The 70,698-nt window shown below is 53.2% G+C and overlaps 1 protein-coding gene across 1 annotated transcript; it reads right to left on the reverse strand.

The window, feature by feature from the left end:
- Positions 1 to 1,087: 1,087 nt before the first annotated feature.
- DISP3 (dispatched RND transporter family member 3) lies at positions 1,088 to 31,405 on the reverse strand. The gene is made up of 20 exons (XM_047871651.1): positions 30,310 to 31,405; positions 29,167 to 29,386; positions 19,660 to 19,796; positions 18,651 to 18,785; positions 18,186 to 18,346; positions 16,794 to 16,933; positions 15,688 to 15,836; positions 15,304 to 15,465; positions 14,116 to 14,277; positions 11,818 to 11,931; positions 10,907 to 11,043; positions 9,623 to 9,807; positions 7,690 to 7,820; positions 7,439 to 7,611; positions 6,345 to 6,471; positions 5,686 to 5,831; positions 4,283 to 4,442; positions 3,596 to 3,709; positions 2,971 to 3,137; positions 1,088 to 2,176 (listed from the first exon to the last, which is right to left on the reverse strand). Exons 1-20 carry the CDS (start codon positions 31,403 to 31,405, stop codon positions 1,814 to 1,816), a joined length of 4,179 nt encoding a protein of 1,392 aa, XP_047727607.1. The 3' UTR covers positions 1,088 to 1,813.
- Positions 31,406 to 70,698: the final 39,293 nt, after the last annotated feature.

Consider the following 70,698-nt stretch of genomic DNA (forward strand, 5'->3'; position numbering starts at 1 on the left):
TAAAGTCGAGTCATTAAGACAGACCCTCATCCGATACCACTGGCGTCCTTAGAAAGGGAAAATGACGTCAACATCACAGAGAAAAGACGAGCACGAGAGGGTGAAGGCAGAGATTGGAGTGATGTGTCCAGAAGCCGAGGACCAGCAAGGACTGCCAGCAACCAACAGGAGGCAGCAGAAAGGCCCAGAACAAATTCTCCCTTGGAACCTCCAGGAGGAACCACCCTGCCGACACCTTGGTTTTGGACTTCCAGCCTCCAGAACCGTGAGAGAATAAGCTTCTGTTGTCTAAGCGCCGCCCCCGCCCCCCCGCCCCGGTTGGTGGCATTTTGTTATGGCAGCCCCAGCAGATTAATACAAATCCCCAGAAGGACGTCCGGCACGGTAACTGGTACCATTAACTGCTCGGTGTCTGTCTTCACCATAGATGGGGTGGGGGTGGGGTGGGGAGGGCAGCAGTCCAAAAGTCTGCTGTTCCCGGCACAAATACCAAGTCCCTGCTTGGTTCCAGGCGGGCACTAAGTGGGAACATGGTGCTGTGCTGCTGTTGTGCATCCCTGGACCCCAGTTAATATTTACAGATGGCCAGGTGAGCCAGCCCGGAGACCACCCTTGACGCCTTTCTCACCCTCAGGGCTCAGTTCCCGCTCAGGCTGTGTGCAGCTCCCCAAAGCCCAGGGGGCAGCGTCTGCCCTGAGGAAGGCGGCCAGTACCTGGTGCAGTACGCGGCACGCCAGACGTGCTCAAAAACGCCCCAGCCGAGGAGCCAGAGGAACCCCTTAAAAGAAGGCACATCTACTGAGCCCCACTCCCACAGAGCTACCCAAAGCCCCCAACCTCGCCCCTGCATGCAGAGCACTCTGGGACCTTGGTCCCTGGGGGGCCCAGGCCCACCCCCTCGCCTGCGAATACTTAGTTATCACGATTTGAAGAATATGGGGGAGCCAGTGATGTTACGATGCTCGTGTTAATGGCGGCAGTTTCCTGTCACTGGGATTGGAACCATCTGCTGTGAGATGCCGGCAGGCACAATCAGCCCCCATCTCCCAGGGGCTGCCTCCCCCAATTCCGGCCCCAGAGTCGAGTGGGGGAGCTGGGGAATTGCATCAGTGAGGAAGGCTGTGTTGGGGCCCTGAAGCCCCCGGGGAGAAGGAGCCTGTTGAGGCTGGGGCCAGGGTCGGGCATGCAGAACCCCAGGCCAGTCTCTGTACTCTCTGGCCAGGACCAAAAGGCCTGGGAGGGACCACAGGACCACCCAGCACTGGCCGCCATAAAGCTGGGGGAAGGGAAAAATAGGATAGGGGGTGCAAGGCCCCTGCCCTTGAACCCGCTGTGCTCTTCCTGCAAATTCCCCGAGGGAAGCATGGGACTCAGGAGGCGGCTGGGCTCTGTCACCGACCCAGCTACAGGTCAGTCAATTTGCCTCCTGGTGCCTCAGTTTTCACATCTGCAGAACGGGGGCCCTGTAACACCCGCGTGCGAAAGTTGTCAGCACTGAGGCAGTGTGAGAGGGACACCCCCGTGGTGACCCGGCATGGAGGGGGGCTGGACTCTTCTGCTATCAGGGGATGTCTGGCACGGTGGTAGCCAGCTTCCCACCCAACTCTGGCTGGGCACCGTGATGAAGGCAGTGTGGGCCACACAGGTGGGCATCGGCTCCCACGCTGAGCGACTTGGCGCCTTTCCAGCTCAGGCTTGGGAACAGAATGAGTTAGAGCCGAGCCAGGAAACATGTCTCTGGGATCAGAGAGAAAGGGCCTCGTCCCACACCCGCTGGACAAAAGGTGCGTTAAGTCAGGACCCAGTGCCAGTGCTATAGGGAGGTCCCAGTGGGCAGGGGGATCTTATAGCCACTCCGGAGGAGCATGAGGCAGGCGGCCAGCCCCAGGGCCCCCGCCAGGAGCACGGCGCCCAGGGCTTTGAGGAAGGAAGTCCTGGTCCGGGTGAAGGAGCCGGGGGCCATGATGCCAAGCAGGGCCGTGCTGACCGTGAGCGTGTAGAGGATGGAGACACCTGTGTTGAGCGCGACGATCTTGCCGAACTTGGCAAACGGGGCGATGATGCAGAAGAAGAGGGGCACCGTGGCGATGACCGTGGTGAGGGCGCTGGAGACGATGGCCACTCCCACGTGCCGCACGGCCTCCAGTGTCCTCCATTGGCGCTGTGAGTGGGCGTCCTGGTGTGGGGTGAGGGCAAGAGCTGGGGCCAGGGACGGACATGCCAGCGGGATCCCTCCCTGCCTGGGGCCAGCCCGCTCCTGGAGGCCCCCAATTCTGCCTCCATAAATGGGGCCAGTAACGGCACCTGCTCCCCAGGGTGGGTGTGAAGATGAACCAACTCCCTGAAGAGGGCGCACAGGCAGGCGCTTAAAGGTTGCTATGACGACCAGGCTAAGGCTGATTTGCACAGTAGGTCCTTACAAATGGCCCTGATTGGAACGGAGCTCTTTCTTTTGACCAAAAGCACCTAAACACATAGCTGATTCACGTATTTATGAGCGTTTTCACACCACCACAACTCCAGGTTAGGAAACAACGAAAACTTTACGAGACCCAGAGCTGGTGTGGGCACAGAGTATGTGACTACATTCTCACTAAGCCGAGAGGTCCGGACGGGTGGTTGGTGGCCTCAGAGTCATGACTGGAACAGCCTGCCCTGCTCCCCAGGCTGGAGAATGAGACTCGGACACAGGGAAGCAGGAAGGGCCCTTGGGCGTCAATGGGTCCAACCCCTTATGCTCATTAGAGAAACAGGCTGGGGGATGGACCCACCCAAGGCCCGGAGCGCTGCTCGGTGGAAATGCCTTAGGACCCGAGTCCCCTGGGCGAGGAGACTGGCCGTGGAAACCTCAGCCCCTGGAACGCAGTCTGGTTGGGAGCTGGGCACCAGGGATGTCCAGCTGTCCTGGAGGGTCCCTCCGCTGCACCGGGGACGGGAGATGCATTGGGGTAGGACTGACAGGTCGCTCACCTCAGCCTGGTGCGGGGGCAGGTTCTCTCCGGCCAGCAGGTAGCCCTCAACCAGATGGACGCAGTAATCCACGGAGGAGCCGACGAGGATGGACAGGGAGATGGCCTCCACGGCACCCATCTCCCAGCCGCTCCAGTACATAATGGTCACCACAAGGCAGACGATGCCTGCAGAGGGCGGGGGGGAGGCAGCTTGGACCCAGCCTCACCCACACAGTCCTGGAGGGGTCCTGGGTGAACTCAGAGGGCCCCTGGGGAATGGGGCCAAGCCTAGAGTGGAGCCCCCACTTCTAGACACAGGAGGGACAAGGAGGGCCAGGGCCAGAGAGAAGCGGACGCTCCAAGGGGGGGGACAGGTGCGGCAAGGGGTCACTGGGCCAGGAGCTACTACCCGGCGACACGCGGCTCCCTTGCAGGAGCACACACGCCTGTGGGGCACCGTCCTATGCACGCCTGTGGCTGAGGGTCTTTCTGCCTGGGAGGGAGGTGGGGGTGGCTGGGAAACCTTCACCGAGGAGATGTGACAGTTAAGGGTGGAGAGAAACCTGCCGACCGGAGGCCACTAGAAAGGCCCCTGCCCACTCCTGGCCCCACAGCCTGATGCCTGTCACCCCTCTGCCACATACCCAAGATGCTCAGGAGCACAGGCAGCAGGAGGAGCACGTGGGTGGTGAACACGGCCACGGCGGCCACACAGATGAGCAAGGACAGGGCCAGGCCGTACAGGGCGCTCTGCACCCCTGGAAGGCAAGAGCAGACGGTCCTCAGCTGGGCTTCGTGGGTGCGGCGCCTACAGGCCCCCCTCCCCTCCGTGGTTCCGAGGTTACTGGGGTTCCACGGGTGGACACGGTCACCACTAGCTGTGTCACTCTGGGCAAGCCATGACCTCCCTGAGCCTCACCCGTAAAAGAGGGCAATCACAGCCCCTACCCCACAGGCCTTGTTGGGAGTTTAGAGAGAACGTGGGTCAGGCCCTCGGCACGGGGCGTGGCACCAGGAAGGCCCAGCATGACAGAGACCTGCCATGTGGTGATCACTGTTACTTTCTAGGCGGCCAGATTCAAGATCGGAGAACGTGGCTAGGTACCCCAGAGCAGGAGACCCCAATTCTGGCCTCCGATGGGTACTCTTGGCCACCATGCTGTTCTGGTTGCTGCAGGGCTCTTGGCCAGGACTGAGGAGATGACAGGCTGTAGCTCAGACAGGCCCTGCCCTGCCCTCCCCACCCCAGGTCACCTCCCTGTCCCTACCCTCCTCCCCCACCTGCTGCCACCGGCCCCGGCCCCGGCGTGGGGGACAGGGCTGCCACTTGCCTATGATCTCCATGAAGATCTGTTTCCAGTGCTCGCAAGTCTGGAAGCCTCGGCGCAGGGCTGAGCCCTCAGGGAACGTCTGCAGCTGCTGCTGTAGGAAGCTCTCCCAGCGCAGGTAGTCGGAGTATGTCTGGAAGGAGGACTTGCCCTTGTACGTGGTCTGTGGGGCACATGAGTCAGTGAGACGGGCAGGGGGCGGTGCCCACTCACCCTTCCCAGGTGACAGCCGGTCTGCTCTGTGGCAGATGCAGCCGGCCCTTGGCCACCTGCACACAGAGGATGCTGTGCGTGGGGGCGGAGGGGGCCACAGTCCAGGATTACCTCCCACCAGCCTCTGAGTGCACGTGTGATCCTTACAAGGGCAGCAGGTTCTGATGTAACCACAGTCCCCGTCCCTTTCTAGCAGAGCCCGCTGCAGCTCCCAGAGCCCCCTTGCTCTCACGCCACGCCCTCTGCACACGCTGTTCCCTCTGCCTGCACAGCCAGCTCCCACTTGGCCTTCAAGGCTCTCACTAGGGTTCTGTCTCTTCCAGGAGCCCTTCTTTGATTAACCAAGACAGGCCTCTGCTGGGCTCTGCAAGGCCTCGGTGCTTCCCCATCATAGCTGTTGTCACTGCCCAGCAAGCTGCCCGTCTCCTGGCTGCAGCGTGAGTCTGCTTCACAGCCCCCAGCTCTGAGGAGCCGTTCGGGGGAAGAGGCAGGCACTCACCCTGCTCTGGGACTTTCACGTGTATCCTCACTGACCCCGTCCTGCAGAGGAGGAACCTGAGGCCGGCGGGGATACGTGATTTGTTCAAGGACACAGAGCACACCAGGATCAGAGGTGGAGCCGGACCCTGGGTCTCAGCACAGGGACAGCAGGGGCGGGCTTGGGAAGCCTCGTGGAACGAAGTGCCAGGGCCCTGAGGTCCGCAGATGCCCAAGTCAGGGCTCTCATGTGCTCACATGTGCGTGCGTGTGCGTGTGCGTGCGTGTGCACGTGGGAGTCCAGGGAGTGTCAGGATGAGAGAGGAAGCAGTGATGTGCGTGGATGGCTGGTCCTTTGGCTTCCAAGCTCTTCCGGGGCAGGCCCAGCACCTGGCTCTGTGACCTACAACCAGGCCCCCCAAAGGGGCCCTCAGAGGGGAGCATCCTAGACTCTCACCAGCCCCCAACCTCGTCTGCTCCCCAGCCCAGAGGCTGCAAAACGACACACACCCTGGGCTGGTGGGAACCGGCGGACAGCCGACATCAGAGAAAGGGCAGCGCCCTGTGGTCAGGTGGCCCTGGTTTAAAACCCGATGCTGACACTCATAACCACGTGACCCGAGCAGCCCCTCTGGTCTCGGCTGGGGGCGGGGAATCAGGTGCACACACGTGAGGCGAGCCCTCGGCACTGTGCCCGGCTGGCCATGGGAGCTTACCGACTCAAAGGCCATGGAGATCCACTGCACTCGGCCTTCCTTGACGCCCACCGCCCCGTGGGACAGCTGCCCCGGGAGCAGGTTGGGCTCCGGCAGCTCTTTGCATTCAGGGTGCAGCATCTGCAGGACGGAGGAGGTGCTGTAGCCTGCGGGGAGAAGGGGAGAGAGGTGGTTGGGGAGGGGACCCCGGGAGAGCACCCCTGGACCCCCCATCCCCACCCCCCACCGGACGTGTGTCCTCACCCGTCGGGTGAGAGTATGGGAGGGGTGCACGCCCTTCCCCCAGCCCCCCAGCTTTCAAACATGTCTGTAACCAGTGGCAGTGCCATTAGGCAACTTACAACAGTCACTTGCCATCGGGGTGGAAAAGGACATCTTGTGCCCCTTGAGCAGAGCCCTGGCAGGGCCTCATCTGTGTCAGCCCCGGCCCTGGCTCCCAGTTCTGGAAAAGCTACTCCTGCAGGTGCCCCCACACATGTGCACGTCTGCACCTGTTCAGGTTCACGCATGAGCCCACTCGGCAAGAGTCACGCACCCCTCACCCCAGCATAGATGCAAATTCAGGCACAGATGCATGTCTGCAGGACACGCGCCAGGCACACGTGTGCTCACGGCTGTCCACCCATGGAGCCTCCCCAGCCTGTCCTCCCCCCGCGCACCTGAGGGAAGGCACTGGGCCCCGCCTGGCTTCACCAGCTCCGAGTTCCCCGCGATGGCCTTGCAGAGGCGACACAGGTGCCCAATTTCTTTGAAGAGATCAAAGCTGCTGTCATAGATGACACTGCCCTTTCCCAAGGAGACACAAGCGGGCACAGGCTGCTCAGTGAGTCAGGAACTCGGCCCTGGGCCCTGCCCCGGGGCCAGAACCTCCGAAGCTCCCACCACCATCACAGACACTGTGCTGGAGCCCCGGGCACAGTTGCCTGAGGTCCCTGCCCGAGTCCACTCTGTAGGGATCCCACCACTGCCCACCCTGCACAGTGAGCCCCCCGGGCTCACCCCTGCTTTTACCCACAGGCTCTCACGGGGGCTTCCTGCTCCCTCCCCTCCCTCTGCACGTCCAAATCCCTCACCCACTTCCCCAGTGTGCTTTGTTCCCTCCTCACCTCCCCACCCTCCTCTAAACACCTCGGGATCCTCGGTCTAGACTGATCACACAGATCTCAGACTGTTCTGGCTCCCGAATTACTTCGGGAAAGATTCCTGTATACTCAGCTGGACTGGCTTCTCAAGGCAGGAGCTATGACGGTACCACATCCACAGCCCTGCCTACCACGTGCTCAGCCCCCACTCTGTGCCAGGCAGACCCAGCCACGGCTCCATCCGTGTCTCTCCCTTTCAGACACCCGAGAGCCCAGCACAGGGCACAAGCGTGTACAAGGGAGGAGACAGAGCGGAGGGCCCCTTGGTCAGGCACGCAGCAAGGGCTGTGGGCGCAGGGAGGGCCTCCTGCAGAAGGAGGGGGTTTATACACCTGCATTCTCCCTCAGCTCCGTTCTAGCCCCTCATGCTGAGGGGGCAACCAGCTCAGGCCCAAAATGTACCCAGATTCCTGGGTGATTCTAAGAGCTCAACCCTGATCACTCCTCAAGATAAACAGTGCCCTCAAGAGCCCATGGTGGTCCCGTCTGAGCTCGGTGAGCAAAGGAGCCAGGAGGGGGTATGGGGAGCAGGGCTAGTGGCCGCCCGAGCCTGGTTTGTGAACCTGGTGCAGTCGGGTCCTCCGGCATCTGCTCAAAGTGGGCCCACGTACCGGGTCTCCGATGACATGGTTGTCCACCTGTCGCGTGCGGTTGATGCCAATAATGCCAAAGACCACGAAGACCATGGCCCCGGTGTCCACCAGCGGCCGCACGGCTGGCTTCCCGCAGCCGGTGTTCACGCAGGGGTTGAAGCCGAAGGTGGCCGAGAGGCGGGCCTTGGGCACTGCAGAGGGAGTCACGTCTGTACAAGAGGGTGGGGCCCGGCTCCCCAGGCCCCAAGGCAGCCTCCCCATGCACGTACCTTTCTCACTGGGCACATAGAAGAAGCCTTTGGTGGGGCCGTCGGGGCTGGAGCTCAGCAAGCAGCCCGGAGGCGCGGCGCACACACGCCCGTGGAAAGGGGGCTTGTGGGACTGAGCAAAGTACACTTTCCTGTGGAGGCAAAGGAGCCGGGCTGAGGCTGGGAAGGCTGGGAGGAGCCTGGGAGGTGAGGCAAGCACAGCCATGTGTGGCTGCGAGCAGGGGCTAGAAGAGTGCAGGGGACGGACTCGGGTCCCCCAGCACAAGGATGTGGTCTCAGGTTGGGGGCTGGGCTCTGGAGGCCACTTCTAGTCTGGCCACTGCCAAGGCGCTCCCCAGGGCTGCCTCACAGCCTTCCCCTCTGCGTGTCTCCCCACCTGCTGCATGAGGGGTGAAGACCAGGTTTCCAAACCGCCCTGCAGGGGGTGCAAGAGTTCACAGAGGGGCCCCCCGGGGCCAGCCTCAGGGTTCCTGCTCAGAGGCACCCTCACCTTAACCTGAACAGTCACTGAGCCTCAAGATTCTGTCTGAAGCAAGGGTTCTGCAGTTAGCTTGTTCACCACTGGACCTGATGGAGCTCAAGGTTCTTTCTAGAATGTTCTAAGCTCGTCCAGGCAGCCTGATCCCAGTTGCCGTTGTGTCCTTGCAGAGCAAGCCCAGCCCTGGCCTCAGGGGAGAGCGGGCAGAGGGACCCCCACTGCCTGAGCCAGGGTACCCGAGGCTGGAAGGACCCAGAGAACCCGTCTCAGTCACCTCCCCACTCCCCCCAACCTCTGCACCACTGCCCTCTGCCTCAAGTGGAGTCCAGCCTTTGTGGGTGCCTGGTGCCCTGAGGCCAGGCTGTCAGAGACCGTAGCCCCGTGTGTCACCAGCACAGGGACCGCACTGCTGCTCTCTGGGCACGTATCATCATTTGTAACGACATCGCGGCTGACTCGTTAGCTGCTGTCTCCCGCTGGCCGGCCTAAGGGCAGGACCCACATCTGTCCTGTTTACCACCGTATCCCCAGGACTAGCACGGTGCTGGCACACAGTCGGTGCCCCGTGTTTGTTACGTGAATGAACGATAAAATACAGCCTCAATGGAGAAATGAATGTGGGGTCAGAACACAGGAATAAAACCTGGGAAAGAGGTGCCCCCAGCTGCTCAGAGACCCGCTCCCCCCTTCCAGTGCACAGGCACAGAATCCCAACACTCATTAAGTATTTTGGGGCACTTATGTCATACCAGGCACTAGGCAGGGCCTGGGGATACGACAGGTAAGTATAATAGACACAGTCCCTCTCCTGTCTCCTTATGGTCGGTGGGGGGGGAGGGAGGGCAGTGTTTTCTGAATTGATTATATTGGGAGAGAATGTGAAGAGTGCCTTCGAGAGGACGTACGGAGCGCACATGTCCATTCATTCAGCAAGTGTTAGCCGAGCGCCCCCTGTGTGCAAGACATCGTGCCAGGTGCGAGGGACGGAGCAGGGGAAGCAGTCAGGGCGCCTGTGGAAGGATGCCCGCGTGCTCCTGACGCAACACAGCTTATAAACCAGCCAGTCAGTGTGTTTCCAGGTGGTGATGGGGCCAGACTGGGAGCAGGGGGTCCCTCGCAGGGAGAGAGAGCGGGTGTGGCTCTTCTGGATGGAGGCGGGGGGGGGGGGGGGTAAGCCTCTCCCCAGGGGGGGCATCTGAGTAGACACCTGAACCCTGGAAAGGGGCCAGCACATGAGGCTTGCGAAGGAGCTGCGGAGCCAGCACGAGGCAGAGCGGCAGAGCAGGTCACGGGCCGTCCTCTGCGCCCGCGTTCCCCGCGCCCCGGTCCCGGGCACAGAACCACCTGAACGCGTGTGTGCACACGGACAGGGGTTTCCTAAAGGTGTCTGCTGACATCCCTGGCGAGAAGGGGGCCGAGCTGGCGGACACCGGCTTATCCGCGATGCTCTGTTACCGGGTGTGCTGCTGCTCCTTGGCGGCCGCGTAGAAGCTGAAGTCAAACTTCCAGCCCCGCTTGGCGTCACAGGCCAAGGTTGTCACCATCCACTTGCGGGAGGGGCTCGCCGCCTGGAGCAGCCCTACTGTAGACATACAAGCGGTCAGCTTCTTGGTGAAGTTACCCAAAGGCGCTCTATACACCTAGGCAGTGGAGCGACAGAGACAAGACACGTGACTCCGGGGGGCTGCCTCGGCCTGGGCCCGGCCTCAGGCTCCGCGCCCTCCCCCTGAGGCTGGTCCCACCCCATCCCCGCGCCCACAGCTGGGGACAGAGGCTCAGGAGGCCTGGGTTCGAGTCTGCACATTGGGCAAATCATTCCCTCCCTGTCTGAGCCTCAGCCCTTTTCTGCAGCTGAGCACCTACTGTGTGCCAGGCCCTGAACACACAGTAGTCAGCAACATGGGCTTGGTCCCTGCCCCCCGGGGGGCTGCTGATCACCATGGCTTTGGGTTCTTGCAGGGGCTGTGAATTAAAGAGTCAGGATGATAAGACACGGGATAAACGGGCAGGGGAGGAGGAGGGTGAACCGAGCGAGAAGTGCGCGGGCACAGGGCCCTGTGAGGAGGTGACAGTGACGCTGAGGCATCAGTGAGGGGCCTGTCATGCATTAAGCTGGAAGGAAAGCTTTCTGGGCAGTGGGAACAGCAGTGCAAAGGCTCAGGGTCAGGAAACGCCACAGGCATCTTTCAAATGGAAATATAAAGCCTGAACACAGGAACTGACGTAGGTAACTACGTCCCCCCGAGGGTGTAACATGTCAGAGAAACACAGGTGACTCCTGACAGGGCCTGGGTTGGCCCTCAGAGGCTCTTTGCTGGGGTGCAGGAGCGGCTGCCAAGAACCACATGTAACTTGCTGAGCAGCACTTGCTGTGTCTTACGTGCTACATGCCATGCAGGCCTCACTTCATGGACCTCCGACCCTGGCTGTGCTTTACACACCCCATTTCACAGATGAAGAAACTGAGGCTCAGAGAGATTAAGTAAGCTGCCCGAAGACACCCAGATTACAGATGGCAGAGCCAGGACTCGAACCCAGGTCTGGCTGACTTGGGAGCCCATGCTGTCCCCGCTCTGTAGGTGCCGCAGACCTGGCTGGGAGAGGGTCCTCATCTCCTGTAGCAGCTCCATCCTCGCAGACCCCGCCTCCCCCTCCCTACATGGCCAGTGCCCGCCAGTGCGGCGTCGAGGGCCACCTTCCTCGGCAGCAGCGGTTCAAGTCCCGGCAGCCCGGACTCACCTGAAAGGAGGGCACCTCCCCGTCCCCGGGGGACACGATCTGCCAAGGGGCAGGCAGGCTGGCGTTGAGGGAGAACCTGTACACGGCCGGGTGACCCTTACTCTTCACCTTGGAGACATACACGGTGCCTGGGGAGTCTGGGAGACAAACGAAGGATGGAGGAGGGGTGGACAGTCACCCTGACCGGCTTCCCTGACCCCGGAGCAGCCCGCTCTCTGTTCTGCATCAGGGCTCAGCTCTGAATGCTGGCTCTGCGCCTCTCTATTGGACCGAGTCCACGGCAAGCTGGGGGTGCTGGTGGTGGACGCGGGGATGGGTTGGTAGCACAGATGAAAGGGAGACGGCAGTGGTCACCTGGATGGGGTGGCGGCATAGGTGGAGGGAGTGACGGCGATGGTACGGATCGTGGTGACGAGGTGCAAGCAATGTGGGCAGTGCCACCCAGGGCGGGGCGCGGGCTGCGTGGTGGGGCCAGAGCTGGGAGTGACAGTGGTAGGCACAGAGGGGTGATGACAGCCAGGGGATGACAAGGACACACAAAACTGTCCCAGGGTGGGGGCTGATTCCTACACGTGTCCTAGCACCCCATCTGTGACAGAGACCCGGGCAGGGATGAGCCACCCTCCAGGGCTCAGGACACCCCTGTCTTCCCCCAGACACTCAGGGTGGATCTGGTGCACGGCGGGTTCCTAGGGCACCAGAGCCTGGCTGTGGTGCTGGCAGGAGGGGCCCTGAGGTCACCCCCCCCCCCACAACCCAACCCCTCCTCAGTGACCCCAAGAACACAGACTGTTGTTCTCCCAGGAGACCCAGGGAATGAATGTCATCTATCTCCACAGGACCTCCACACCCCAGCATCAGGCAGGATCCCCCAGAGCCCCCACCCCAGCCAGAACACATGCCCCACTTACCCTGTGGGGTGGCCTCAGGCCGGCTGGCCCAGGAGACCCCTGAGCCCCGCTTCTTCTTCTCCAGGGACATCCGGATGTTGTTTTGCAGGCTGTGGGGCTTCTCCTGGAACAGACCTGCCCCCCCCCCCCACGTCATTAGGGACACAGGGCCTCCCTGGCTGAGCCTGGCAGGGGAGGGCAGAGACTGGGACGGATAACAGCCCCAGGGACGTGGGCCCCAGGGCTCTCAGCTTAGGGGGAGGGGTGTCAGGGGTCTGAAAGAAACAGGATGGAACTAAAAAAGTGCCAAATATCGAATTTGCAGGAATCTTTATTTAAAAATTTTTTTTGTTTATTTTTTTTGAGAGAGGAAGACAGAGACACAGAGTTCTAGCAGGGGAGGGGCAGAGAGAGAGAGGGAGACACAGAATCCGAAGCAGGCTCCAGGCTCCGAGCTGTCAGCGCAGAGCCCGACATGGGGGCTCGGGCTCCTGAACTGCGAGATCATGACCTGAGCCAAAGTTGGATGCTTAACCGACTCAGCCACTCAGGCGCCCCTGATTTTGCAGGAATCTTAAGGCGAAAGAAAGGCACCTGTCAGCTCCACCCAGGAAAGACATGCGGATGCATTCCCTCATCCTCCTCGCCACGCCTCATGTCCCTGCTCTGGCAAACGGGGTGACCCCGAATCTCCAGAGGGTGGTGGAAGGACCAGATGGGGTGCTGCATCTCGGGCACTTGGCTACATGTCTGGTTTGTGATAAATGCTCAATTAGTGGGAACAATTAGAAAAGGAACGTCATCAACTAGCACAGATGACAGGGGACTGTCTCGTTTTGCCTCAACCACTGCGGATGAATTTTCTGTTTTCTTTGTTGTTTTCTAATGAGAGAAATTTGACACCTTCAAAGATGCAATCTTCACAATAATTCTAGAAGGTCGCTATCATTAACCCCGCTTGACAAAGGAGAAAGCAGAGGTTCAGGGAGGTGCCGTGACCCACAAAGGAAGTGAGAGGCAGAGCCTCATTCAGATCCAGTCTCATTGGCCCTGCAAGCCCTTTTTGGGACAACATGAACAGGTCCCTCTGAGAGGCAGTTCAGAATGCTGAGAGCTACAAGGGGCTGGGGGCTGGACTTGGGCTGGCATCCTGGCCCTTCTCCAGATGATTCCAGGAGTTTCGGCACTATCCTGGGTTTTGTCCATCTGTGAAATGGTAGTAGATGTGGCTTTTTGACTCTGGGCCCTGAGGGATGGCAGGTGGCCTCATAGCGGCAGTAGTAATGGAGTTTGATGCATGTGCCTGGGCGGGCAGGAGAGGAGCCGGGGATGTGGCGGGAGTGGGGGGGAGGGGGTTGGCTCCAATTTAGGAGGGGCTCTTCAGGCACCTCCCTGAGCCACACTCGATTATCATGCATTTGGCTAATGCCAATACCAAGGGGAAGGCCAGGTTAATACGGACACCGCCCTAACTAAACGAAGGCAATTAGAGCGGTCAGAGGATCCTCTCCTAGGAGCAGGAAGCACTTGCCCAAGCATCTTCTCCTTTGGTTCTAACTGACCTGGCCAACTTCCCCTGCCCCCAACGCTGACCTCAGGCTCTCCTCTGGACCAGACTACCTCTAAGGTGAGGAGACATCTTTAACTCACCTCTTTGCTCATCCCTGACACCAACTCCATCCCCAAATCCTATGGCTTTCACCTCCTAAAAACCTCGTGGCTCCGCTGCCCCCATAAGCACGCTGGCTTCAGGCCCACCATCTCAAGTTCAGATGAGGGCACTGGCCTCCTACCTGGTCTCCCAGCCAGCTTGCACCCTGGCCCTACCAACCACTACTACACAGTGCCTGGGAGACTCCATCACAGCCCTACTGTGCTCAAAACCCTCCACTAGCTCTCCCTGCCAATTAGAATAAAATGCAGACTCCTCGCTGTAGCCCTCCAGACCCTGGCCCTGCCTACCTGGCTGGCCTTAGCTCCCGGGGCTGCCTCTCTCAGACTTGGCCCTGGTCTTGCCCACCTGTCTTCTCTTCTCTCTCGAGCTCCCCAGGTGCCCTGTTCTTTCTCCATCACAGCTCAGATCCACTATTACAACACTGGCCCCTGGCAGGCAAATGAACTCCCTGAGTTCAGGAAGCCTGTCCTGCCCACTGCGGTCTCCCCAGCACCCAGTAAATACCTGTTTCAGGAAACGCGGAAACACTCAGGCTCAGTGATTTGCTGAGGTTGCACGTCACATCTCTCAGGCTGACAGTCTTGGAGACCCGAAACTCCAAAGAGAGCAGGGAGCCACAGGGGACACCCCGATGGAACTCTCACCTGAACAGGTGATGCATGATATGCCCTCAGCGCTCAGGTTGTACTTGAGATCCAGCAGCACCTGGATGTTGGTATCGGGCCGGAAGAGCAGGGGGGCCCGGCTGGCGGGGCGGAGCCGGCTGGCAAACACCAGGGACAGGATGAGGACGGAGACAAAGAGCCCTGCCAGGATAGGACGCCGTGCTAGGTGGGGCCAGGGCGCAGGAGGCACCCACAGCCCCAGGTGAGAGGTGTTCCCTTTGTGGGGTGGCAGGGTGGGGCGGGGGCCCAAGGGAGCTGGCAGAGGTATGGTATGCCGGCCTGGGGGTGAAGCCTTGTCAGGGACTGGTCCTTGGTGGCAGGGGGGGGGGGCGGTCGGGGGAGGATGGATGTTATTTGTGTCGTTTGGAGATCAGGCTATAAGCTGCAATCTCAGACTCCTGGATAAGAATCGGCCACTACCTTAGGGCACTTAACAGTTGATAAAGAGCTGGCACACGCGCTTGGTTATACACAACCTTAAATGCTGTCAATTGTTATCATAACAGCAGCACTGAATGTTTCTTGAGCACTTACTGCGCCCCACACACCCGGCTGAGTTCCCTAATTGCCCCACGACTGCCTTGTTAGATACATACTGTTCTTTTTTTTAAGTTTGTTTATTTATTTTTGAGACGCAGAGAGAGAGAGAGACAGAGAGAGAGAGAGAGAGAGAGAGACAGAGAGAGAGAGAGAGGATCCCAAGCAAGCTCCACACTGTCAGTGCAGAGCCCGACGTGCTGCTCCATCCAACTCAGGAACCGTGAGATCACGACCTGAGCTGAGATCAAGAGTCAGATGATTAACCAATTGGGCCACCCAGGCGCCCCTAGATAGATGCTATTCTCCTCCTCAGAAACAGGATAGGAAAGTGAGGCTCAGACTGACTCACAGCTCAGCCTTACTGGCTGGTCACCCAGTTGGTGACTGACTGGTCTGACCGGGTGGTCTGACTCTAGAGCCCAAGCATTGCGGGCTCTGCTCTCCCGCCCAGCATGATGACTGGTGCGTAGTAGGTGCTCAATAAACAACAGCTGTTGTGGGACCGGCTCCATTCTACACAGGAAGGGGGGAGGCCCAGAGAGTGAGACACTAACCCAGGTTCGTTTGCAGGAGGGGGCTGGGATCCCACCGCAAGACACAGGGGAAGGAGGGTGGAGAGCCACTTACCCACGATCACCCAGCGGCTCTTGACGGCTGACCACAGAGCCCAGTGGTACAGCAACTCCTGCAGCTGGGCAATGAGCTGGCCCCGGCTGCCCCTGTCGGGTGCTGGCTGTAGGCTCTCCGGGGGCACAGACACCAGGGACACGTCTCCCAGCTCCAGCGACACTGCCAGGCAGAACAGCGGCCCATCAGAGGCCTGGCCCAGACACCCATCAAAGCCCACCCACGTCCCCGCCCTCCCTAGGGAAGCCCAAATGCTCGAGGGGGATCCCCAAGGGCCATCAGGATCCGCCTGTCCTCAAATCACTTCGTCGAAAGTGACCTCCCTGACAGACACAGCCCCGGGTCCCGCCAGGGTCAGCAGGGCAGGCCTGTGCTGGAACTCACCTGGCTCCTCCTCCACATTCAGCAAGGGGATGTCATCATCGAGGTAGGGCATGGGGCCCTGGGTGGGGCTGCCCCCAGCCCGCTCGGGGGCGGCAAACACGTCCCCGGGGAGGTGCAGGGAGCTCTTGCGGCCACACTTCTGGTGGCAGCTACGGACAGAGTCGGGGAGAGGGGTGAGCCCCGAGGGCCCCAGGTGTGCCAGGAGGGTGGGGCAAACCCCCCTCACCCCCTCCCCCCACCGCCCACCACGTGAGCCCAGGCCTCAGGCTGCTGCGGACATCTTCCGAGGACACACGTCACGGACTCCCAGGAGCTTGTTGCCTGGTTCCTTCCCGGTGCCATCTGCCCCCCAGACCCTCGGTGCCCCCCTTCCTCTGGACAAAGGGTGACAGCAGCCATGACCCAGGGAGAGGGACCCCCGCCCTGGTGTGCCCTGCCCCAAGCCCAGAGACCCTGTCATTCCCAGCACCCAAGCTCAGCCAGCCACCCAGGCCAGACCCCATGTGGCCTCCCCCACTCTCCCTCCTTGCCCCACCACTCGGGCCATGAGACCCCAACCCCCCGACCTCTGGCAGCAACCGTGGCCCTGACCCGTTCACGTCTGCACACAGCTCACTGTGTCTAAATATGTTTCTCCACCGAGAGGAGAAGCCTGGGGACATTTAGTATGGCACCTGGGCATGGGGTCTGGTCAGATTACGAGGTTTTAATCTCAGCTCTGCTGCCTACTGAATGGGTGAGCTTGAGAATGTCACCCATCCTCTCTCAGCCCTTGTTTCCTCGTGGGTAAGCCCGGCAAAACAAGGGAACCCAGCTCCGAGGGTCCCAGGGACGGGGAGGCGGTGGGAATAAGGTCTTGTGCAAAAGCGCTCTGCCCACTTCCCGGCACGGAGCAGGTAATCACAAATGGTGACTATCAGGGAGGGTTCTTTTCTCCTTCCTTGGTCCCCCAGTAGCACCCAGCATAGAACTGGGCATACAGAAGGTGCTCAATAAAGGATCACAGAGCTTGTAGAAGAGAAGGTGGTATGCTGAGTGGCCCCGGTGGACACGCCCCCTCCCCCTCGCCGCCGCCCCCCCCCCCACGCCTCTGCCCACCTGCTCACCTGGTCTGGCAGGCACTCTCCAGCGGTGCCATGTAAAGGCTCCAGATGCCCAGGGCAGCAGGCATGGTGAACAGCACAGCCAGCCAGCAGCAGGACACGATGAGAGACATGAACAGGCCAAAGTCATGGACGGCCGGGATCTGGCAATGGAGAGGTAAGGGTGGGATGTGAGGCTGGTCAGGCCTGGAGCCCAGGGAGTCTGAGACCCTGCAGCCGGACCACCTCCAGAACGAGACGGGATGAGGAGGCTCAGGCTGCCAGGCTGCCAGCCACGGGAACTAGGAGGACATCAAAAGGCAAGGGCTGGTGTCAGGGGACCCAGCAGGGGAGGGACACTCCCAGCTCTGGGTCGGAGACTGGTGTCCATGCTGCAGCCCACTGGCCACAGCGGTGCCTGACTCGGAGCAAGTGCTCGATAGCAGTCATTCCAGGAGCGACTGACAATCAGAGGAAGACAGCACGTTAGACACCAGGCCGTGTGTTAATGAGGGTAAGGAAGAGAATGTTCACATATGCTCCTGGGGCCGAGGAACAACGGGTGTGCTCCAGCGTGTCCCAGGGACCCTCACAGGGATGTGGCGCTCAGAAGGAAACTGTAACCAACAGCAGACAAGCCTTCACTGTTTGTGAAAAACTTGGGACAATCATCTCCTTTTAGTCTCTGAATAAGCTACACAGGAGGGAAGTGAGGCTCAGAGAGGTCTGGAGGTCATGTGGCCCATCACAAAGGTGGAACTAGAGCCCAGCTCTGCCTGTGTTCTGGATGCAGTTCTCTAGCACGGCCTGGATAATCCCAAAGCATCTAGTGGTTTCTCGATGGGACACCCGGCCCAGGTCATTAAATGTTTTGAAGGCTCAGGTGGGCTCACTGCCTTTCAGGTTCTGTCAGCACCAAGGCCCTGGCCCCAACACAGATGCTTCTCCTGAGCCCAACTCAGAGGCCTGAAGGAGCATGGGGCCAGGGGAGAGGGACGTCAGCGAGAGGGGTGACAACACAGTGTGAAGCCGGTGGTTGGAAAGAGCTCTGGACGGAGGGTTAGGGGACTTGATAGGCCACCACTTACCAGTTGTGTGACCTTGGGGAAGTTGCTCTACCTCTCTGGGCCTCAGTTTCTGTATTTGGAAAATAAGGATGTAATTGTACCTTTGTCCTATGTCTTGAAAACTAAATGTGGAAGAGCTTTGGAAATTGCCACATACCCTTCAGGGCAGAGGTTGGATGACTACCATTTGTTAAGTTCTGGTAATGGTGACTAGTAGCCAGAATGGTGTCTAGGGACATGGCAAGTGCCTTGAGGCAAAAGCTATGTGGGGCATGTGGGAGGAGCAGAGTCCAGGGCTCGTGGTGGGGGGAAGGAAGAGACGGGGCCAGGGACAAAGGCAGTCTCGCACCTGGGAGAAGACATTAGCTGCATAGGCAGCGGCCGTGGTCAGGGAGGTGAAGAAGGTGGCCTTTCCTGCCGTCTGGATGGTGTGGATCATCCGCAGCTGTGGGTCTTCCAGGTGGGTAGCCTGGCGGTAGGTGTTGATGAATACAAAGACATCGTCCACACCTATGGGAGGGAGTCCCAGGCCAGCAGGAGCAGGCTCAGGATCATTTTGCTATATCCAGAATCAGGCCCAAGCTGGGCCTAGCCCAATCCTGAGTCTGCCCCAAGAGGTCAGGCTTCAGGGGAGTCCTGCTTCTCAGTCTGGAGTTTGGAAAGACCCATCCAACTTTGGCTCTACCCACTCGAAATCCAAGCCCTGCCCTCCATTCTCCCTGCCCTCCCCAGTCCCTGTCTCCAGAACGAGGCCCCTGTTTCCAAATCTTGGCCTCCTTTCCACCTTTCCCACCATGCCACAGAAGCAACTCACCAATGCCCACTATCACAAAAGCAGCCACCCCGTTGAGGATGCCCAGGTACTGGATTCCAAAGACCACATGGTACAGGAAGAGAGCCACCAGGCAGCTGAGGCCGATGCTGGCAATCCCGAAAAAGGACAGGAACACTGGGCAGGGCAAGAGGGGATACAGTGGGAGGATCCAGCAGAACACACACCCTTCAGGGACATAGCTGGGTCCTGTGGCAGCCCTGCACTACCCTGGGTGTGCCCTGCACAGTTCTCACGCCCAGAAAGAAGGGGCCAGGCAGGAGCCCGAGTGGCAGAGGAAGCCACCTGAGTAGGTGGTTCATAGGCCCTCATCTTTGCAGAACCTACCTCAATCGCTAGTAGGGAATTATTATATGTTTAACATCTGTCACCCCAGTAGACTAGAGGTTCCGTGGGGGTAGGAAATGTGTTTGTGATGTTCACCACTGTATCCCTGGCATCTCAGAGCATCTGACACATAGTTGGTGCCCAATTAATATTTGTTACATGGACGAATGAGTGTCTTTTCCATTTGTGAAGGTATTACTAATCTGTTGTTCACCTGGGCAACAGAGAGTACCCACTGTATATGCAGTGAGAAGCAGCCAGGGTACATGGAAAGATGATGCTGTTAAAGTGACCTTGGGGACAGAAGGGCAGCTGCACTGGGACTGTAAAACAGGCTACAGAATAATCCATAAAGAAGGGTCCAGTACTCCAGACTCCCCAAAACCAAATTTTTAGCAAGAAAACGATGGTCAAAGGGCAAAAGGTTAACCACGTGAGGTCCCAGGAGCAGGGGCCCTCAGGTATGGCCCAAGCTGCCTCTGGACCTCAGTCCACCTGCCTGGGGTTGGAAGGTGATTTCTGAGCACCCTTCCCCAGAATCCTTTGACACAATGGATTTGAGATGATTTCTGGCATTCTGGAGAAGGCAGGCTTTGGCCGGACAGGAGCACACAGGAAGGAGAGAAAGGGGCTGGCTCCTGCTGGGCCTTCCAAGGAGGCCTACCTGAGCAGGAGGTGAGAATGTAGACGAGGGCAGCGATACAACTGCTGCTGATGAAGGCCAGGAGCATGTCATTGTTGAAGGTTCTGCGCACCTCGTAATCAAAGAGGTCTGTCCCCCCATACAGAACCTGGACTTTGCTGGAAGGGGAGAGGAAAGACAGAAGTGGGTTGTACTGTTGACACTTGGAAGAGGAGCAGGAGCTACCCACCTCCACAGGGCTCTTTACCTTGGCTCCATGTTAAATCACCTGGGGGTTTCCAAAACTCCTGATGCCCAGGCCGTACTCTAGACAAATTAAACCAGAATTTCTGGGGTGGGGCTGAGTCATCAGTATTTAAAAATCTCCCAGGTGATTCAAACGTACAGTCAAGGTTGAGACCCTGCTCAACACAGATAATAATCAATTATAGTCAAATACTACATCATCTCCCAATTCTCAATTATTCACTGCAAAATTCTAAATTCAAACCAGCTTCCACTTATGCAGTTTTACACTGCTATTCAGTGTGCACTTAACACAAGCTACTCTTCATAATAACAAAAATGTTAACCGGGCTGGTCAAGTAGAGTTTTAAAATACAAACAGGAGTGATATCTGCTTCTGGACACGATGCAGTGATAAGATGAAATCTAGATTTGCCCTCCCCATAAAACTAACAGAAAAATAAGAGAAACTATATAAAACAAGAATCTGGACATGAGACAACACAGGATGATGATTCTTGAGAGATGAGAAGCAAACTGGGCCCTATGGTTATCCTGACTAACAGCCTTGAGAGTTGCTGGGTCTCAGTGTAAACTTATACATGGGTTATGGGGTTCCCCAAAGGAGGCTGAAATTTTTCCAAACTTGATGGAAAACTATAAACCCACTGATTTAAGAAGCTTGAGCAACAAACTCCAAGTACAAAAAAAAAAAAAAAAAAGAAATGAAATGACAACAATGTACATCATAACCAAATTTTTTCAAAACCAGTGACCAAAAGAAAGTCTTAAAAGCAGCCTGAGGAAAAAGGCGCATCACATACAGAAGGACAAAAATAAGAGAGACTTCTCATCAGAAACAAGTGCTAGTGAGACAATAATGGAGCAGCATCTTTTACCTATTGGGAAAAACATCGACCCAGAATTCTATACCCAGCAAAAATATACTTCAAAAGCAAAAGCAAAATAAAGACTTTTTCATTTTTTATTTTATTTTAATTTTAAAGTTTATCTTGAGAGAGACAGAGACAGCATGAGCAGAAGAGGGGCAGAGAGAGGGAGAATCCCAAGCCTGATGTGGGGCTTCAACTCATGAAACCATGAGACCATGACATAAGCTGAAACCAAGAGTTGGCCACTTAACCAACTGAGCCACCCAGGCGCCCCAGTAATACATGAAAGCAGAAGGAATTAATCTCCAGGATCCCTGCACTATAAGAGATGTTAAAGTAAATCCTTCAGGTACAAAGAGAATAACAGATGGAAATATGGATCTATACAAAGGAATAAAATGGATTAAAAATGGTAATGATATGAACAAATATAAAATATTTTCTTATTGCTTATTTAAGTTTCTTTATAAGATAACTGACCACTTGAGCAAAAATAATAATGTAGTGTGGTGTTGATAACACACATGAAAATAAAATACATGAGAACAATACATAGAGGCTGGGAGGAAAGAAATGGTAGCATACTACTGGAAGTGTCTTACACTATACACAAAGTGGTAAAACGTCATCTGAAGGTAGCCTGTGATAATCTAAGATTATATACTATAAACCCTAAGCAACCATTAAAATAAATAAAAAGTTATAGCTAAAAGACTAACAAATGAGGGGCACCTGGGTGGCTCAGTCAGTTAAGTGTCCTACTTCGACTCAGGTCATGATCTCGTGGTTCATGAGTTTTAGCTCTGCATTGGGCTCTGTGCTGACAGCTCAGAGCCTTGAGCCTGCTTCAGATTCTGTGTCTTCCTACCTCTTTGCCCTTCCTCTGCTTGCTCTCTGTCTCTCAAAAATAATTAAATGTTAAAAAAAAACTTTAAAAAAAGACTAACAAAGGAAATAAAACATAATAATAAAAAAACATGGAATCAGTCCAGAAGAAGGCAAAAGAAAAGAAAAGGGGAACAAAGATAGACTTAAGTCTAGCCATATTAATAACTGCATTACCTATAAATGGTCTAAACACCCCAATTAAAAGGCAGAGACAGACTAGATTTTAAAAAAAGCAAGACCTAGAAGCTTACAAGAAACCCACTTTAAGTATAGAAACAAATAGGTTAAAATATTTAAAAAAGAAAGATATATGACATGCTAACTCAAATCAAAAGGAAGCTGGAATGGTTATATTAATAACAAATGAAATAAATTTCAGAGCAAAGAATATTACTAGGGATAAAGAAGACAATTTCAAAATGACAAAGCGTTTGATTCATCAAGACAACACAATCAACCAACTTGACCTGACAGGTATTTATTAAACACCCCACTCATCAACAGCAGAATATGTATTCTTTTTAAGTGCACAAGGGAACATTTAGTAAGACAGACCACAATCTGGACCATAAAACAAGACTCACTAAATTTAAAAGGACTGAAGTCATACAAAGTATGTTCTCTGACCACAAATGAATTAAATTAAAAACCAGCCACAAAATGATATCTGGAAAATTCCCAAATATTTGGAAACTAAATAACATACTTTTAAATAACACACAGGTCAAAAAAGAGATCAAAGGGGAAATAGAAAGTATTTTGAATTGAATGAAAATGAAAACACAACATGTGAAAATCTGTGGGATATGCTAAAACAGTACCAAAAGGGAATTTATAGCAATAAATGCCTGTATTGGAGAAGAAGAAACATTTCAAGTTAATGGCCTCAGCTTCTACTTCAAAAAAGTAGAACAAGATAAAAATTACATGTAAAGTAGGCAGACAAAAGGAAATAACAAAGATCAGAGAAGCTAATGAAATACAAAACAAAACCAATAGAAAAAAAAATCAGAGAAATCTAAAGCTAGTTCTTTGAGAATATTAAAAAAAATTTGATAAACCTCTAGTCAGAATGATCATGAAAAAAGAGAAAATACACAAGAAATATGTGACATCACTAGTTTTACAGATATTTAAAAGATAGTAAAGGAATATTATGAACCACTTCCTACCAACAAATTTGACAAATGAAATGGACAGATTTAATGTTAGACTCAAAACTACCAAAGCTCATGCAGGAAGCAATAGATAACTTTAATAGCCCTATCTATGTATATTAAAAAATTCTTCCCATAAAGAAAATTTCAGGCCCAGACAGTTTTATTGATGAATTCTATCACATATTTAAGGAAGAAAGAATACTAGTTCTATGCAAAGTCTCCAGAAAACTAAAGAGAAGAGAATACTTTCCAACTCATTCTATAATAGCATAATTACCCTGATACCAAAATAGGACAAATACATTACAAGGAAACTACAGCCCAATATCTATGTTGAACATATTGTGCCCATGAACACAAAATACAAACAGAATACAAAATACAAAATGGAATCTAACACTATATAAAAAGGAAACTATATCATGACCAAGAGCTGGGGGGAGGGGGTGCTTGGGTTGCCCCAGGAATGTAAGCTTGGCTTAACATTAAAAACTCAATCAATGTTATTCACTACATTAAACTAAAAAAGAAAAATTGTGTGATCTCTCTTTAGACACAGAAAAAACATTTGAAAAAATTCAACATTCATTATTGATTAAAAAAAAAAGCTACCAGCAAATTAGGGATAGAGGGAGCCTTTTTAACCTGATTAAGGACATCTACAAAAACCCTACGTAATTTTGATTAGGAATAAGACAAGAATGTCCTCTCTCATTACTTTTATTCAACCTTATACTGGAGGTTCTAGCTAGTGCAATCAGCCAAGAAAGAAAAATAAAAGGCATCTAACTTGGAAAGGAAGAAGTAAAACTGTTTTTATTAGCAAAGATATAATTAACTATGTAAAAAATCTAATGTGATTTACCAAAAAACTTCTAGAACTACTAAGGGAGATTAGCAAGGTTACAGGATACAAAATCAATTATATTACTATATACTAGTAATGAGCAATTGAAAATTAAAATTAAGAAAATAATACCATTTACAACAGCATAAAAACATGAAATAGGGATACATCTGACAAAAGATGTATATACTACATTCATGGGTAAGAAGACTCAATATTGTTAAGATGTCAGTTCTCAAGTTGATTTATGGATTCAGCACAACCATAATCAAGATCCCAGCAGACATTTTTTTTTCCTGGAGAAACAGACAAGTGAATTCTAAAATTCAAATAGAAATGCAAAGGACCTAAAATAACTAAAATAACTGTAAAAAAGAATAAAGTTGGGAGGCTTAACAGATATAGTATAAAGACAAGATATGGTATAAAGCTATCATAATTAAGGCAGTGTGGTACTCATGTGCAAATAAAGAAACAGATTGATGGAACAGAACAGAGAGTCCAGAAATTAACTTATATATCTATGAACAATAGATTTTTGTCCTAGGTGCAAAGGCAATCTTTGTTGAAGGAATAATCTTTTTGACAGGTGATGTTTGAACAATTGGGTATCTGTATAAAAATATGTGGCATCTTGGGGTGCCTGAGTGGCTCAGTTGGTTAAGCAACCAACTTCAGCTCAGGTCATGATTTCACGGTTTGTGAGTTCGAGCCCCGTGTTGGGCTCTGTGCTGACAGCTCAGAGCGTGGAGCTCACTTCGGATTCTGTGTCTCCCTCTGTCTTCCCCTCCCTTTCTTGTGCTCTGTCTCTCACTCTGTCTCAAAAATAAATAAATGTTTAAAAAAATTTTAAAAATATGGCATCTCCATACACTGGGTTACTGCTCAGCATCTAAAAATAATAAACTATCAATGCCTGCAATAACATGGATAGAACTTAAAGTAATTAGGCTGAAAGGGGTCAACCAAAAGAGTGTATACTATATGATGCCATGGATATAAAATTCTAGAAAATGAAAACCAGTATGTAGTAATAGAAAACAGAAAGTGGTGCCTGGGGTAGGGGTGGAGAGGCGAGAAGAGGCAGGATGGACTCATTAGCCAGGGGACATGAGGAAACTTTTGGGGGTGATGGATATGTTCACTATCTTGATTATGGTGACAAGTGAATGGTATATACATGTGTCAAAACTAATCAAACTGTAAACTTTAAGTATGTGCAGTTGGTTGTATGTCAATTACATCTCAATAAAGCTGTTTTTAAAAACAAACAGAACACTTAAAAGTAAAATAGAAAAGATCTCTGAATTATCTACTTTTTAAGTTATATAGATCAATTGATCTTTCATTAGAGTAGACAACTGAAAATTCAAGCAATTTTTTAAATGTTTATTTGTTTTTGAGAGAGAGAGAGAGAGAGAGAGTGCACAACTGGAGGAGGGGCAGATAGAGAGGGAGACAGAGGATCTGCAGCAGATCTGTGCTGACAGCAGAGTGCCTGATGCAGGGCTTGAACTCATGAACCATGAGATCATGACCTGACTCCAAGTTGGACTCTTAACCAACTGAGCTACTCAGGAACCCCAAGCAATTGTTATTCATTCACTCATTCATTCGTACAGCATTTATAGAGTGCCTTCTAAGTTCCAGGTCCTATTTTAGTTGCTGGCTATAAAAAGACACAGGCCCCAATTTTCACTCTCAGGTATAAAGGAATAGTTCATGGAAGACAAGTATTCCTGCCAAGAACTACTAAAAAGATAAAATTCAGAAATCATCTGTTTGATGACAGTAGAAGGTTCCTGAAGTAATGAGAAGTAGAGGGACTCCAGAAAGATTCCATAAAGGGAAGAACCTAGGAAAGGTAAGCTGTTCTTCTACAGCTATTTTCACCCTGGAGGCATCTGCTGATTCTGAACGCAGGCAGAAAGATGTGAAAATCGAGGCTAGGAGTCAGATGAACTAGCAGAGTTTCCCCTCAGCACTTTGGTTAAATACTGGAGCTGCATGAAGCATTAGGCTAGAAACCTAAGCAAAAAGCTTCTTTAAAAATGTGGCATGGAGTTTCTGTTGTTTTGTGTGTGTGTGTGTGTGTGTGTGTGTGTGTGTGTGTGTGTGTGTTTGTAGTTTTGAGAAACAAAGATTAGAGTTTGGAACTTGTTAGGGGAAAGAGTTCTGTAGAATACACCAGACTCCCAATAGAAAGTCCTAGAGAACCAAGGGCAAACAAGGGGCAGACTGAGGCTTTCCAGGGCTGCAAAACAGCCTTGACTCAATAAAATGGTTAAGGTGATCAGTCACAACTCTGTCTGCCTAGTGGAAGGAATGATAGACTTTCTGTGCAGGAAATAATATCACCTGGACCTCTTTGTTTTTTTATACATAATGTTTATCGCTCAATAAAAATAACCAGGCATACTCATAGGCACGACCGCATGACCAAAAACCAAGTGAAAGAACAGACTACAGAAACAAATCCACAGCTTATCCCTATGTTGAAAGTCAGCTGATAAGGACTTTAAAATAATGATAATTTAAAAAATAATAATAATATGTTTAAGGACAGAGAGGATACTATGGACAAAATAAATAAAATGATGAATTTCACCAGGGATTTAGATAAATAACAAAGAATCAAATGGAAATTCTCCACAGAAAAACTTACCATTAAAATGTCAACAGACATTAAGTGGCAGATTAAATATAACAAAAGACTGGATCAGTGGACTAGAACATCTAAAACACAGAAAGAAACGAAACATAGAAAGTAACAAAAACCAAAACATAGAAATAAAAAATAAAAAACCTAGAAAAGATCCCTGAAAACACATGGGACTCAGTGAAAAAAAATCTAACATTTGTGTAATCAGAATCTTAAAAGGAAAAGAAACATAGAATGAGGTAGAAGCAATATTTGAAGCAGTAATAGCCAGGAAAACTCCCCAAACTGATGAAAGTTATCAATCTACAGATTCAAGAAGTTCTGTGCACCCCAAGCAGAACAAATTCAAGGAAAACTACACCTACATAACTCATGGTAAGACTGGTGAAGCCAAGGAGAAAAATCTTAAATGCAGCCAGAGAAAAAAAAAGACAATTTTTCCAAGGAACAACAAAAATATTTACAGCTGACTTTTCCACAGGAATGATGGAAGTCAGAACACAATGGATTGACAGCTCTAAAGTACTAAAAGAAAATAACTACCAATTTATAATTCTATACCAGCAGAAATATACTTCAAAAATGAAAGTAAAATAAAGATGTTTTCTAGGCAAAAACACAGAATTTATCCTCAGCAAATATGCACTTAAAAAACTATTAAGAAGAGGTCTACAGACACAAGGAAAATGATTCTAGGGGGAAACATGAAATTGTAGAAAGTAATGAAGAGCAACAGGAAAAGTAAATATGTGAGTAAATATAAATGAGTACTGACTTAGTAAAATAATAATGTGAAATCATGCGGGGCTTCAATGTATATAGAATTAAAATGCATGCAACAAAATGCAAAAGGCTAAAGGGTATAAAAGCAGTGAACATGTTCTAAGATTCTAATATTATCAGAGATGTAGTGAAAGTGATCATTTGTATTATTCTGTAGTTAAGTCAAGGTGCATGTTGCCATCTCTTGGGTAACCAGTCATAAAGTAGTAAAAAGATCCAATTATTCCAAAAGAAGATACTAAAGTCTATAGGGACTCTGCTTTTCATTGCTCCTATGAAGCTCTAGGGTGATGGGAAGGGGAAGAGAGGCTTTTTTACCCAGGCAGAGGTTTTGTCTTAACAGCTGAACATATTACGCAGTGGTAGTTTTTGGTATTTGAACCCTAAAGATCCTCCTGCAGGCAGCCCCTCCCAGTTTCCCACCCTAGCCAAGTACCTTTCTCTGGAACACCTCTATTTGTTCATCCACCCCCACCCACCCACTCATTCATGCCCAAGATAAATTCCTACTGAGGGGTTCCTGGCACTGTCCTAGGGACTAGGCCTATAGAAAGAAGCCAGGAACAATCCCAGCCCGCAACAAACTCACACTCTCTTGAAACATAATGAAACTAGACCTTCCTCAAACTTTAACATGCATACAAGTCATCTAGGATCCTGTAGGTCCAAGAAAGGCCTGGAGATTCTGCATTTATAACAACCCCCCAGGTGAAACAGATGCTGCTGATCTGAGGAATGCACTTTGAGTGACAAGGAATTAAACAGCTAAAATACAGACTGACAAGTGCCATGATGAAATTGTAGCTCAGAGAGGTGAAAGAGCTCACGGAAACTCCCAAGCGGACTAAGTCACTGGTATGTGACCTTAGACATATCTAACTCCAAAGCTCAGGTATGCTCTTTCGTTCCTCCTCTAGTGAGAAGGAAGGGCATGGTGGAAGGGGGGTGGAGTGGGCTTTCAATCCAGCTTCAGGGAAAAACTGCCCAGGCTGGATCTTAGTGGATGAGCAGGGGTTTGTTTAGCAAAGAAGCAGGGCCAGGAGAAGGTTCCTAGTGCAGCGACTGGCATAAAAACAAAAGGGGTAAGGGCTCTGGATTGGAAAGGTTGGCTTTTAGTGCCAATCCCACCACTTATGGGCTTTATAATTTGGACAACTCACTTAATAGGGCTGTGCCTCGATTTCCTCAACCATAAGATGGAGATGATCATAATAGCACCTGCCTCATTGGGTCGGTGTTGAGAATTAAATGAGATGGTGTGTATAAGGGGCTTATACCTGCACTGTGCCACATAAATGTTGGTTCTGATTATCATAGTTGTTGCTCAATGCAATGGATGAGTAATGGAAGGAACAAGGGTATTTCAGGCAGAATGATTCATTTGCCTGGAGCTGGCCTGTCAGGGCAGGGGATTGAGAGGCATCACAGTTATTGCCCATCAGGACTGATAGATGAACTATTTAATGCCCTTTCTGGGTGAGGAAGGGCCTACATGTATTTTTAGACACATAGCCCAAGGTTTGGAGGACAACCAAAGCACCCACTACCTGAGAGCACCTTCACATCTCTTGGCTCACCTCCTCCTAATGCCTCCAGAAGGTATCGGGACTCATCATCCCCATTCTACAAGTAGGGAAACTGAGGCCCAGAGAAGTAGAGGCATATTTGCCAACTCTCTCTCTGGGTAGAGGAGGCAGACAGGCCAATACTCCCTGGTCAGTACTCTTTCCAGAAAGCCCTCTAGGCACCATCTCAGGAGAAAAATCAATATCCAAGACTTCTTAGGCAAAAGCCCTGGGATTTCCTACCTCCTCCAAAGCTTTCATGTTCACTAACCATCAGCACTGATCAAGAAAAGGGGCTTTTTGAGCTGTCAGAGTGACAGTGAGGATGTATCTGGCTCTGCCCCTGATTCAGGAAGAAAGACTTCCTAGGGAGAAGGTTCAGGGGAGGTGATCTGGGGTTTATGAGAAAGAAGCATTCGAAAGACAATTTCCTACCCTAACACAGCCCTTTCCTGATAGACACAAGGACAAACAGGCACTGCGTGCAGCTGGACCTCCTACCTACCTAGTAGACTGCTTGGCCAGCATGGCCACGTAGGTGACCACAAAGCTCTGAAACTTGGCCCGCTGCTCCTCCCAGCGATCGTCCACTGAGTAGTAGTTGGGCAGGGGTGCTCCAAAGAGGATCTCGCTGCGCAGTAGGGAGCTCTTGAGGTTTTCTGCGGAGAGGCCCTCGTCCACATACCAGTAGAACTCGGGGTGAGTCATGGCCAGCTCTAGGGAGCCTGCAGGGGCAGGGGTGGTGGCCCAAGGAGCTCAGAGGGCAGCTCCCCACAGCCCTCCATCAACATCATCCTGTCCTCCTTGCTAATCTCACTCCTTTCTAAGGAGGTGGCACTCCCCCTCAGGCTGCCTCCAGCTGTCTCAAATGGAACAGAGCAACGGTTTAAAGAATTCACTGCCCAAGAGCAGCAGTCCCCCAGACCTGCTCAGGCAGCCCCCAATAAATTCACATTTTATTTGCATGTGAACCTCACCTAATTCCAAGGCTCAGTCTTTGCAGCCCTCGAGTTCCACCTTTCCATTACAGTCCCCATTCATCTGCCTAGAATCCTGCCCGTGTGCCCCTTAGAAGGCACACCCAAGCACCCAAGCCCCACCCCACGACCATTCTCTAGCCCACCCACCTTTCAAGTCTCATCCCTAAATTACTACAAACTAACCCCACCTTGGTCTCCCTTCAACTTGTCTCTCTCCCCTATCTACCTCTGATTAGATGCCCGGTCCTCTAACCACACCTGGGTTTCCCTCTAACCAACCTCATGCCCAAGCCCTACCCCACCCATTCTTTAACTGGCCAGTTTCCCACAATCCAGGTCTGCACCCAAACCTTCCTTGCCTCTCTCAGATCCCATCTCACATCCTACCCTGCTGCCAGCCCTTCGCTGTATCACCTTCAGGTCACGCCCAGCAGGCAGCTCGAGCCTGAGTCTGCCCACAGCAGAGTCCCACCCCATTCTCCTTCAGGTGTGAGTCCATGGCCAAATTTCCCATGGGTCTCTAAAGTACCTTCTCTCAATCTCATGAAGACCCGCCCTCAGCCTCACTGAGGACCCGCCCCTTACAAGCCCCACCCACCCAAGGGCTCCACCCCTTACAAGGCCCTCCCCAGCAGGCTGTGTCCCCAGCCACACACAAGTCTGCTCACCCCGGATGTCGGCCAGATCCTGGCCCATGCCATCATAGTAGATCTTGCCGCCTCTCTCAGTGGGGAAGAAGTAGGTCATGAGCGAGCTGGGTGGGGAGCAGTAGGAGTAGGACCCTAGTGGAAGGTCCTTGAGCACCTCATGGGGTTTCCAGCAGAACTCCCGGAAGCCCGGGTGGTCCATGATCTTGCGCTCAATCTCGTGGATTGTGACCAGCCGCTCACTGGTGAAAATGTTGCGCTCTGCGTCGCCACGGGCCAGGAAAATGAGCTCAATGCGCCAGTGCGCATGTGTCTGGGTGTTGGCGCTCACATAAGAACGTGAGTAGTCCCAGCGCGAGGCACCCCTGCGGGCTCGGCTCTGATTGGCCGCAGCCACAGCACGGGGCGGGGTGCTGGGTTGGCACCGTCCATTCTTCTGCATCCCCTGGTTCATTGGGCCTTCACTCTGGTTGGCTGCCAGATCCACCAGGGTTGGGGCCTCCCGCCGAAGACGCCCACTCCGATTGGCTGCTGGTTTCTGGTCTGCGGAAGTGTCAGGGGATATGCCTGGGCCACGCCTTGGGGCCGCAAAGACTGCCCGTGGGGGCCTGGTGACCGGTCGAGAACGGTTGCCCAGATGCAGCTGCTGCAGCTGCTCTGAGATAAGGCGCTGGAGCGTCTCAGAAGTGAAGTCAGCCAAGTCGCGCCGGTTGCGCCCCCAGGACCCAAACTGGGACTTAAGTGCCAGCGCGAGGGCATCAAAACGCTGGGAGGCCTCATGGTTGCGGATCTCAAAGGCGTTGTAGGAGATGTCAATGTCCAGCGGCGGGTAGTAGAGGAACATGAAGGCCGACAGGGCCATGGGGATGCTGCAGCCCAGGAAGAGCACCAGCCCTGCACAGCAGGGATTTGTGAAAGCCCAGCCCAGGGTGCTCCAGAAGCCCGAGGCAGGCGGCCGGGAAGGCAAGGTCCAACGCCTCCAGCAACACTGCCCTCCTTTCCCAGCTCGGGGCCCTGGCTTCTGGGCCCTCCTAAAGGCCTCACCGGTTGCTTCTTCCTCTTCCTGCTCCTCCTCTAGCCACACGTCTTGCAGCAAGGGGTCATCCTCCGAGTCCATAGCCTACAGGAGAGGGAGAGGGTCAGCAGGCTAGAGAGAGGGAGAAGACGGTGCCCTGTGGCTGCAGTCGCCCAGCCCTGGGTATTAGACCCGTCCACAAATACCGCGATGGAATTGCATCGCGTGGGCATGTAACTCAACTGAACTTCATCGCTTGTACACAAAACAAAGAAAAATATGTTACTGGTCCATCACCTCCCCCAACTAGATCTTGGCTTTCGAGGCCACAGGAAAGGGAGAATCACAGCCCGTTTGCAAACAGAAGAGACATTCCTCCCTGTGTAAGGGATACTGGGGCGGGGAGGTGGGGGGGTGGACTCTGACTACACACGATTTCTCAACTTCCTCTTCATGCTTTGATTCTAGAACTCATGGCCAACAGGAGGCGTTACTCCACTGCCATCACTTTTACTTATAGTTAGCAACTCTAAAATAGATCTACCCTGTGACCCAGCAATAGCACTGCTAGGAATTTATCCAAGGGATACAGGAGTGCTGATGCATAGGGGCACTTGTACCCCAATGTTTATAGGAGCACTTTCAACAGTGGCCAAATTATGGAAAGAGCTTAAATGTCCATCAACTGACGAATGGATAAAGAAATTGTGGTTTATATACACAATGGAATACTACGTGGCAATGAGAAAGAATGAAATCTGGCCTTTTGTAGCAACGTGAATGGAACTGGAGAGTGTGATGCTAAGTGAAATAAGCCATACAGAGAAAGACAGATACCATATGTTTTCACTCTTATGTGGATCTTGAGAAACTTAACAGAAGACCATGGGGGAGGGGAAGGGGGAAAAAGTTAGAGAGGGAGGGAGGCAAACCATAAGAGACTCTTAAAAACTGAGAATAAACAGGGTTGATGGGGGGGTGGGAGGGAGGGGAAAGTGGGTGATGGGCATTGAGGAGGGCACCTGTTGGGATGACCACTGGCTGTTGTATGGAAACAAATTTGACAATACATTTCATATGAAAAATAAATAAAGTACCTTCTGAAGTATCATGGTAGGAGGAAAGAACGTGGTCTTTGGAATCGGAGTTTGGGTCCTGGTAAGGTGAACGTTGGCAAGGCAGTAAACCTCTATGAACCTCAATTCGTCGTCTATAAAACAGAGGTGGCCACTCCTGCCTCACACAGTTGTGAGGAGGGCTGCAGTCTGGGTAGTATATTAGTTACTATCTGTCACATAAGCAGATTTCTTTGCTCCCCTCGGGGGCTGTAATGTGCCTAGCGGTCGCCCATGGATGGGGCTGTGCCAGAGCTGTCATAGCTCTCCTCAAGAACTCTCAATAGCTCCCCACCCTCTCTTTGGGACACTGCAGCTGCAGCCACTGTTTGTCAGGCTCAGGCCACTTAACATGCAGCGCCAGCAACATCAAACCTTTGGGCACGAGCAGGGGCCAGGCATCTGTCTCCCCAAGACTTGGGCACAAGCAGCAGGAGGGCCTGGCAGGAGAGGGCAGCCCGGGCAGCCTGAGGACTCCTGCAGGGTGGCCTGAAGGCAGGAGGCCTTCCGGCATCCCCGGGCATGGCCTGTTCCCCTTGTCCCTCCTGTCCTCAGTTTGGACGGGGAGAGACTCATTATCCAGTTAGACGCCAGGCAGCGAGAAGAGGAAGCTAATTATACCAGAGCTGGCTAATTAATGCTGCCTTTCCTATTAACATTCTCTAGAGTGCTCCATTTCAATTAGACGGTCTGTCCGGGAAGAGAGGGGGCTGCCGTCAGCCCAGAGAAAGTGAGGAAGAGAGGGTGAGGGGAAGGAGGGAAACAGAGACAGAGAGGCAGGAAACGGGAGAGATGAGAGACAGAGACAGCTGGGAAGAGGAGACAGAGAGGAGAGGGGAATTGAGTGGGGGTGGGCAGACAGAGATGCAAAAAGGGAAACAGAGAGGAGGGTGGGAGAAGAGGAGGGCAAAGCAGAAAACTTGAAAGGGAGAGAGGCCTGGAGGGGATGGGAACCGCTCCGGTAATATGCAAGAGTCCTATCCTATGATGAGATCATTAAACTTCCCATTTGCGATGCCCTAAAGCATTCTGGCCGAGGGGACGCCATATGCTCCCAGGACCAATTTGTGTTAGCAGGAACTCCTGAGTGTGAACCAGAGGCAGCTCAGACTCACCCCATGTCCAAGAGTAGAACTAAGTCTGCATGTGGAGGTGGGGGCAGGTGGGAGCTTCGCCCCCACTCCCAGCCTTGGAAGGAGGATGCTGATGGCAATATGGTGGAGAGAGAGGGACAAAGGCTACTTCTGCCTCTTTTTCTGGGGTCCATCCACCCTGTCTCCAGCCTCAGCCTGCCTTTCAAGATGTATAGTTTACGGTATGGTGATATGTGAGCGGGGGTCCAAGGCCAGGATTCTGGGTCACGGCAGCACTTCCTGAGTGATTTGGGGGATCCTGCTGTTGCACCGGCGATGCCATTCCCTTCCCCAGGAGTCTAATGCATCTTTCAAGGTCTTGCTCAAGTGTCACCTCTGACAAGAAGCCTTCCCAGATCTGAAGCCCCCAGCAACCCATCTAAACTTCTCACCACACTTAGGGGGTACAAATTACTCAGGGACAAGGAGGGAGAGGCAATATAGTAGGACATTAAGAGCTAAGGCTTTGGAGGCAGACAGATCTGGATGTCGGTCCCAGCTATACAATTTAGAGCAGGCGATGTATCCTTTCTGACCCTCAGTTTTCTCATCTATAAAATGGGGCTACCAGTAGTCATCATCACAGAGGTGATCAGATGATGTACACAGCAGGCTGACCACAGTGCCTGGTACATGTAAGTGCTTGGGAAATGACTGCTTCTGTTCTTTTATACTCTGCTCCTCCGCCAAGGCTGTGAACTGGAAGACTCACATGGCTCATTGCATTTGCCAAAAATGATCACAGCAATATCTCTCGTCTCATGTGCTTTTCTCATGGTATGACTGAGACTTCTCCCATCAAGAAGTAATGTCTGCATTCCTTCCCCTTGAATCCAGGAGTGTGGGGGCTGTGACTGCAGCAGAAGTGGCTCTGAGACTTCTGAGGCTTGGCAAATGGAGAGGCAAGCTTCCCCCCCCCTGGCTCTCTTGGGACGCTTTGTCCTTGGAGCCCAGCTGCCATGCGGAGAGGAGGCCCAAACTAGCACAGGCAGGGAGACCACATGCGGGAGCTCCTGCTGACAGCCGGCATCAACCATCAGATATGTGAGTAAAGACACCACCGGCCAAGGAGTAACCCAAGCCTTCGTGTCTTCCCGGCTGAGACCCAAGTACCATGGAGTAGAGCTAAGCCACTGTCTCTTGTACCCTGTCCTGACCCACAGAGTCCAGGAGCATAATACACTGGTTGTCATACATCACTAAGTTTGGGGGATGATTGATTACATACTAACAGTAACTGAACGATTATAATGGATCCTGTCCCCTATGTTTGACTCTGTGCCCTGCAGACAACATTTTCTGGATTGAAGTGCCCAGAAAATTGGGCACAGCCATTCTGCCTCCCAGTGAGAGCCCCACAGCCGGGTGGACACGAACGCCAAGAGAGCAGGGACTTGGCTGTCATGTTCCCTGCTGGGGTTCTGGGTTTCAGATAATTGTCGAATGAGGAAAGGTAAAGGAATCTCTGGAGAATCTGGGTTAGGTATTAGAACTTCCCCCGGGACAGAGGATGATCACCAAACAATATAAACATGCAGCCGAGAGTATGGTTTCTTCTGCCTGGGGTGGGGAGGATCTTGAAGAGGGTGAAACGGACAAACAAGAAGTGGACTCGATGAGTTCTTTGTCTCTCATGCCTCCCACCCCCACGCTTGTCTTCTCTACCTCTGGAAAGAAAAGCTGCCACATGGGAAATGACACCAGATTGGTGGTTGACCACCACGGCTGCAGGCCTGGCTCAGCCATCAACTTTCTGTGTGGCCCTGGGCCTGTCCATCCGCTCCTGGGGCCCTGTCTCCCCCATCTGGCTTTGGGATGGTAAAGCCTCAGGTCCCTCTAGTGGTGACTCCCGCCGAGCTGCAGAGAAGCCCTGGTCTGCAGGCCAGCGAGGGTGGGTGGGGTCTGAGAGACCCTCAGCAAACCCAGGGAGGCCTCAGCTCGCAGGTGGGGTCTGACAGCAGCACCTCAGTGGACAACCACCTCCTCGGGCTTTTCCACTGGGTGGGCAGCAAATTGCACATTTCTTTTCCCTTCTCAAATGATGAGAATTGATTAGCCGAGCAAGGAGCTCCAGCTGCTCCATGGAAAGGCACTAAGGACAGCTTATGAGGGACCCATCATGAGCCGACTTCCATTATGCCTTCACGGTCTTCATCATGGTGGGCCTGCTCAGTGCCCAACGTCCTCTCTGCCCACCCCTGTCTCTCTCTGTCTCTGTCTCTCCTACACACACACACACACACACACACACACACACACTCAGAGATGGTCAGAATTGAACTCTGAGCCTCTCAGGGGCCCAGGAGACAAGGTGGAGACATCCACAAAAAAAGGTCTCCCTTCTCTTGGGGGAATCAAGAGGGGCAGGTGCCTGAAAGGGAATGGTAGGTCCTGGGGGGCCCAGAGGGAGGAACCTGGCCCAGTGTTAAGGGCCAGGCAAGGGGCAATCCAAAGCCACATTTGAAGCATAATCTCAATATTATAACAGAAAAAAAAAATTCTACATGCATTAAAAGAAAAAAAAAACACTTACAATGGTTATCTCTACTTTGGAGGATTATGGGTAATTTTCATTTTCTCCTTTATACTTGTCTATTTCCAATTTTTCTACAATGATCAGGTGTAGCCTCACTTTAGAATGAGAAAAAAAAACTTATTTAAAAACAGAATGTGTGTGTATGTGTGTGGAAGGGATTTTGTGAACAGCCTCCAACTCTTTGAGGAGTTAGGATAATAGGGGCTGGGAGGAGGGTTCTGTCCCCAAAGGAGAGCAAATGCGGAGGGGGGTGACTAAGTTGCAGCAGGAGAGACCCTGGTTAGAAAACAGAAGGTCCTGGAAGAGAGGCAGCTGGCAAAGGCCAATGAGTGAGCGAATGTGGAAATCTCCTGTTCTCCTGAGATAAAGAGAGGGGTCTTTTTTTTTAAGCTTATTTATTTTGAGAGAGAGAGAGAGAACAAGCAGGGGAGGGGTAGAGAGAGAAGTAGAAACAGAATCCCATGCAGGTGCCACACTGTCAGCGAGGAGCCCCAAGCGGGGCTCAAACCCATGAACTGTGAGATCATGACCTGAGTCAAAATCAAGAGTTGGAGGTTTAACTGACAAGCCACCCAGGTGACCCGAGAGGGGTCTTTAAAATGAACAGGGAGGGGCACCTGGGTGGCTCAGTTGTGTCTGACTTCAGCTCAGGTCATGATTTCATGGTCCGTGAGTTCAAGCTGCGCATCGGGCTCTGTGCTGACAGCTCAGAGTCTGGAGCCTGCTTCGGACTCTGTGTCTCCTTCTCTCTCTGCCCCTCACCTACTCGTGCTCTCTCTCTCTCTCTCAAAAATAAGTAAACATTAAAATTTTTCTTTAATGAACAGGGAGTAGATCATGTCCCAGAAGGGGCATCAGAGCACAGGCAGTCCAATCCCTTTGTCTTCCAGATAGGGACACTGAGACCAGGCAAAGAGAAGGGACTCACCCAAGGTCTTATTTAAGTGGCAGAGCCAGGACTCCGGCTTGAAGGAGTGCTCAGTCTGCTCCATCGGCAGATTCTGGGGGGACTTCTTGGCAGTCCCTAGGAGCCACCAGGCCCGGAGAAGACGACACATGCTCCCAAAGAGCCAAATAGGGAAACGACTTTTAAGGTCTAGGGAAAGAGGCCTTCTTCAAGTCCCAAGCCAGATGGACCCGCCCCCAACCTGGACAGAATGGGGCTTTGGTGGGAGGCGATGTTTCCTCAAAGACCCCCTTGACCCAGTTCTTGCTCTCCTGCAGCATGGCTCCCAGGGATATGGCCCCACGCCAGAGCCTGCCTGCAGCGCTGGTTACAACGTCCCTCCTTCCCCTGATGGGTGACAGAAACATTCCTTCTTCATTCCCTTATCCCAGCCAGACTACTAAAAGTCACATTAGACATGCAGATTCAACTTCAAATACATACATGTATATATAATTTAAAGGCAATTAGGAGCTAATCAGCTTTTTCTTCCTGTCTCGGGGTGTTTTGCCTCCCTGGTGCGGCACTGGTCCTCAGAAACATCTTGGGGTGTTTGATTCTTCTACCCTTCGGCTGAGAGATGTGCGTGCAAGTTCAAAATGAGACAGTTGGAGTTGAATGGTCCCATTCTCCCCTGACACTGAAGTGGGGGACATCATGTCCTTCTCTGCTTCCTGGTTCTGGGTCGGCGCCTTTGGGTGAATTCAGCTCATCTGAGGCGGAGAAGGGCGGACAGGAGAAGGGAGAGACCTCCTGGGCAGCAGTGTCCTAATGCCCTATCTGCTGATGCCCCGTCTTCCCTCCAGATGCCCCAGCTATGTGCCTTCCATCCTGAATCCCCAGCCCTTCTCCAAGACCTGGGCACTCCATCTCAGGCCAGGAGGCTATAGGAGCAGTGGAGACATGGTGGTGAAATTGGGGCCAAATCACCAGGTGGGGTGAAGCTAAAAGCCCCACTAACTCACTGCAGAAACTCTGCCACCTATTAAGATAATCACAATCTAATAATTAGCTGTGTGTCTTCGAGGTCCAGGTACTCTCTCCACCCTCCCTCATACACCAGCCCTGCGAGGGAGGCAGTAGGCGCGTCCTCATTTAACAGAAGAATAAACAGAGAGGTTAAGTGACTCCCTTACGGTCACACAGCGAATAAGGGGTGAAACTAGAGTTTGAACCTCAGGTCTACGGATTCTGAAGCCCATGATCATTTCTGCATTCCAGGTGGCCCGTCAGTTTCTTGAGAGCTGAGATGGCAATACCCATTGAAAAAACCCACTGCTCTTTAGCCAGCCTGCACTAGCACTGCAAGACCTAAAAACCACTCTGCTTTCAGTACCTGTCAGCTCAAGGCATGACTTAAAGGAAGTCCCCATCAGTCTCGAAGCCTAGCCTTCCCTCCAATGGGAACATGGGTGTGTTGGTTACCTTTGTGTGGCTGGGCCATGGGATGCCCAGACGTTGGACCAAACATGATCCTGGATATGGAGCCTGAGGAAAGCAGAGGACCACCCCCCTCCCCCACAATGTGGGCCTCATCCCATCAGTTGAAGACCTGACTAGAATAAAAGGGCCGGGTAAGACGGGGCTTCTGCTGACTGCTAGAGCTGAAGCATTAGTCTTTTCCAGCCTTCAGACTCAGTCTCAGACATCAGCTCTTCCTGGGTCTCAAGCCTTCTGGATTTCGGATAGGAACTTACATCATCTGCTTCCCTGGTTCTCAGGCCTTTGGGCTCAGATTGGAACTATCATCGGCTCTCCTGGGTCTCCAGCTTGCTGCCTGTGGACCTTGGGATTTCTTAGTCTCCAAACTCATGTGAGCCAATTCATCTATCTATCTATCTATCTATCCATCCATCAGCCTACATCCTATTGGTTCCATTTCTTTCTAATACAGTTTTCTCAGAGGGAAAGTTGGGGTGAGGCAGGAGCCCCATCCCAGCAGATAGATCCTAGAGGTCTTCCTTCAAGAAGCCCCAAGTCCTACCCAGAATCTCAAATTAAAATGGCAAAAGAGCCAGGCAATGCCCTCCAAATCTGAAGAGGAAGGGGCATGGTTGGGAGGCTCTCAGGGCGTGTCTGAACCCTTCCCTCAGCAAGAAGTTCCCCCACCTACCCCCCCAACCGCCCCCTCCCCCAGCCCTGAGGAAACCTGGCTTTGCAGCTGTGGCTGAAGCTCGCACGTGCCCCTACTCCCCTTCAGACCCCCTGCCCCTCAAGAAACACCATATCCTCATTAGCTAAATGTGCCAGCAGAGGGCAGGAAGTTCAGAAGGACACATGTGACCACTTCTCACAAAGCAAATCTGGGCTTATTTATAGGGAGGCAGAAGGGGTGGGAGGGAGAGAGTCGGCAGGGGCTCTGCGGTGAGCCTGTCCAGGCCCCGTGTTCCCCAGACCGGGGCCGGCTGCGGAGACAGAGTACATGAAGGACAGCCGGCCTCCCGGGGTTGACAGCTGGTGAAGAAACTGGGCACTGACTCGCAAGCCCAACAGCTCAATATATATCAAGCAAACAAGCTTTGCTCTGGTCAATATATCACCTGGGGAATGTCCCAGCCAGCACCAGAGGAATCCAGTATTAATGGTCACCAGAGCATTGCCACCTTCCGCCGTTCTGTGTGTTCTCTCTAGTGGGCTCAGGGGAATAGAACCGGCCTCCCCCCAACGCTAAGAAGGATCTGGGGTACCAAGAGCATCAGGGCCTGATTTTGGCGGGGGGCAGTGGGGAGCTAAGCATGGATTTTGCAGTCAGATACACCTGGAGTCAGACCCTGGCTCTGCCGCTGGCTGGGCGCCTGGGGTTTCGGTTTCCCCATCTGTGAAATGGCGATGGTGACACCTGCTTACTGAGTCACACAGCTGCTGGTGCGATCAGTATGAGCTTCAGAGATGGGGAGAACCCTAAATCTGGCCCCGGCTCCTGTCAGGGCTGTACGTTGGCTGGAGCCGCCTCTTCCATTCTCTACGACCTTGGCCCTCAGATGTTAACATGGGTCATTCACCAGGTGTGCTTGTTCAAGTGCAAACTTCTGGGCCAGACACCAGATCCAGTCACTCAGACTCTCGGGGGGTGGGAGGGGGCAAGGCCCAGGAATCTAGTGACACCACCTCCCCGGGTGATTGTGTTGCAGGTGGCCCGGGAGTATTCCTTGAAAGACTCTGCTGTCCTGGTCACCTTTCCCAGCTCCCCGTGGTTTCTTCCGGCAGGTGGTCTAGCCTTTGGCACTCCCTTTCCTGTGGCTCATGCTTGCCTTTCTGCAGGCTCACCACACCCCCGGGGGGCCCTGTGGATGGACTCAGGGCTCACTCCTCTAAGCGCCTCTTCCTCCAGCCGTGAGGAGGGAAGAGATGACGGCATCTGGGCCAGGAACAGGACTTTACGTCCAGAGAGAGGGACACAGGCTGCCCAGATCTGCCAACCAGCTCTTCAACCAGCAGTGAAAGAAAACAGCAGGCCAAGGGCTTACTCTCTGGCAGAAGCTGTGGGAGGGGCCTGGGCAGGGAGCTTCACATCCACCAGGCACTGCCGTGTGCCCAGCACCGGGCACTTTACTTATGTCCTCTCTGGTCCAGCTTCAGCTCTATGAGGCAGTGTGCAGGGGTGGGGCGGGGATCCGGGCCTCCGCAGGCCCAATGTCAGAGCCCATCATTTTAGCCTCTGTGCTCTACTGCTAAGAGGGATTCCACCCAGACTGCCCCACTCTACACCTCTTGCCCCTCCCCCACACCTCTTCCCGCCTGGGAACTCAGACCTCATAGCCCAGACCCATCAGTCCGGACTCCTGGAGCCCTCCAGGCGACCTTGGCATCTCTGAAGAAGAGGCAATGAAAGCTTAATAAAACCAGCAACACTTACAGAGGCCGTAAAATACAGCCAGGCCCCCAGGCGTCCCTTGCTTAAAGGGTCAGAAGGTTCCTGAAAACCCTCACTACATGCTCTGGCCAACCTGTCTGCCTCCCACCACCTCTTCCCCACTCCCTGGTCCCAAGTCCTGGCTGCTGTCTGGACTTCAGTGTCCACGGGGCCCAGTGGCCAATCAGCTCCCCAGCCCCAGACCGCTAGGTTAATAAAAAATAAAAAAGATCCCACAAAACACGACCAATAACCATGGCCATAAAAGCCAAATTGGATTCCTTCGTGGATGATGAGCTTGGGGTCCTTCTCTGTCTCCGAGACCTGATTAACAAATATGTAAAACGATTCTCCTATCATCTCTGGCTCCAGCCAGCTCTCCCTGCAGCTCCAAGCTCAGGGACAAGGAATGAGGCAGAAGTGAGGGGATGTGTATCTAGGGCAGAAGAAGCGGCCCTCTGGGCCTCGGCACTGGCCTGCTGTGTGACTCAGAACAAGTCACTTAATACCTCTGGATGGCGGTCCCCCACCTGGGGAGAGACGCTCTCACACCCTTGCCCTTTGTGTTCTCGGCCTCTGCCCAAGAGGGGGACACAAAGGAAAGGCAGAGGGCTGCCCTTCACCCCATCCAGAAGCTGTTGTATGACTGGGGGAGGGGGAAATGCTGGGAGGGTCCTGCTCTGACACCAGCCAAGCAGTACGTCCTAGGTGCCATCAGCTTTGCTGGGACACAGCAGATGGCCAGCCACCTGTCAGTAATCAGCTCTGGGGGAGGCTTTGGAAACTGTATCCCTTCCCACCCCACCCAGACCACATCTGTGGGCCCAAGGACACTGCAAGACCCTTCTCAGCCCCACACCACGAAAGACAAGCATGGAGGTAAACTGGAACACAAAAGATAAAAAAGCACATAATACGAAGTGCTCAGACCACAGAGAGGCCACCACGACTGGCTTGGGATGGAGCTCCAGGGAGGCTGTACCGCAGCCTGACTGCCAGGAAAAAAACAGGGAGAGCCCTTAGGGTAAATGTCTCCTATGAACACTCCGAGCTTCCCCAGCCCCTGCTGCTGACGCTTGCGGAGGGCCAAGGAAGCCAGCACCAGCCGAAAGCACAGGAAGGAGATGCTGGACGCTGCTCAGACCCTGCGTCCCCAAGACAGAGCCAGCCCTGCCCCTGCCCCTCACATCCTGGGGGATGCGTCTACGCAGCATCTTACAGCTTGTAGATCATTTTCACGTGGGGTTTCAAGTCCTAGGACTTATTTCCAATTTGCAAACAAGAACTGAGGCTAAAAGAAGTAAAGGGATTTCTTTGAACCGGATTTCTGATAAGCTTGGCACTCTCCTCACTATATTGGACTTTATTTGAGCCTTACATGTTTGAAACTCTCCGAGTTCTGGAATCAGCCCTCCTGATCCCTGCTGGTGCGCACACAGGTGAGCGCCTTCTCCATCTCCCTCGGTCTTTCTCAGGGTCCGCACCCCCCGCCCCCCAAAGAATCATACTGGCCACAGCCTAGGCACAGCTCAGGCCCCAGGGAAGGGAGAGGAACATCTGGGACTAGCAAGTGAGTTCATCGACTTGAGTGTCTAGGTAGAAATGCACCTTCAGTGCCCACACCGGTCAGTGGCTCCGGGGAAGGGCTTCCTGGCTACACTGATGATGACAACTCGGGTGCCTATAGTGGGGAGTGGCACAGAGGCCCCCGACAGGGTGGGGAGTCTGACACGGGTTCTCGGCCTCACCCCACACCCTGTGATGGTGCAGCTGTCTACAGAGACAGGAATTAAGGGTCCACGCTGAGCAGGCAGAGCAGAGGGCCCTGGGATAAAGAGCAGATCTCTAAGCATCCTTCCTCAACTCCGCTGCCTTTCCCAGGAGATTCTGGGCCCCAGCAACTGGCTGTGGCTCCCAGCTGTGGGGACCACAAGAGACCCCAGTGAAGTTACCTGGACTCAAGAATCCCAGTCCCTTTCCACCCCACACCACCCCTGCTCAGTGGTGCAGTATCACCCTAAGTCAGTGGGAATCCCCACCCCAAATCCTTCCACAGTAACGGGGTTCTGTCTCCTCCTTGCTTGTGATCTCAGGCTAGTCTTCCTTCCTGGGTCTCAGTTTGCCCTTTGTCAAGTGGGAGGGCTGGACGCAATGAGCTTTTAGATAACTTCCAGTTCTGTCATTTGGAGACCCCAAAAGGCCAGGACACAGAAGTGTGACAAGTGCACATCAGCTGTGCAGCCTCTGGGTTTCAATCCCTGCCATGGCCAGGAGCCAGAGGACACCTGTGACTGGAGGGTCCTGCAGAATGGGATGGGGGTGGGGCATGCAGTGAGGGGCCAAGGTTCAAGGACTCAGCCTATCTCTCCCTGATCCTGTGCTGAAGGGTGTTCCAGGGGACAAGAACAGGTCCCTTCCTTTTGTCAGTACTTGGGGTCAGGCTCTGCCAGATCAAGGTCCTGGCTGTCAAAGTCTGCCAGCCCCACTTACCAATTCTACATTTACCCCTTCATTCATTCATTCATTCATTCATTCATTGTCTTAATTCATTCACCTGATGGTGCTTGCTGTAAAGTAAAGAGTTTCCAGGGCACCTGGGTGGCTCAGTTGGTTAAGCGTCTGACTCTCTTGGTTTCCGCTCAGGTTATGATCTCACGGTTCATGAGTTCAAGCCCCACATCAGGCTCTGCAATGACAGTGCAGATCCTGCTTGGGATTCTCTCTCTCTCTCTCTCTCTCTCTTCCTCTCCTGCTCTCTCTCTCTTTCTAAAAAATAAATAAATAAACCTTTTAAAAAACGGTTGAAACAGTAAATTAAAACTAAACTAAAGACTTTCTGTTAAATTACCTTTATCTTCAACTCCTTTTCTCCAGAAGATTCTATGAACCTTCCCACCCCGGATCTATTCTCATGGTCATTAATGCCCAAGAGCACCTCTTGGCTGACATGTCCCTGCTCATCACAAATTCCTGGCTCTGTTACTCTGGAACCATCTGCTCAAAGCCTCTGGAAAACAGGGTGAGAAAGTCAGGAGCCCTTGCAAGGAACGTGCAGATGTTACTAGCCTGCAGTGTTCTTCACCAGTCAGCTTCTCCCCAGCTTCTTCAGTTGAAGAAGGGAAGGAGGGGTCTTCTCCTCTGGCCACTGACACTTTTCCAAAGCCTGACTTCTCTCTAGCTTAGCCTAATGTGTCTCAGGCCTGGATGGCAGAGAGGAACCAAAACCAACATCCTGCTTTTGTGAAGCCACAAGATGATGCTTTAAAACCAGCAAATACTTTTCACCCAGGGATCTCGCACATGCAGTCATATCCAGAGGGATTTGAGTCCCAGCTGTGTCTACATGGCATGAAAAGGGGAAACATCTGGAAGAAAGGCAGGCAAGTCCTGCCAGTCTGCCAGATGTGGCACGCATATGGACATCTGAAACATGGCCCGCTTGGCTGTTTGGCAGTCAAGAAGCAAGTGGTCAACCCATGTCACCCTGTCAACCGGGACACGGCCCCAGTCCATACGTACAAGTTACTCAGATTACTGAAGGATCCGAAAAGTATTTTGGCTGCAATCTTTAGAGACCCACATCAAGATAAAGGCCAAAGAAGGGCTTCGATCATCATCTGGGGTCTGTGCTGCTGGCACCGAGCCCAGCTTGCCTGTGTCTCAAGCGCCATCACTCACCAGCAACTTGCTTTGTCTCTCTGTGCCTCACATTTCTCATCCTTAAAATGGAATAATAGTAATGCTTTGGGGTGCCTGGGGGGCTCAGTTGGTTAAGCGTCTGACTCTTGATTTTGTCTCTGGTCATGATCTCACAGTTCGTGGGTTCGAGCCCTATGCTGACAGCACGAAGCCTGTTTAGGATTCTCTCTCTCTCTCTCTCTCTCTCTCTCTCTCTCTCTCTCTCCCTCCCTGGCACTCTCTCTCTCAAAATAAATAAAAAATCTTAAAAAAAAGGAAAATCCTTTAAAAAATAATAGTAATGCCTTCATAGGGCAGGTATGAGGATGAAATTATAACATCCATTAAGCTCTATGCCCAGTGCCTGGCAGTCAGTAAACATTCCAAATATGTTGGCCATGATTAGAATCACTGTCATCAGGGCTCCTGGGTGGCTCAGTTGGCTGAATGTCTGACTTTGGCTAAGTCATGATCTCATGGTTGTGAGTTCGAGCGCCGTGTTGGGCTCTGTGCTGACAGCTCAGAGCCTGGAGCCTGCTTCGGATTCTGTGTCTCCCTCTCTCTCTGCCCCTCCCCTGCTCATGCTCTGTCTCTCTGTCTCTCTCTCTGTCTCTCTCAAAAATAAATAAATATTGAACTAACCAAATTTTTTAAAAAAAGATTCATCATCATCATCATCATCATCATCATCATCATCAGACGGGTCATTCTGCAGAACTCTCCCAGCTAAGAACACAAGAAACCACCCCCAGGACAGTGCAAAGGCCAGTATGAGAGGGAGGGACACATACCTCGCCCCCCGAACATCCAAGGACCGCCAGTTTTCCAAACCCTTTGCCCAGCTCAGCCCCATTTAAGCCGCCTTCCCCAGAGACAAGGAGACCTCCACATTCTGTTCCATGATAGGAATAGCTTCCAGCCGGCAGTCATGTGTCCTCTAGTAACAAGGTTTGGCAAAGGACATGTCGTCCAGGTGCCAGTACATGTGTCAGATGCCTCGGGCAGATGGTTGGGTGGGGACAAGCTTTCCCTACATCCCATCTTCCACCAAGACATCATGCTAGGAAGAGCACCCAGGTGTGCTGTGGGCACCACCGGTGGGAAACTTTCCTCCTGACCCCGGAATGACTGCTTGTTTGGATCATGTCCTCTGAGCCCCAAAGGACAGACACCTGGGTTCCTCTTCTGCTTCTAGTGGGGGACCTAGAGGAGCCATCACTTTCACCCATCACCTCTGCTCCAGGGAGGAGATGCCAGGCGAGGATGGGAGACTCTGGTGAGCCCTCCAAGGACAGAGACAGGCTTTTCCACTTCTGCACCCAGTGCCTGGTGCACAATGGGTCTGCCCAGGCAGACACTTGTGGGATTGTAGGAGTAAGGAGAAGGCTTTTTCTTGTAGAGGAGGTTTCAGCCTCTTCAAACATTAGCACAGCACCTGGCACATGGTCAGTGTTCTGTATTTGCTACTGTTGTGGTTCATGATGATGCATAGGTGGGGACCTGGCCAGGTCGGCAGGGTCAGGTTTGAGCTGGGGGTGCAGGGTGTGGGGGAGAGGACTTGGTGTGAAATGCAGTGAAAGCCAGCTGCATTTCACCCCTGCACTTGGAAGAGAAGTATTATCTTTACCGCCTGTATTGGCTCAGATCCTTCTCTGAGGCCACTTGGATTCTTCCCATACTCAAGGCGGCCAGCCTGGCTCCCTGGCGTTTGGGCCTTACCACCAATGTGCTGCGTGATGCTGGGTAACCCACCCCCTCTGAAGTAACCTCCCCATCGGTAGCCCTGGCATGTCACAGAGGTCAACCGTTTTCCTAGTCCAAGCCTCACCGGGGGCTTCTGCCTGAGCCCCTCCACAGGCAGACAGGTTTGGGCTCCCATGGTTGGTGACAATCCAAGATGCAAAGGCAAAGCCCCCAGTCCCAGCCCTGAAAACCCATTCTCCCTGAGACAGGGCCAGAGCTAAACTCAGGGGACAGCCCTGCACCTTTCACCCTTGGTGGGGCCAGCAGAGGAATTTACATCCTTTTCAAAACCATCATGTAAATGGTTTCTTGACAAAAACCATTCATTCAGTGAATGAATGAATGAATGAATGAATGAATGAATACCAGAAACAATGCAGAATCCTGGCCAAAGTAGAGTCTTTTGCTTTATTTGATTAAAATCTGACCCCAGTGTGGCCTCTTTTAGGTGTACAGCTTTAGGAAACCTTTTTCACTTCTCTGAACCTTGATTTTCCCATATATTAAATGGGAATAATGATCCGTACTCCACGAGAGATGCTTACAAGGTTAAGTGAAATAGTATCTATACATGCTTAGTAGGTAATCAGCAAACGGCAGCCTCATTATCAGCGTTGTTATTCTCAGCCTGCTGCTCCGTTTGTAAGGCAGAGGACTGAGGCCATTAGCCTTGAATGATGCCCATTTCCAGAGAGCTCTGATGAGCCTACAGACACACATTAATTGCAGCCCTCCCACCCGTGTGCCTTCCAGCTGGAAGGAGCAGAAGCGGCCGTCTGGTCTCTCCGTGGCCAGGCAGGGAGCTCACTCACCAGGGGAGGCTCGGCCACCTTCTCTGGGCTATCCGGGCAGTACCCGTGCCTCTGGCTTTTGTCGAGCAGCTGGCGTGTGAGCCGCACTGTCTGCCCGTGAAATGCGACTTTCAGAAAACATGCATATTTGTGAGTTGGTGCATGTTTCTATTTCGGGCCGACACTGCCCTCTTTATTTATTTTCCCTGGGCTTTGCATTTGGAACCCAGCTTGGAAGGGTGTTTTGACAGACTGTGACACCGCTCCGGCTCCTCTGGCAGGAGACATGCTCTGGTGGGGAAGGAGGATTTAAAATGACAGTCTTTCTCTCAGCTAGGGTCCATTGACAATCAGACACTCCTGCCTCCTGGCCCAGCCCTGGGTTTCCCCATATTTGGGTGGGGGGGGGGGGCGGAGTAGAAGAGGTACAGGTGGGGAAACAATTTCAAAGAGGGGGAAGAAGCCCAAAGAGACTAATCATTGAGCTTCCAAAATCATAATAACACGGCCGTCATTATCAACACCAGTAATGTTACTATCAACTGCTGTCACCACCACCACCACCATTTTTGGGTTCCTATTTTTATGACTGACAGTGGGCTGGAAGACTGCCCTTAGGGAAACCACCTCATCTTTCAGCATCTCACTGTGCTCATCTGTAAAGGTGATTTTGCAGTACTCAGCTCATGGGGCTGTAAGAAGTGGCCGCTCAGTCAAATGTCAGCAGTGACTGTCTTGCCTCCTGGTCTCAGGTCTTGGCCAGCTGCCCACGGACAGCCGACTTGGTCAAGTCTTAGGGATTTGGGGCTGATTGCCAAGACCCTACCCACCAGGCAGCCCTCTAAAGCTGCTCTCAGCTAGTCCCCTCTCTGTGGTCATTTACAAGCAGCCCAGAATTGACCTTAACTCAAGGAGGAAGGACCTTCGCTCAGACAACTCCATCTGCCTTTGGATGACCAGGTGAGTGGAAGGGGTGATGAAGAGACCAAAGAGATGTTTAAATGCTTAAACTGTCAGACAAAAGAGCCTAAACCATGATTCCAAGGCTCTGAGGGGCAGGAGGTCCAGGCTTAAGTTCCTCCGTTTCTACTCATTCATTCATTCATCCACTAAGCATCCGCCAGCAGAATCAGTGGTTCACGTAGAAGACATACTGACAGGGGAATCAATGTCTGCCCCAATGGCGATTGCACTTCAGCAATGTGACCTCAAGAAAATTACTCGACATCTCTGGCCCTATAAAGGAAATCATCTTAACATCCACTGCTCAGGGGACAGAAAGAATTCACCAGTGGTGGGTGCTTTGGGCAGGGGGGAAGGTACCATAACCCCTGAGGTTAGAACCATGTTTTCAATCCCACCCACACTCAAGAGTGAGTCAATGTTCCACATCACTAGGACCAAACAGGGACTCTTGAGGGTCCCTTCAGCCAGCCCTGCACCGATGGGAAGCCTGAGGCTTGGGGAAGGGAAGTAACTTGCCCAAGAACACACTGGGAGACTGTGGCCAAGCTGAGACTAGAACCCAGGTCTCCCCACTTCCACTCCAGTGGTTCTTCTACCACATCACACTGGGATACTTCCTCTTCCAACAGAGTTTCTGGAGTTTAAGGGCAATAGCAGAAGAGGTATCAAAGGGCAAGCCAGAACATGAGTACTGGATGCCTCAAAATCCCCATGGAGTGAGGGCTTGCTGTGATTCCACAACAGAGGAATCCCAGCCTGTTGGAGAGACTGCAGAGGCTCTGGGGCATCCAGTCCTAGAAACATTCCCAGGGAGGGGCTGGAAGCGGCTGAGGCCATGGGCAGGGAGAGGGGTGCTGTCAGACTTTCAAGGGGAGGGGAGTGGAGGCATGGAGTCTGCCCAGAGAATGGAGTCAGCTCCTCCTAAGGGTCATCTGTGTCCATATGGGAGCAAAGAGTGACTGGATCAGACCCAGGCTGAAGGAAAGTTGGGGAGAGAGTGAAGGCAGCTGGGAAGGAGGAACTGGTGAGAAAGACAAAAAAAAAAGGGGGGGGAGATACACATGGGAGAGGAGAACAGAGCAGGGAAACAAAGAGAAAGTGCAAGCAAAAAATGATGCAGAAAGAGGGGTGTGTACCCTGGTTGTAGGAGATTTGTCTGGAGTACATTTGAGGAAGGGGAGCAGGCATGGGGGCGGTGAGCAAAGCAAAATGGATTCTGAGAATAAAACCAAGATCCTGTTAAGGCCAGGCTTCTGCCCAGATTCCACTGGGCCACAGCCTCTTCCTTCCATTTGGCAGATGCCAGGTTTTCTGCTCAGGTCTGCATTGGTGGGGGGGGGGGCGGGGGGCAAAGAGGGGGTAGCTGCTCCTCTACCCCACCCCCCACCCCACCCGGAAGTGTGTGTGTGCACGGGGAGCCCAAGCAGCTCTGTGAATCGCTGGGCACCCCTGTGAGCACCCAGGGGCGAGCTCCGGAGTCTGGGGCTTAGTAAGATGTCGGGGAACAGCAGGATCCGGAGTGAAGATGCCCGCCTGGATGCTCGTGCTTGTGGCGAGACCTGAGTGTGTCCACGTGCGAGTGGATCTTCCCTCTGTGTGTGGGCTGTGAATGGATGTATGTTTGCGTGAGTGGACTATGAATCTGTGTGGGGATTGTTTGTGGTCTGTAGATTTGCGTGGGTGTGCGCATGGACTGTGGGTCCGTGAGCTTGCGCGGGGGTTGTGGGTCTCGGAGGCCGCCTCGCGGCGCTGTCCGCGGTGCTGACCCTGGGCTTGGATGGGAGGGGACCTGCGCCCAGCCTCAGGGGGACGCGGGAATCTGGCGCCGGCTGTGTAGCAGACAGGAGCCGCGGAAAGGAAGCCTCCAAGTCTTTCTTGGAGGCGCCTTCTTAGTCCACCTGCGGGTCCCCCCCACCCACCCCCGGGGGAGTTGGGAAAAGTTCTGCCAGCGGCGGGGTTGGCTCGGGGGACTCCGCGCCAATCGCACCAGGAATCTTACCCCAACCCTCCGCGCCACTACGGCCCCGCTGCCCACCGCACCTCCACCTTCACTCGCGTTCTCGGCAGGGCACGGGGCTCCCCTATCGCGATCGGCTTCCGCCGCCTGCCCAGTCTGCCCCAGAGCTCCCGCGCGCCCGGCTGGACCTGCAGCTAGGTTCATTGCTTTCCAGGACTCGGGAAACGTCTGGGTGAAAGCATGAGTGCGCTAAGATAGGGAGTGGATGGAGAGGAGGTCAGTCACCTTTTCCTCCCTCCCACTCTAGCCAGGCCGAGAGCCGGATCCGGGGCGGCTTCAGACTGACTCAACTTTTACGGAATCAGTCATCCACCCGCGAGGACGAGCAGGGGGCCGGAGTGTGAAGCCTCCCGGGAGATCGGAAGCCTCGCCCGTTGTGGACCTCAAACTGGCCCGTGCAGAACGAAGCTGCTCCCGCCCCGTGAGGAGTTGGTGCGGAGCTGGAGCCCGGCCACGGGGGGCCAGCTCCGGGCTCTGCCCACTACCGGCTGGCCTTCCCGGCGGGGGCGGGGGGGGGGGCGCCAAGGCCTGCACCCAGGGCTGGTTGGAGAGCGAGAGAACTTCACACACAGCCCCGCGCAGGCCGGGGTGGGAGCGGCGCGGAGGGCTTGTCCCTTCCTCCGAGCGATGCATCCCCCCAGCCCCGACCCGGATGGCGCCCAGGGGCAGTCGCACTCACCTCGGCTGGCCAAGCTGGGCTGGCTGAGCCGCGGGCGCGGGAAGGAGGAGCACCGGAGGGGCCGGGGGCTGCGGCCACCCCGCCGTGAGGACTTGTCCCCTCGCGGAAGTCGCAGGGAGATGCTCTTCGTAGCTGCAGGAGGCCCGAGTTCCCCGCTCCGCTCCAGAGAGCGCAGACCGCGCACAGCCTAGTGCTGAGACTGGTCCCCAGCGCGCAACCCGAGCGCTCGGCGCCGCCGCCGCCTTTTATTCGCCGCCCGCCTTTGTTTGGGTCCCGGCTCCTACCACGGGGTATGGGGGTGTCGGGCGCAGGCTCTAGAGCCGCGCCGCCTCCTAGCCACTGGCGCCTCAGGCTTCCACGCCGCCTGGCTTTGCGTCAGTGGCCGGCAAGGGCCTGCGCTCCGCCGCGCACTGCTGTCCCTGGAGCCCGCCGCCAGGCGCTGCCGTGGCCGCCGCTCCCCCTGCGGGAGCCGCGCGGTGGTACAAGCGGGCTCCCATTGCCAGCGGGCGGGGCTGCGGGTGGCGCAGCGACCCCTGGGGGTGGGTCCACGCCTCTGCAAACGGCCCAGGCTGTGCCTCCTGCCCCGCCCCCAAGTTTCGTAGGTTCCCAGGTCTCTTCCCCCGTCTTCGCTCCTCTCCCAGTCCTCGCAGCTTTGGCAGATCACCAGCCGCCTGGACACTCTAGGGCGTCCCCAGGTCTCCTCCGGTGGGAGCTGCCAAACTCGGGCTCCTGGCGCCGTCCCTTCTTCTCTCCTTCTCCATTCACCTCTCTGGCACCAGAGCCCAGAGCCACGCCAGCCCCTGGGACCCGGCATCCCTCCAGCTCTAGAACATGGTCTGCCTGACACCCCTGCCCGAAAGACCACAAGGAGAAGGGGCTGGGGAACAGAGACGGGTGCCTGACCCTCTTCTCTTCATCGGGGCTCAGAGGGCATTGGCACTGCTGTCACCAGGGGAGAGCGGAGGCGGATGCCTCAAAAGCCAGGGAGCTGTAGGACCCCAGATGCAGGATGGAGAGGTTTTACTTACAAAAACCAGAAAGAAGGGAGGCCAGTGCCACTGTTGTGTGAGGGGTGAGCCGGGAGTTTATCGTGCATCCTCAGACTGTGTGCTGGGAGGAGCAGGGAAGACAGAGATGGGGAATCAGAACCTCCTCCTGCAGCAAGCTCCCAGCTTAGAGGAGAGATGAGAACACCAGAGAGTTCCAAAATGAAACACCAAGCCCCGCACCCACAGCAGGTATTCAACCCAGTTTCTCCAGCCCTTCTCTTTAAAAGAGGAAAGCTGAGTTGAGGGCATGTCTAACTCTAAGGCGCTGCGTGGCACCCTGTCACTCACCTGCCGTTCCTGCTCTGTCTCTCTGGTGTGCAGTCCCAGGGAACTGTACCCACTGGCTCGCTGCCAACTGGACACATTGGTATTTATGACCCTAGATGCCTCGAGAGCTCATCTATGCAGAAGCAAATGGCCCGAGCCAGTGTCCCTGCCCCGGCACTCATTCCCCATGTGCTCAGGATCCTCAAGGGAACCATTGCCAGACTGGCCAAGCCTGTTAGAAGACTCCCAGTGGCTTCATCTGGCCTTGAAGACTTTGGGTTGGAGACAGCTCCTGACTCGAAGGGTGCCACCCTGAGCTATAAGGGAAGAGAGAGACAGAGACAGGAGGCATCTTCTGAGAAGTGGGGAGTGCGTATGTTGCTACCCCAAGATCAGAGGCCAGATCTGACATAGGAGCACAAAAGAGCAGACCCAGGACCCCCCCCCCCCCCCCCCGCCACACACACACACACACACACACACACACACACTTCCGGTCTCTCTTGCCACATCCCAGAGAGAAGCCAGAAAATGTGGAGCCATGGGAGAGGGCGGGAGGAAGGAGAACGGGGCAAAGATTATTTTTTAAGGGAGCAACAGGGGAGACACGAAATGTGTTCCCAAGCCCAGCTGAGAGCAAAGGGTTTTCTTTGCTGGGGGAATGGCTTACTCTTCTCATTTGGTTGGATGGCTGCTTCCAGGAGCCTTCTCAAAGTTCTCTGAGGCTCCTGCACTGTTCCTCTCAGTCTGACAGATCCGCAGGGAATGCCATTGTGTGCCCCCTGGTGTGAACCACCCTCAGCCCATCCTGGGGACACAGTCCCCTCTCCCCTAGGGAAGATTTTTAGTGGTTTGGGGCCCCAATTTCATGCAGCCTAGCTAGCCACAGCTGTGGCCACCTTGGCCACACTCTCCCCCGCACCCTCCCTGCCTCTAGGGGCCTCCAGATGATCTCTAGTGAGGGGTGGGCTTGCTCTGCCCTTGGCCAGAGATTTCTGGGTACCGAGGATGCAGAGGCGGAGGCCAACAGAGTGGGGGAGGAGGGAGGGAGGAGTGTGGTACCCAGGAACACTGAAAGGATGCAATTTTCCCAGGCCATCAGCAGAGTTTTAAAAATGCAAATGGAACCGGGCCTTTGAAATATGCCTGCCATAAAGTGGGGCTGGTAGTGGCAGCGGGAGCTGGCGCGGGTGTGGAAAGTCATGAGAAGCCTCCTCGCGGGGCCTCATCCTCAGACTTCCTCCCCCCCCACCACTCCCCACTCTGCCTGCAGGATGCCTGTTTAGGGGGCGACTGGGGACGCTGGAGTCAGAGATCCCCCCCCCAAACTCAGGGTACCTCCCTGAGGCTTCCTTTACCTCAATGATCTGCCCAACAGAAAGGCTGCAGAGAATGAGATTCTACACCCACCCCCCAGCCCCCCACGCCAGTGCTGTCTGCTGGAAGTTCTTCCTGAGTCTGATTTAAATGCCTCTTGGTGCCGATAAGCGGCTTCCCTTATACTCTATCTTCACGACTAATTGAAAAGCTTCTTTTGTAAGGGGCTTGAGCTATAAAGGGCTGCTTTGTCCTTCGTTCCTGACCCTTTATTTCTATTTTCATTTTCTCTCCAACGATGTCTGAAGGAGTCAGCTTCTGACTCCACCACTCGCGAGAAAGCATTTCTGTTCCACCCCTTACCAGCTGCGTGACCTTGGGCAAGTCCCTTCACCTTGCTGAACTCAGTTATTTCGTCTATAAGATGGGGATGGTAAAGTACTTACCTCATAGTGGTGGTTATAAAAAGTGTATTGGATGAGTAAATCTCAGTGTACAAATAGCATTTAGCACAGTGCATGGCACAAACCAAGCTCTAAATAAATATTAGGTGGTGGTGATGATGATGATAGGTTCCTGTTGAGCTAGAGGTCACCAGGAGGTGACCATAACACTTCTCACTTCTTTGCCCCACCCCTGATGAGGCGGATTGTGTACAAACCATGTCCTCTCACCAGATGGCTGAGCAGCTGAGGGGAAGAGTAAATGGGAGGGCTGGAGGTGTTTATCCTGAAAAGTATAGTAGATTAAGACTGCTGCTCCATTGTTCCAGCATCAGGGAATTGAATAATTACATTTAAAAGTAATTCTCTCTTCCATCCGCTCACACTCTGATTTTGGAGCTCTTGGCCCCAACCTCCTGTCTCACCTTCTCCAGGAAATCAATGATAAGAGGCAAGTGAACTAGGGTGTGTTAGAAAGAGCGCTAGATATTAGGGTCTTTTACTAATTGTATGACCTTGGGTAAGTCACTTCACTTCTCTGAGACGCAGTTTCCTCAACTGCAAAATGGGAGTATAATGACCTGTGCCTGTAATATGCCTGCAAGTATCTTTTCAGCTGAGGTGGAGCACAGATTTATAGGCAACAATCTGATAATTAGTCATATATATAGTTACATGTTGTTATGGTTATATACAGTTAGAGATAGATAGAAAGATCAATCCCTCTTTCCATGACTTTCAGGGTTGACTGCACTTCGTTTGATATAATGGATGCAAAAGAGCTCAGAAAACTTGCTCCAGTTCATGGTGGATGAATTTCTGACTCAAGGTCATATAGCAAGTTAGTGGGAGAGTTGGGTTGGACCCGGGCCTCCCTGGGTTCAGTCCTGAGCTTCTCCCAAGGCATCATCTTTCTTCTCCCCAGCCTCCTTCTGCCTGGAGCTCTGTTCAGGAGACGGCTTTGAGTTTGTGGGGGGCACAGGATAGAGGGGCCAATAATTCAAGAGAAGAGAGAAAAGTCTGGGGATGGGGGTGCTACAAGACAGGGCCTGGGGGAGGCTGGACAGATGGCAGCCCTCTCCTCCTGCCTCCAGAATTCTGAAAGCAGCCAGACCACTTCTTTTGCAGCCCTGCCTGCCTCCTCCAAGGAAGCAGGCAGCCTGCGCCAGAGTGAACACAATCCAAGTTATTAATTGCCTGCAACAATTAGCCCCAGTGCTTGGGCCTGCGGACACCTAAGCTCTGAAAAAAAAAAAAAAAAAGCCAATTACAGCTTCATCAATATTCACTCTGCTGCATAATCCTCCCCCAACTCTACAGACCCACCCTAACCCCCATCCATGTTTCTAGGGGGCCTTTGCTCTGACCCCAGCATCTGGAGAAAACCATGTTTTCCTGAGGTTTTCAAGAGTGGAAGTCACTGAAGGGTTAGACCCTAAGGGGGCATTACACATAGCAGGGCAGGGAAGAGAAAGACCGTGCCAAAGGTCCGGACAGTGTGGCATTAGCCAAATACTGTCCCATTGTGTGGGAGGGAGTACAGCCTCCAGGTTGAAGGTTTGAAGTAGGTTCGCTGAGTAGTGGCAAGGGAGAGATCAGAAATACACCCCAGTCCAGTCACGTACTAGCTTCGTGGCTTTGGGGAAATCCCTTCATGTCTCTGAGCTCATTTCCTTATCTGCAAACTGGGGACAGTGGTCACACCTCTCCATGAAGGGAGATGAAGGGAAATGCTGTGCAGAAGTGCATAGCCCTACAGTGGGTGGCACAGAGGGAGCTGGAAATAAATAGGAGCTATTTTGTTCTATATGGACAGAGCCCTGGCAGGACATTCTGTGCTTCCTGTGGGTCCCCTTTCCCTTGGCAGGGAAGTGGAAGTGGGAGGCAACAGGGAGTGAGGTAGATGGGGAGTTGGGAGACCTGGATGCTGACCCCAGGTTTGCTCTAACTTACACTGTGGTCCTGGTGCCCTCCCCACTCTGGCCTCTTGTTCTGAGAGGCACTGAGAGCCCCTCTAACTAATTTTTTTAGGAGGGTGTGAACAGAAGGAATGAACCTGGAATGGTAGGAGGCCATGGGGAGTATAGAACCCCCAATTTTTCAGGGGTGAAAGGCAGCAGTGATAAATGTAACGGACCCGCCAAAAGCACATGAAACCGGTTACATAAATAAAGAGTTAAGCCTAGAGTCACCAATCTGTCGGTTCTGCATCTGTTAAAGAAACCACTTACCTTTCATCAAGACAGGGAATAAAGATCATCACCTGGTTCAGAACCACTTGGGAGAGGCTGAGTAGAAGTTCCCAGCACAATCCTGATTGGGCGGGTATTTCAGGACCATGGACAGCGGCGGGTGCCACCCTCCAAACACCTGGGCCATGGTTGAGGGGAGGGCAGAGGGATAAGGGACATGGACTTGGCCACTGAGCTGGATCCTCAGAGATGGTGTGCTGCTCAGCGTGAGCAGTGCTGAGCTTCAGGAATAACTCGGTTCCGCATGGTGTGCATCTCTGTCCAGCAGGGTTGCCCAAGGGTTAGAGCAGGGTCGTGTATGGGGCCTGTCTCCCAGCCCCTTCCCAGCAGCATCTAAGGCTCTCAGTGCACCTGCCTGTGTGTGAGCTCTTTCATGACTCAGCACAGAACTCCAGCCCCACCTCTCCCCCACCCGCGCCCTACCCTGACCCTTTGTCCCTCTGGCCTCAGCTTCCTGGCACAAGTTGGCCAGTGCCTCCCTTTGCCTCAGTCAGCCTGGCTGGCCCACTGGCGCCAGGAGCCAAGCCAGCCTTAACCCTGGCCACCAGGATCCATCTGGACCTCAGCAGTGACAGCAAGAAAAAGCTTTTCTGGCATTTTCCCAGTCAGAAATCTGCGCGGCTCTGATGGGCTGCTCCTGTGCCAGCTCCTATTCCAGCACGTCCAGCGTGGGCAGGGTGGGGAATGTTCTGTGCCAGGGAACTCTGTGGCCAGGACCCCTGAGCTGGAATGAAGGGCTGGTAAAGAGATCATCAGTGCACGGGCAGTTAAAATACATTGTAGGCAGCAAGGGAATGCCGCTGACAACATCAGCACCGTTAATAATTAGTGGCTACCATTTGTTGAGCGCCCGGCTCCATAGACGCATTACTTCATCGAAACTTGCAACTGCCCCAGGACGTGAGGAGGTATCATCCTCCTGACCAGGGAAGGAGATTGAGGCTCAGAGAGTAAGCTGTTTCAGGTCACACCGCGGGTAAAAACTGAGGACTCAACCCCAGGCAGCCTGATTCTATAGCCCAGACTTTTCACCACATTATTATTCCCATTTTTCAGATGGAGAAACTGATGGTCAGAGAGGTGAGGCACTTCGTTAAGGTCATGGAAGACTCAGTGATGGAGAGGATTTGAGCCAAGATTTGCCTGTTGTTGGAGATACTACTTTTATCTATTCCACTCTACTGCTCCCTGATGAATAGATCCCTGTTCGGTGCCCACTCCCAGAGTCCCCTGATGTGGCCCTTGGGGCTCATCCTAGGTCTAAAACACAAGTAAGCCAATCTCCCTGTTCTTCCTTAGGGAAGTCACTGCCTCTCTCTGAGTCCCAGTCTGCAGCGGGAAGCATGCTAAGACAGAGTTCACATTCCAATTTGAGATTTGCTTTGTCTGATAACATTCTCCCACGGACACTAGAAAGGGCCATCGTGCAAAATGGAAGGACGGTCCCCAGGACCCAGGAGGACAGGGTCATAGTCATCCATTCCAGGACAAGATGCAGGGGCCAGGGCCGCTGGCTGTGGACACACTGCCTGACTGCCATCACCTGACGCCTCCCAGGTTCTCATTTATGAGGAGAGTAAGGCCCAGGGCGGGTGAGTGCAGTGGTGTAGTTGCCTGTGGACAGCACGGTCTCTTTGGCCACCCCTCTAAGGCTTCTGTGTCCTTCCCAACACCTCTGAGTCCTCATTCTGCAGCTGGGCACGTCTGGAGACAGCTGTTCTCACTGGCATCCGGGACCCCATCTGGCAGATGTGGCAGCAGGATGCAGGAGGAATGTATGAATAGTCTTAATGGCCATGATGGGGAGCCGTCCCGGCCAGGACAGCATGGCTGGTTGTGCCTGGGGAGCTTGACTGGTAGCAAGTCCTCACACCCTCCTCCTCCTCCTCCTCCTCCTCCTCCTCCTCCCTGTCCTCCTCCCCCTGGTTTTCCTTCCTGTCTCTCCCCTCACACCCCCAAACACTCCCACGCTCCCTGCCTTACCTCCTTTACACTTATTCCTTCCTTTGATAACGACCACAGCCAACATTTGTTGAGCACTTACTGTGTGACCAGCCCCGTACCAAGCGTCTTTCCTACACCCTCCTATTTGGTCTTCATAACAGCCCTTGGGAGAATAATCCTCTTTCTTTACAGATAAGGAAAATATGGCTCAGAGAGGTCAGGAGGTAAGGCTTGACTTCCAAGCCCACACTCTGCTGTCCCTTGGCTCTGTCAGGCACGGTAGCCCCTCATCACACACGGGGCAGGAAGGCCAGAGGTGGTGTGAACTGTTCCCTTCAGCCTTGGAAGGATTGTTTGGTAGAGGCTTTTTTTTTTTTTTCTGTCTTTTGATTTTCCTTTAAAGCTCTAAGATGATTTCATCCTCCCACCCACCCACCCCCCCCAACCTGGATTGCTGTGTTCTCTGCACCTTCCAATCCTTCCCTTCCCAGAGTGTGCATGGGCAGCCCAGAGTCAGCTGTTCGTCATGCTTTTGCTAAGTCAGGTAAGTGCAACAAGACCAACACGCACACACACACACACACACACACACGCACACGCACAGGACCAAGGGTTAGTGGGCCAAGTGCAGAGGTCTCCCCTCATCCCCTGGGAATTTTGTGACCATGGTCATTTCAATCCATGGATAATTAAGGCCTACGGGGCAGGTGGCTAAGCGCATGGAGTCTGGAGTCAGACAGGCTGGAGTCCATGTATTTATTTAAAAAAAAATTTTTAACATTTATTTATTTTTGAGAGACAGAGAGAGACAGGACGTGAGCAGGGAAGGGGCAGAGAGAGAGAGAGGGAGACACAGAATCCAAAGCAGGCTCCGGACTCCGAGCTGGCAGCACAGAGCCTGACGTGGGGCTCGAACCCACAAACTGCAAGATCATGACCTGAGCTGAAGTCGGACACTTAATCCGACTGAGCCACCCAGACGCCCCTGGAGTCCATGTATAACGATGCCACTGGCCAGGTGATGGTGGCCAAGTCGCCTCAAGTCCCTGAGTCTCAGCGTCCTCACCTGTGAAACGGAGACTTACCTCAAGCAGACGTTGTGAGGACCCAATAAGAGAGTGTGTGTGATATGCCCGGTATACAGTCCTCAGGCCATTGCCTTATCCCATCTCATTTTGGGTCGAGGGAATAAGAGAAACATACTCCCCCTGGCCCAGGATGGTCCCCCTGGTACTAATTCCCCAGAAATTGTTCTTCCAAATACTTTTTGGTAGGATTTAGGTAACACGGTCACAGCTGGCATTTTTGCGCATGTCCTTTGTGTGATGTGCGAATTGCTCATATCATCTCCTGTCGAATGCATGCGTCCCCAGCCTGAGTCCCGGAACAAAACAACCTGTGTTCGAATCCCGGCTCTGCCGCCTACCAGCTGTGTGACTTTGGGGAAGTCACCTAACCTTTCTGTGCCTCACTTTCCTCAGCTGTAAAAGGAGCTTATAATGGCACCTACTTCCTAAAACAGTGTTGAGGAGGTAGGCGTGCGTGGAAAGTACCGAGATCAGCGCTTAGCCATGATAAGCGTGCAGAGTATAAATAAATGTCAGCCATTATTATTTAACCTCCATGACAATCTCAGAAAGCGGAGAGTGTCACCCTTGTTTCACAAAAGAAGTGACCGGTAGAGGTTAAGTCAGTGGTCCAGGGTCATATAGCTAGCTAGTGGCAGAGACAGGGTTTGAGCCGAGTTCTGAATGATTCCCAGGCCTACGGGTTTCACACTGAAGCCGCAAGCCTAGGACAGAAGAGGAGACTGGGGCTCTGAGGCTCAGTCAGCCCCTCCAATGCTGTGACCCAGATGAGCTCACTTCCCACCCTCTTGCTTCCTCTCGTCATTCCCATTCAGTCATTTATTTCAAAAACACTCCTGTTTTAACTCTGACAGTTTCCTGATTGTTCCCGTTCCAGACCGGCTCACTTTGCAGGGCTCCCAGGCCGTGGGAGCCTGTAGGGGCCCTGAATCTGGTCTTGCTCTCCCTCCTGCCTGGTATGAGCTCTGGGAAGCCAGGAGGGCTCCTGGGCACCCAGGAAGCCCCTAGGACTTCTGTTCCCTGCTGGAGGGTCTGCTGATCCAAGAGCTCCACGGCCCCACCCTCCCCACTGCCCTGACCCAATATGGCGCTCAAGGCCCTTTCCTCCCAATGGCCTCTCTCCAGCCCTGTCACCGCAGCCCCTCCCCACCCCAAAGAGCCCCCTACCGCTCAGCTATGCCTCTCAGTCTTTCTCACGTCATTCCACCCCCCCACCCCCCGAAAGCTTCTTTCTCTTCTTCTCTACTAACTGAAATATTACTCATCCTGAAGGCCCAACTCATCCCTTTTCCATGATGGAGCCACCCCCCAACCCTACGCCTACTCTTCCCCCAGAGTCTTCGGCTCTCTCTCTTCTTTGCTCCCGGAACAATTTCACACATCTATTTGTGCATTTATCACTGTGTGGCTTGTTTTCTACATAGAGTCTGTGGTGTGGGGGCACAAGAAGACTCAGCAGGGGGGCCACTTCCCAGGCAAGGGCTGGGGGTCTGGAGGGGTGGGCCACGAGCAGCAGCAGAGCCTGGAATTCAGGGACCACCTGCTCCAGGACCCGGCTACCGAGGCCAGAAGCTGGGGTCACATGTTACATTCCCATGATCACATGGCACTTCGTTGAGGAGCCATAGAACCTGGGCCCCCAACTCCTGATCCTATCCCTTAAAAGTCCCAGCTGTACACACGGGCTGATGCACTCTCACCGCCACCCCCGCTCCCGTCACCCAGGGCCTCCAATCCTCCTTGCTACCTTTATTCATCAGCTATTGCCACAATCACGCTGCCTACCAAACCACCTCAAAGTCTTGGTGGCATTTAACATTAATGTGTGTATTTTGCCCATGGGTCTAGAATCTGACTGGAGAACTCTGCTTCGGGTTGTGGTCTAGCTCATGTCTGCTCCACGTGGCCTGTAAGGAGCTGCAGCTACCCTGATTAGGTTTGTGGGCATGGCAGAAATGCAGGAGCTTGAGCACAAGCAGGTAAATATATCCCAGGGCTCTTCTCTCATTGTATCTGCTACCGTCCCATTGACAAGAGCAAGCCCCCCGCCAAAGCCCAAAGTCACGTGGTGATGAAGGAGCCTCTCGGCTCACCATGTAGCCATGGCAAGGGTGTGAAATGTAAAATACCAGTCTGGGAAGCTGAGCATTAAGACCAATAATTCAGTCTTCCATGCCACACTTATGCCTCCACCTTCCTTCTTTACAGATTCAAATTGATCGCTGACTGCCCCCCACCCCAAGACACTAGACGGGTCCCTCCCACTTCCTTCCCTGCAGCCACTACCCACAGAACTTTCAGCTGAAGCTCCACCCTCTCCACCTGAAGCTTAGCCATGCTGATTGCAAAATAACCATGGAAAAGAAATGTAATGAGAATGCTCAGGCTCCAAGAGTTGGATGTAAGGAAAGAGGAACGAAGCACATAGTTTGTTTAACTTTGGAAAGGTGGAGAATGGGGGTGATTTATCTTCACCCCCGTCTTCCAGCACTACCCATTGTCCCAAATCTGAAAGGTGAACTTTAGGGAACTCTCAAAGCTTTGAGTCAGGTTCTCATAGGACCACTCATCCACATGGCTTCAGAACCTCAGTGTGGGGCTTTATTTTTATCTATTTTCATCAGTTCACCATTTTTTTTTTTTTTTTTGATAGCAGCCCATCAATTTCCAGTGGAGAACCATCATTTCCCCTTTAGACCAAGTGATTGGGAGGAAGATGCACATGTGACCGAGGCCTAAGCCAATCATAGCATCCCAGCATCTCCTTGGCTACAGTGATTGACTCAAGGATAGGGCCATGGCAAATCCAGGTCAATGAAAATTCAGTCTTGGACTTTTGTCAAATTTCTGGGCATGACATAAGGAGTTAGAGGAAGTCAGGAAGAGACTATTTTTCTTGCAGGGCCTGAATCCGAGAGGCTATAGACTTTGCGTTACTACCACCCCTCATGGCACCACGTCAATTCCAAGAATAAAGTGTGCCAACCTCACCATGACCTGAGGGACAAAGAGGGACTTGGCTTAAGCTCCTGAATCAAGCTAGGCCTGAAATCCTACCTTGAGACTTTTCAGCAATGAAATCAGGTAGAACAGGCTTTCTCTCACTTATAACTGGAGGGGTCCTAATTAAATAGTCTTGGAATTCTATAATCATGGGATTTGGGGCACCTAAAGCCGAGGATGCTTAAAATTATAAATTTGTTGAATCTCAGAGAGTTGAAGCCCTTGGAGACTAAGCCTAATTGAGAGGAGTATGGAGAGGGCCTCAAAGCTATGGGCATGGAGCAGGGGAAGACCCAAGGTGCCTGTATGCACCCCCACTGGTGCCAGCACACTTGTCCTGTACCTTCAACTCCTGTAGACTGGCCATGTGCGGTGAGATGTATAATCTTTGTCTCCGCAATGGCCCTTCGCGATTGTGTTTGTACATAACACCTTCTTATCCTTTTGTCCAAGGAAGCGATGGGGTCTGAGCTGGCAGTGTAAGCGGTGTTGCAAGGAGAGGCTGCTGCAAACAAGGGTCTAAAAGCACAGGACTGCTCAGAGGGAGAGGTGGACGGTGAGGACACCCCTTAGAAGAGCTGCATTCGGCCAGCAGAGAAGCCTGCCCCAGACCGCACTGCTCTGAGCCAGGCACCTGGCCCAGTGTGCCAGCCTCCATCTTGGCATTGGCGCCCACCCTTGCTGGCTGACCTTTCTGAGCAGATATTTCAGGAAAGGGAATGGAAGCTCACACCTCGCTCTGGCTTCCCCACCTGCTGAGACCATCTTCAAAGGTGCCAGTGGCTGAACTGGCCCCTGGGTCACTTCTCTCTGCCAGGACTGAGGCTGCCATTGGCTGTGTTCCTCTCCAGCCCCCAGGGCCTCCCTCCTGGCCGCAGCTCCTGGATCCGGCTTCACTTCTGGCCCGGCCGCTCTTTCCCAGAAGGCAAGGGGCCTCTGCATGGAGGTTCCTGAGTATGATACACTCGGGTTCTAGTCCCACTGTCTCCGGTGACTTGTTACTTGTATATATTGGCCTCAGTTTGTCCACTTGAAAACTGAAGTCTTCCCCCAGTAGTGATGAGCCTCACTACACTTGTATAAAATAGGCCTTCTCACTCCCATTCTATAGGCAGAGAAGCCAACCAAGGCTCTAAGAGGTCCTGACATTAGGCAGCATTCATGTAATAAATACTAATTGAGCATAGTCTACTTGCCAGGCACTGGACTACCTTCTCAGGACATCAAGGTGACTAAGACAAGGTCCTGGCCCACAGGCTTCTCAGTTGGGGGTGGGTAACACGCTTGCTGAAGGGCATAGAGCAAATTGTCATCTCCTCTGCACACATTAGGTGCTCAATCAATGCATGAATTGGCTGAAATGCCTTATGGGCAACTGACAAGGAGCAATCGTGGGCAAAAAGATAGCAGGATGCAAAGGATATATCTGGAGAAAGGGAGATGTCAATTTCCAGCCTTGAGGCTAGGTTTGCAAACAAAAAATCTATCATATCTGACGCAGTTTGCTAAAGACTAGATATGGAGATGAAGGAAATGCCCGTGGTGGATGGCGTGCTTGGATTCTGCCTGACAAAGCAGCTTGGGGCCTGCAGGGGCTGCCCTTGGGCGATGAGCTCTAGAATGGTCCCAGTCCTCCCCCCCCCCCAGCCCCCGCCCCATCAGGGCTTCAGAGAGGATGGACACAGCGCAATCAGAACCACATGCTGGTCACACTGGTAATGGGCAGGCAACAAGGTTTGCAAATATGAGGATGAACCCATCGGATGAGAGTCTCAGAGATGATAACGGCAGGTTCTCTTTCTCCTCTGGACCTTGCTTCTCAAAGTGTGGTCCATAGACCAGCAGCGTTGGCGACATCTGGGCGTTTGTTAAAAATGCAGACTCTCAGTCCCATCTCTCACCTACTGAATGTGAGCCTGCAAGGTCCGCAAGGTTCTCCTGTGTTTCCCAAGCCTGGCTGCATGTTAGACTCCCCTGGGGAGGTTTGGAAAACCCTGAGGCCTGGATCTACCCCAGAGATTCTGATTTAATTGGCCTGGGCTGTGGCTGGGCAGCAGAACTCTACCGGGATGTAACTGACATTTAACACTGTATCAGTTTAAAGTATACAGTGTGTCGATTTGATGATACACTTCTATCTTGCAAAACAGTCCCCACCAGAGCATTAGCCAACAGCTCCATCACATCATGTAATTATCATTTCTTTTCAAGCAGGACTTCTCAGTGTTCAGGAGGTGATCCTGACGTGCAGCCGAGGCTGAGGACCGCTGCTTTAACTTTACAGAAGACATCCCGAAACGTGACCTCATCTGCCCTTTACTACAATCCTGGTAGGTCAGGAGGGGTTGTCCCCATTTCTCAGAAATGGCGTTATCCTTATCTTTCAGCCTGGCAGGTTGGCGCACAACAGCGGTTCTCAAAGTAAAGTCCCCAGACCAGCAACATCAGCATCACCTGGTGGCTTATTAGAAATGCGCGCCCTGGGGGCGCCTGGGTGGCTCCATCAGTTAAGCGTCCGACCCTTGATTTCGGCTCAGGTCATGATCTCGAGGTTTGCGGGTTCGAGCCCCGTGTCGGGCTCTGTGCTGACAGCTCGGAGCCTGGAGCCTGCTTCGGATTCTGTGTCTCCCGCTTTCTCTGCCCCTTCCCTGCTCGCACTCTGTCTCTCCCTGCCTCTCAAAAATAAATAAATATTTTTTAAAAATAAGAAAGAAAGAAATGTGAACTCTGGTGGTTGGGCCCAGAATCTGTGTTTCAGCCGGCCTCTCAGATGATTCTGGGGCAGGGTCAAGTTTGAGAACCACTAGGAAAGCACCCTGAATGGGGAGAGGAGTTCTGGCATCTCTCCCTGGCTCTGTGTGTCCTTGAGCAGGGGACTCTCCCTCTAGGGGCTTCCGTTTCCACTGTGTAAAAGGGGGGGCGGGGGGGGAGCGGGGGACGGACCAGGTCGGCACCGTCACCCCACAGCGCCCCCTGGCGGACACTGCCAATCCGCCACAGCTCTGCTTCCCAAGGCGCCAGGACTGACCCCAGGCTTGCCTCAGCACTCGCTCCCAGGCAGTGCAGCCCTCCAGCTGAAATTTAAGTCTCTTTACTGTCATCCCAGGTGCTGGCTGATCTCTGAAGCCCCTCCACCATGTTAGTGGCAGATGCAGGCCCCGGACCCTGGAACCCAGCGCTTTCTCTCTCCTCCTCCTCAGGCTCTGAGAAATGGAGAAGGGGGTGTATCCACATGGGCTGGAAAGATGTGTCAAGGGGGCCGGTGACCCACCCCCACCTTCAGGCCCTTTCACACCCTTATGCTTTGCACAGCCCGTCCCCACTACCTGATGCACTCTTTTAAAAAATCTGTTTTTAAAGTTTACGTATTTTATTTTTGAGAGAGAGAGAAAATCCCAAGCAGATCAAGGGGCTCGATCTCACAAACCCAGAGGTCACGACCTGAGCTGAAATCAAGAGTCGGACGTTTAACCGACTGAGCCACCCAGGCGCCCCCCTCGTTTTAGCCTCTTCCTCTGGACTAATCCTAATGCAGCCACTGAGGCCCAACTCAAATGTCACCTTCTCCGTGAAGTCCCCTGAGAAGGGGTCACTTCCTGTCTGCATTTGCATGTCCCTGACAGTCTGTCTCCCCAGGGGATCTGTGGCTCCCTAGCACCAAGCCCTGGGCTTCATAAGGATAAACGCTCAACATCCACGTGCCTGGATGCGGTGCCCAGATTCCCAGTGTCAGGGGCAAGATGTCCTCAGGAGCCCCCAGCACCCTCCTGGTCAGGGCACCTTCTGTGCCTCCCTCTGTCAGCATATTGACCAACTTCCCACCCGCCAACCCTCCAGGCCCTCCAGTGCTGCCTGGCGTGGGGCTGAGGGGTGTGGGGCCTGGGAGCTGCCCCAGTGCCCTGCACAGCCTGTCTGGCCTGACTCCTTCCCAGGAGAGTGGGAGGGAGGAAGGAGTGAGGCCCACTCAGTCCACATTTACTGAGCACCTACTGTGCGTTGGGCCAGGGGTGGGACGCAGCGGGGCACAGTCCCTGCTCTTAAAAGGGGGATGAGAAGGGGAAAGATCCTGGCATCGGATGAACCCAACTCTATGCCATGTCTTCCGTGAGGGAGAAGAATGTATATAGCACACCTACTATGTGCCGACACTTTCAAGGGGAGTATGTAGTCAGCACGTGCTCTGTGCCAAGCCCCATGTGCATACGCCCTAAGCCCGGGGCCCTGAGAAAGGAACACGGACCGAGTACCTACTACGTGCCAAGCTCTGTGTGCGGAGCCTCATACGCAATTAAACCTTCTACCAATTCAGGAAGTAGGCTTTCATGGCTGTGTCTCCCTCCGCTACAGGAATTCAGCCCCTCCTCATCCAAGGCCCAGCTCGTCTCTTATGGGAAGCCTCTCCTGATCCGTTAGAACTCTCAGCTCTTTTCTCTGCTTTCTGCCCGCAGCATGTCAAGGCGGTTCTCATTTCCTCTGCCTGGGATTCCTCAGCCAGAGAGCCATGTGTCCAGCCCTTCCCATGGGCCAGAAGTGATGCGGAGCCCTACCGGGCTCCCCCTCAGTCCTCGCCACCCAGCTACCGGGTAAGTACCACTGTTGCCCACTTTACAGCCAAGGAAACTGAGGTCCTGAGACGCTAAAGGGCTTGCCCAAAGCCACACAGCCAGCAGGCGACAGAGCCAGAGTTTGACCATAAGCCTGGGCATTTCCAAGGCCCTGGGGTGAATGACCCAGCCCGATCCCTGGGGCCCTGGGCATGGGTGTCCCCAGAGGACATCCACTGGCCATTTTAGCAGCAGTAAACAGGAGTGTTGGTCCTGACTTGGCTGCCGCTCACCCCACACACCCCCCCCCCCCGGCACCTGCCGTGGCACGCAGAGACCCCTCCTCTGGAACTCACCAAGATGGGACATTGTATTCCCAAACTGGGGCACACGCTGAGGCTTCTGGGGAGAAAAGACCAATCTGCAGAAGCCGGGCTCTCACCTCCCTGCCTGAGAATTTGCGTACTGCAGTTACCCATGATGCTTTCCCTCCACTTCACAGAATAATTGCTGAACAGATTGCACCGGAAGGAGAATTCCTGGATTATGGAGTCATGATTCTAAATGGCTGTTTGTCTGTGTTTTGCTTCATTTCTTAAAAGAAAAATGGCTAGAATTTAAGTATGTGAGTTGAATGCCAGGGAAACGGAGGCTGCGTCCATCACCCCGCGGAGGACGGCATGGAGCACTGTAGAGGAGAGGCGGGGAGGCGCGATGATCACCGCCAGCTGCTTGCTCCGCTCCCCTCCTCGTCTGTCACAGCTTCCCCATTGCCTTTCCCACTGTACATGTGTGAACCAACGAGGGCCCAGAGAGCTCAAGTGACTGGGCCGGGGTTGCACAGCTGACACACAGCAGAGCTGGCACGGAGGCACCAGTCGGTCTGACCCCAAAGCCAAGCTCCTGCTTCCGCTGGCGAATCACAGAGCTTTCCAGCCGCCTCTCTCTGAGACTCACTGGGCGGCTGCTCCGGTGTGACCGAGGACACAGAGGCCCAGGGGGTCAGACCCACGCCTGGAGATGCCAGGCTCGGCCCAAACTGGGTGGGGAGATACAGGCGGAACCCTCTCCTGCCCCCCAGGAGCTCTCAGTCTTGGAGAGGATGACGAAGGGCCCCGGCACAGTGAGGTACAAGAATAAAGCCACCTCCTCCATCCAAGGACACACCTGTGGGCCCTGGCCTCCACAGCACTGGTGCCCTGGGCCTCTTCTTGGGCCCTGAAGTATGTGATTTTCTCCCTGACGCTCCGCTGCATGGCCCTTCGAGGCAGAGGGTGTAGGGTCCTCGCTCAGGCTGCTGGATTCAAATCCCCACCTCTGCAACTGACCAATCATTAGACCTTGGACAAGTGGCTTAACCATTCTGAACTCAGCTTGTTCATCTATAAAATGGGGACAATAATCGACCTACCTTGTAGGATTATCGGGGGGATCAAATGAGTTGATTCAAGTAAAGGGCTTAGAACAGTGCCTGGCAGGAAGATGTAGTAAGTGCCCAATAAATACCGGCTGATAGCATTCTTTGTTCAATAATTTATTAACCGGGCACCCGTGCCCAATAGGATGCAGAGTTGAGACACAGACCCTGCTCATTCAAAGCCTACAAGCTAGGCCTTGAGGAGGAGGCCAAAGAGATAAAGACTCCCCCACCCCCCATCCATGGGCTGTGAGCTACAAGGCAGGTAATCCCAGGGCACTAAGGGAGCCCAAAGGCAGAGGGTCAGTGAAGGCTCCTGGGAGAGGTGATAGCTAACCTTAATCTTGATGAATGAGGAGTTATTCACCAAGGAGTCCCCCAAGATGGCCAATCATGGCAGCAGGTGGACAGTGGGACATGAGTCAGGCATCCAGGCAGCAGGAACAGCACACTGTCTCCCAGAAGAAAGAGAAAACTTTCTCTTTCATCTAGGGACTCGTAAGTGGCTGGGGATGGCCGGATATCAGGGGTGTGAAAGGCAGTGATGGGAGATGAGAGAGACTGGGAGGAACCAGACCACTGGGAGCCTTGGAAGCTCTTATGGTTTGAATTGTGGATACAGGAGCACTGATGCATAGAGGCACATGTACCCCAATGTTTATAGCAGTGCTATCAACAATAGCCAACGTATGGAAAGAGTCTAAATGTCCATCAACGGATGAATGGATAAAGAAGATGTGGTTTGGGGCCCCCCCGGGTGGCTCGGTCGGTTAAGCATCCGACTTCGGCTCAGGTCACGATCTCATGGTTCGTGGGTTCGAGCCCCGCGTCAGGCTCTGTGCTGACAGCTCAGGGCCTGGAGCCTGCTCCGGTTTCTGTCTCCCTCTCTCTCTGCCCCCTCCCCTGTTCACACTCTATCTCTCTGAAAAAATAAAAATTAAAGAAATTTTTTTTAGAAACTTAAAAAAAAAAAAAAGATGTGGCTTATATACACAATGGAATACTACTTGGCAATGAGGAAGAATGAAATCTGGCCTTTTGCAGCAACGGGATGGAACTGGAGAGGGTTATGCTAAGTGAAATAAGTCAGGCAGAGAAAAGACAGATACCATATGTTTTCACTCATACGTGGATCCTGAGAAACTTCACAGAAGACCATGGGGGAGGGGAAGGGGAAAAAAAGTTACAGAGAGGGAGGGAGGCAAACCGTAAGAGACTCTTAAATACTGAGAACAAACTGAGGGTTGATGGGGGTGGAGGGAGGGGAAAGTGGATGATGGGCACTGAGGAGGGCACCTGTTGGGATGAGCACTGGGTGTTGTATGGAAACCAATGTGACAATAAATTATATTTAATAAAAAAAAAGAATTGTGTACCACCCCCCCCCCCCCCCCCGCAAAAGAGACCCGATACCTGTGAATGTGACTCTATTTGGAAATGAGATTGTTGCTGATTTCATCAGTTCAGATGAGGTCATACCAGAGTGGGGTGGGCCCTTGATCTGCTATGACTGATGTCTTTACAGAAGCAGAGAGAGAGACAGGGAGGACAATGCCATGTGAAGACAGACACATGAGGGGAGAAGGCTGTGTGAAGCCGGCGGGCGGGGGGCGGGGAGGCTGGTGTTAGGTGGCCGTGGGATGCCATGGAGTGCCAGCCCCCACCGGAAGCTGGACGAGGCGGGGAAGGATGTTTCCCTCCAGCCTTCAGAGGGAGCGTGGCTCTGCTGATACCCCAATATCGCGCTTCCGGCTTCCAGAACTGTGAGAGCATAAATTTCCAGGTATTTCTATTAAGGCCCCAGCTTGTGGTACTTTTGTTACAGCAGCCCCAGGCGCTAACCCAGGAGCTGAGCTACTTAGAGCTCTCAGGTCGAGAGGGCTGATCCCCACATGCTTGGCCACGATCGCTTCTCTGAGGCCCCCGTGGTGTGTGGTACACGGTGGCACCTCATGGGGACCTGGCCTTCTGCTACCTGCCTGGCGCACCCACGTCACCTCTGCCTTCATCCGTTGTGCCTTCCTGTCGCACCCAGGCCACCTGTGCCCACCGCCACCCACTGGCCACAGCCCCAGCGGCTCATCACCGAGATATACAGCCGGCCTTGGGCGTGATGACAGGGCCCAGCCGGGCAGGCATGAATCATGTTAATCGCAAACAGGAAACAAAGGGAGAAAGGGAACAAAGCCCTGGGAGAAGGAGATGGGCAGGCAGGAGTGAGGACCCGGCCGGAGTGGGGGCCAGCCTAGACGCGCTGCCCATGGAAAGACCCATTCATTTCCTGACGTTTGCTCCAGGACCAGGAGCTGACAGCCCGGCACTCTGTTGAGGTTTATCTGTGCGCCTCAGCTGTGAAGCGTGCTGCGTGCCAGCTTCTTGGGTACTTTGGAGATTTGCCAGGCCCAGGAGAGGGGGGTGGAAGGTGGCGGGAGGCACCAGGAGCAGCTTCTGGCCGGTTGATGACCCCAGTAAAGGCCTGGCTTTCAGCGCTGTCCATGGGTGAAGTTGCATTACCTCCTGCCCTGTAATGAGGTTCTGTGGGCCTTGGCATGGGCCCAGGACCTGCTCTGGCCGCCGGCGCTGGCCCTGGTCACTCCCAGCCCAGACTGGCCTG

The sequence above is a fragment of the Prionailurus viverrinus genome, chromosome C1 (assembly GCF_022837055.1).
Source record: "Prionailurus viverrinus isolate Anna chromosome C1, UM_Priviv_1.0, whole genome shotgun sequence".
In the NCBI taxonomy this organism is placed as follows: domain Eukaryota; kingdom Metazoa; phylum Chordata; class Mammalia; order Carnivora; family Felidae; genus Prionailurus; species Prionailurus viverrinus.

Coding starts and splice junctions, on each gene's coding strand:
- DISP3 (XM_047871651.1), bottom strand. CDS start 31,405: ATGGACTCGGAGGATGACCCCTTGCTGCAAGACGTGTGGCTAGAGGAG. Junction 4,443..5,685: donor TCTCCATGGCCTTTGAGTCG/GTAAGCTCCCAT, acceptor TGTGCCCCACAG/ACCACGTACAAGGGCAAGTC. Junction 3,710..4,282: donor GATCTTCATGGAGATCATAG/GCAAGTGGCAGC, acceptor CTTGCCTTCCAG/GGGTGCAGAGCGCCCTGTAC.